This window comes from Macaca fascicularis, chromosome 1 (genome assembly GCF_037993035.2).
Source record: "Macaca fascicularis isolate 582-1 chromosome 1, T2T-MFA8v1.1".
In the NCBI taxonomy this organism is placed as follows: domain Eukaryota; kingdom Metazoa; phylum Chordata; class Mammalia; order Primates; family Cercopithecidae; genus Macaca; species Macaca fascicularis.
In genome coordinates, this window is record NC_088375.1 from 123019667 (window position 1) to 123091755 (window position 72089).

Consider the following 72089-nt stretch of genomic DNA (forward strand, 5'->3'; position numbering starts at 1 on the left):
TCTCAGACCTTTCTGTACATAGATGTTTATATCGTTCTCAAGTTTTGGAAAATTTTCTGTTATTATTTCTTTGAATGAGATTCTACCTCTTGCTCCTGCTCAACTCCCTCTTGAACACCAATAATTCTTAGATTGGGTCTTTTGAGGTAATTTTGTATATCTTATAGGAAATTTTCTGTGTTTTGTATTCTTTTTTCTTTTTCTTCTATGTTCCTCCTCCTCCTCCTCCTCCTCCTCCTCCTCCTCCTCCTCCTCCTCCTCCTCCTCCTCCTCCTCCTCCTCCTCCTCCTCCTCCTCCTCCTCCTTCTTCTTCTTCTTCTTCTTCTTCTTCTTCTTCTTCTTCTTCTTCTTCTTCTTCTTCTTCTTCTTCTTCTTCTTCTTCTTTTTTTAAACAGAGACTCACTCTGTCACCCAGGCTGGAGTGCAATGACCCAATTTCAGCTCACTGCAACCTCCTCCTCCCAGGTTCAAGTGATTCTCCTGCCTCAGCCTCCCAAGTATTTGGGATTACACGTGCGCACCACCATGCCCAGCTAATTTTTGTATTTTTAGTAGAGACAGGGTTTTGCCATGTTGGCTAGGCTGGTCTCAAACTCCTGAGCTCAAGTGATCTTCCAACCTCAGCTTTCCAAAGTGCTAGGATTACAGGCATGAGCCACCTTGCGTGGCGTCTGTTTGTTTTCAAATAGTCCATCTTTGAGCTCACTGAATCTTTCCTTTGATTGATCCATTCTGCTGTTGAGAACCTCTAATGAATCTTTCAGTTCAGAAAATGTTTTTCTCAGTTCCATTTTTAAAATTTTAAAAAAATTATTATTTAAATCTCTTTTTAAAATTTCTCTGATAAGTTTCTGAGTTGCTTTTCTGTGTTATCTTAGAGATCACTGAGTTCCCTTAAAATTGCTATTTTGAATTTCTGGTCAGAGAACTCACATATCCTGTCTCACTAGGGTCAGTTACTGTTTCCTTGCCTTGTCCATTTGGGGAGGTGATGGTTCCCTGTCTGCTTCTGTTTCTGGCGAATGTACATCCGTGTCTTGGCATTGAAGTATTATTTATTCCAGCCTTCTCTGGCTTGCTTGTTTTGGTTTTTATTGGAGATATTTACTTATTCTTTACTGGAGGTCACTGCCTCCTTTTGAGCTCTAGGTGGTGCCCTAAGCCCAGATTTGCCTCAGCTCTAGTAAATGATTGGAGTCCTGTGCTTCCTAAACTGTCGCCGCTTTGGGCTTCTCTTCTCTCTGAGATTTTGATTTTACATGTTCTTTCTTTCTTGGTATATCTTTGATATAGTCAAACATATATATTTTAGTTATTTAGTCCAGCCTTTTCTACCTGTTCTTAGTTGGAGAATTAGTCTGAAGCAAACCAGTTTACCGATGCAAGAATGGATTATCGTATTTTCAAGGCACTTTGTGAAATATGCTTTATGTCACTAATAATGTAAACATTGTTTTCAAAAACACTGTAATCACTTATAAATATTAATATTACCTAAACTATTAATGAAAGTAAAAGTCATGAAATCTATACCAATACGGTCATGCACCACATAAAGACATTTTGGTCAATGATGGACTGTATATACAATGAGAATGACAGACCAGGCCTTCCAGCTCAGAATTGCCTACTTCTGGTTGTGAGGTTCTGAACATCAGCAAGAGGGCTGATTGCAGATGCCTGACATTTATTTCTCACACTCCCCAAAAGAAGAAGGTACCGAGGCAATGAATAAACAGCTAAGATTTGACCAGAGTATCAGACAGAGAGTGCTATAGTACAGTGGGGGAGTAAACATGCATCTGTGGTCATCGGATGTCCAGGAGGGCACCATGGAGGCACCCTGCCTCTGCAACCTCTCCTTCCCCACCTGAATCAAATCTGCTGGGAGTCAGGAGGGACTTCCCATTGTGGGGAAAAGGTAAGTAGATTCCCACCAGTCACCACAAACATCTACAGTCCTTACAACAGGAGAATAATACCACAGTCCTCATGAGCCCTGAGCCCAGTTTGGAGATGTGCTGGGAAATCACACAGCTGATTTGCCCCAGATTAGGAGCACAAGGGTATACACCTCAACCTTCTATGGGCCAAGCTGCTGCAGCATGGAACCATCTTGAGACCAGAGTTACTTCTGGAGTGCTTCCTCCTCTGGGGGCCAATAGCCACTGCACCTCTTCAGCACTGCAGCTCCGTCTTTATTCCACAAGCCTCCACTGGTGGTTGAATGTTGCAAGCCCAGCAGTGTGGAGCCTGAGCTAGGATAGGCTGTGATGCTGGTCCTGCGCAGCAGGGAAACCAATTCCCACTGCTTTCACCTCCAGCCAGGGGAATAGCCTGAAAGTTCCATCTAGGGTGAATCTGCCTTCAGGCAAGCCAAACTGCTGGGCACCCGTCCCCAAACAGGAGAGACTCTCAAGCCTCTGAGTAGCTGACATGCTCCCAGGCCAGTGGAGTGGCTATGGGCCTGCATCCAGGGCCTGAAACATAGTCCTGAGATGGCCTACGCACTGCAGACAAGCCCTTGACTTGTTCAGTGCCCCTGTGCCCACAGTTAGAGCCTGAGAAACAGCTCCAAAGGTGACACCTGGTAGAAATGCCTCTGGGCTGGTGGAGCAAACATGTATCTATGTCCCAGGACTGAGAAACAAATTCACATGCTGCCCCTGGAGGGCAAGCCCCCAGGCCAGCTGAGCAGCTGTTTACTCATGTTCTGGGCCTCGAAACTGTCCTGTGGGTCACCTCCTGCAGAAACATCCCTAGATCAGCCGAGCAGCTGTGCACCATTGTTTCAAGCCTGAGAAGCAGTCCCACAGGCCACCCCTCCAGACCAGCTGAGCAGCCTTGTGTCTGTGTCTTAGAAAAGCCCTGTGCATACCTCCAGACCAGCCAAGCAAACCCTGAACCTATATGCCAGACCTGAGAAGCAACCCCACAGATCACCTCAAGCAAAGACACTCCTAGGCCAGTTGAGCAGTCCTGTGCCTGTGTCTCGGGCCTCTGAAATGTCCCTGTGATCTACTGTCTGCAGAAATGCCCCCAGTTCAGCCAAGCAGCTGTGGGTCTGTGTCCCGCGCCAGAGAAATAGCTTTATAGGTCACCCACTGTAGACTCATAACTAGGCCAGCCAAGAAGCCATATGACCACAATCCAGGCCTGAGAAACAGCCTGATGGGCTACCTATGACAAACATGACCTTTGGGCAACTAAGCAGTTATATAGCTGGTTCCCAGACCTGAGAAACTGCTGTAGGTTGTCCCCAGAAGACACATCCTCAGTCCAACCAAGCAGCCAAACAACTGCACAACAGCCCCACAGACTGCCGCGGCAGGCACACCTCCAAGTAACCACATGCCCATTCTACTAGTCAGAATAACAGCCATGTGGCTCCAATGCTGGTGAGCCAGATTCCAAGTTGGCCAACCCACCCTATGCACACACATGGCCATGACCTGAAAAACAGCTCAGTGAGCCCACTCTGACAAAACCAAATCATCATTGCCACCAATTCACTTTGCCTAAGCCACTGAGAAGCTCTCAAATGCCACCATTGTGGTTTATAGCTGGTCACTATGTGGAGAATATACTACTACTCCACCTAGAACAAGGCCAATGCACCCTCCCTGAATTGACATCCCAAGACCCGTTCATATAAATAAGTCTATCTCTGTGAAACCTACTGCATAACGTTTGAAGAGAAGACTTTCCTATCACATGTGTAGAAATCAATGTAGGGACACATCAACATGACAAAGCAAGGAAACTTGTCATCTCCAACACCAAAGAGAAATTCTCTAGTAACAGACCCCAATCACAAGGAAATATATGGAATGGCCTCCCAAAAAAAGAATTTAAAATAATAATATTAAGGAATCCTAGTGAGATACAAAGAATGCAGATGGACAATTCAATGAAATAAGGAAAACAGTTCATGATTTGAATAAGAAATTTAACAAAGAGATAGATATCATAAAAAAATACAAAACAAATCCTAGAGCTGAATAATTCAATGAATGAAATAAATATACAATTGAGAGATTCAACAACCGACTAGACTAAGCAGAAGAAACAATTTCTGAACTTTAAAGACATGTCCTTTGAAATAACACAGGCAGATTAAAAAAAGAAGAAAAAGAATTAGAAAAAATGAAGAAAGATTACAGGATTTATATACATCATTAAGTCCATACTATGGGCATTGCAGAAGAAGTGAGGAGAAAATATGAGGGAAACATATTTAAATGAAATAATATCAAAAAATTTCCCGAGTCTTGGGAGAAATACAGACATCCAGGTTCAGGAGGCTCAAAGAATGCTAAATTGATTCCACCCAAACAGGTCCTGAGGCACATTATATTCAAATTGTCAAAAGTAAAAGACAAAGAAAGAATTTTGAAAGCAGCAAGAGAAAAGTATCAAGTCACATACAAAGGAATGTCTATTCAACTATTAGATTAGTAGCAGATTTCTCAGCAGAAACCTTAAAGGGCAGAGAGAATGGGTTGATATTTTCAAAGTGCTTTGAGTTTTCAAACTGAATAGAAAAAACTGCCAGTCAAGAATATTATTCCCAGTAAAGATATTTTTCAGAAATGACGGAGAGGAGAACAGGCCAGTTCATCTCCCACGGGTCCCCACCACTGCTCATCACCAGGCAAGGAACCCCTGGCTTGGGCCCACAGCACAGACCCTCCATCCTGGGCTGATTGCACTGAGTGATTGCCGACCTACATCTCTTTGGGGTGGAGCCCCCAGGAGACAAGCAAGTAACCCTTGGCCACAACCACTACTAAGATCTCTTCCTCTGCTGCCTCCATGGTGAGGAAGAAACAAGCACTGAGATCACCCCAGAGCTGCAGTGGGCCACTCAGGCGTGCCAAGTCACAGTCTACAGCCAGCACTGAAGTGGGAGAGGAACTCTGCAATTTCAGAGCATTGAGAAAGAAAATGCTGTAACTGTGCGGAAACATAGGGAGCCGTACAACTGAGCAGAGTCTACCGACTGACCAAGAAGCCTAAGTGCCACCTGCTGGATCACACCCCAAAGCTTCAACACCAAAAATACCTCACTAACAAACCTCCCTCTGAAACCAGAAACAAGAAGTCAGCTTCAAATAAAGGCCCTGCACAAAGCCTCAACCTGGTGAAAACATCCAGGAAAGAAGTCTAGTGATTGTACTCAATCTACACTACAGTTATATGTACAGTTACATATATATATATATATATATATATATATATATATATATATGGGATTATGTAAAGAGGCCAAATTTATGAATCATTGGCATCCCAGAAAGGGAGGGGAAGAAAGTAAACAACTTGGAAAACATATTTCAAGATATCATCCATGAAAAGTTCCCCAACCTTGCTAGAGAGGCCAACAGTCAAATTCAGGAAATACAGAGAACTCCTGCAAGATTCTACAAAAGAAAATCATCCCCAAGACACGCAATCATCAGCTTTTCCAAGGTCCAAATGAAAGAAAGAATGTTGAAAGCAGCTAGAGAGAAAGGCATGGTCACCTACAAAGGGAACCCCGTGAGGTTAACAGAGGACCTCTCCACTGAAACCCTGCAAGCCAGAAGAGATTGGAGGCCCATATTCAACACTTTCAAAGAAAAATAATCTTTAACCCAGAATTTCATATCCAGCCAACCTAAGCTTCCTAAGTGAAGGAGAAATAAGATCCTTTTTAGATAAGTAAATGTTGAAGGAATTCATTACCAGGCCTGCCTTACAAGAGATCCTGAGAGGAGCACTAAATATAGAAAAGAAAGACCACTACTAGTTAACACAAAAACACACTTAAGCACACAGACCAGTGTAATTGTAAAGCAACTAAACAAACAAGCCAACCTAATAACCAGCTAACAGCACAATGATAGGATCAAATCCACACATATTAATACTGACCTTGAATGTAAATGGGCTTAATGCCCCACTTAAAAGGCACAGAGTGGCAAGCTGGATAAAAAAGCAAAGCCTAATGGTGTGCTTTCTTCAAGAGACCTATCTTATAAGTAATGACACTCATAGGCTGAAAATAAAGGGATGTAGGAAGATCCATCCAGCAAATGGAAAACAGAAAAAAGGAGGAGTTGCCTCCTAATTTCCAACAAAACAGATTTCAAACTAACAAAGATTAAAAAAAAGACAAAGAAGGGCATTACATAATGGTAAAGGGTTCAATTCAACAAGAAGGCCTAACTTTCCTAGATATATATGCACCCAACACAGAAGCACGTAGATTCACAAAGTAAATTCTTAGCGACCTGCAAAAAGACATAGACTCCCACACAATAATATTGACAGATTTCAACACTCCCCTGACAGTATTAGACAGATCACTGAGGCAGAAAATTAACAAAGATATTCAGGACCTAAACTCAACATTGGACCTAATGGATCCGATAGTCCTTTACAGAACTCTCTATCTAAAAACAACAGAATATACATGCTTTTCATTGCCACCTGGCACATACTCTAAAATCGACTACATAATGGACATAAAACAATCCTCAACAAATGTAAAAGAACCAAAATCATACCAAACACACTCTTAAACCACAGCACAATAAAAATAGAATTCAAGACAATGAATACTGCTAGCTACCATATGATCTAGCAGTATATCAGGGGGATACCTGCATTTGTGTGTTTATTGCAGCAGTATTCACAAAGATATTAAATAAACAGATGAATGGATAGCGAAAATGTAGTATATATACCCAATGAAATATTATTTGGTTATAAAAAATAGTGAAATCATGTCACTTGTAGCAACATGGATGGAACCCAAGGTCATTATGTAAAAATGAAATAACCCATAAGTGAAATAACCCAGACACAGAAAGACAATGTCACTTACATGTAGGAGCTAAAAAAGTTGATCTCATAAAGGTAGAGAATAGAGAATAGAATGATAGATGCTAGAGGCTGGAAAGGGTGAGTGGGTGGTGGGGGATGAAGAGAGATAAGTTAACAGGTACAAACATACACTTAGATAAAAGGTATAAGTTCTGTCATTCAACAGCAGAGTGACTATGCTTATTGATAGCAAATTGTGTATTTCAAAGTAACTGGAAGACAGGACTTGAATTGTTCCTAATACATAGAAGTGATAAATACTCAAAGTGTTGGGCACCTCAAATACCCTGACTTGGTCATTACACATTCTACGCATGTAACAATATCACATGTACCCCATAAATAGGTAAAATATAATGCATCAGTAAAAAAAATAGCATATTTATACTCTCTTCTTTTTTTCGTTTCAATGGCTTGTAATTTGTCTAGATATTATTCCTATTTCTACCAAAGCTATTTATCTTTGTCTGCTATGAGAAATTGGTAAATCTGGAGTGTTATTAATTCTCCTAATACTGGTTTTTGTTCTGGTGTCCACTTATAACTCTATTCTTTTATTTTCCTAAACTGCTTGTATGAAAGGACTTTTGATCTTCTCTTAATTCTAGACTAATTCATTATACAACCTATGGTGTAAGAATCTGACTACTTCATTGTCTCTAAAGTAGTTACACCTAAACATTTATATACTGAAATCCATATTATTTTGTTAGAAATTATTTTTTCTCCTTTACTTTATAGTTAGGGCATTATACCGAGTTGTTTGTGAAATTATATGTAGTAGGTTATGTTATCCATGAATTAATGCTAATTATAGGATAATAAATAGAGTGATATAAAATAATGTACCACTCAAAGCAGGATTGAGAATCCCTGTCCAAGAGAATAGAGATCTCTATTCTGGAGAAGAGAGAAAGAGAGGAGGAAAATATGCTTTCTATATACTATCTTCCAAACTTTCTTAAAACCTCCATCTACCATCTGGTGGTAGGAGGAATGAACAAAGGCTTTGAAATTTCTCAGCACTGGCTTTCAGTAAGTATTAGTCTGTCATTGACTCGCTATGTGACCTTGTGGAAGGTACTTAAACTTCCTAAGCCTTGGTTTATCTCTAAAATGGCATGAATCATTTCTGTCCTCCTAAGGATGCCATAAGAATTTCAGAGCTAACACAAGGACAAATCTTACATGGTGAGGGACTAACCTATATTTGGTATTTAGCAAATATTAAGGCATTTCCTCTTTACCACCTCCATACCGAGGGCTGCCCCTAGCTCCAAGGGTATCTTTGTGCAAATGAAAAAACCAGTGCAGGTTTATTAAGATGGAAGCTGGCCCTTGCTGAAGCACATGATTTGGTGAGTGGAACGCTCTTTCTGCCTCCATCCAGAATCAGAGACCTTGTGTAATCAGAGACCTTGTGAATATTCTATTTTTCTATTTCTTTCCAGTTAGGCTCCAATGCTGAAAAGATGAGTTTTCATACATCTACTAGAGTCCAAGAACATGATTACCCTTACCAAAGTTCCAGATGTATGGCTGTCTGATCCATGATATGGTTTTGGTTCTTCTCAAGTTCCCAGGTAGAGAAGATAGCATGGACCTTCCGGATTTCTCAGTAGTTCTGGGCAAGAACAGGTCCTCAGAGGAACTTCCAGTAATCCTGGCCCTCTCATGTATTATTTCCATGAGCTGCCACTCTCACGTGGGGACTTAAGCCAAGAAAAGGAAGAGTGTGACTAAGACTGGCTGCTAAGCGACAGCTCCACCCTGGAAGTCCCTCTTCAAGTCATTGTGACATTGATTTGTGCAAGGCAGCATTGTGGTTTAAAGAGAGCCAGAAAGACCTAATTTTTGAGAATGAGGTCCATTAATTACCAGCTCTGTGATCCTTGGCAAGTTGCTTATCCTCACAAGGTCTCGATTTCCTCACTCTGAAACCTGGGGACAATACTCACTAAATAGGACATAACCTATATAAAGTACATTGCCCGATGTTTGAAATATTCAGCTTGTTTTTTTTTTTTTTCTGTACAGCTAAATGTTTAATAAGTCAGTACTCAAGGCATCAGGAGACACCAAATATGGTCAGGACACCACACAGAAATGATTGGGATGCAAGTCATCTACAGGCTCACCACCATTGGTCCTTCCTGGTAGAGAATGGAGAAGAGACTTTTAAAAACGTATGTCCTGTTTTTTTAGCATATAGTGGGAAGGCAGAGAGTTTCTCTTGTATGTGACTCTTTTCGGTTGCCTTCAAATCAAAATAATACTTATTTTGAGGTGGCATATTCTGGTCTCTTACATTGTATTCAAACAGGTTGCTGCTACTTCTTTATTGTCATTAATCTTTTCATCATCTTTTTATTCCTCTTAGCACAGTCAGGGCATAAGATGTTATCTTCTATGCCTGGGGATGGGAAAATGCAGGCAGGTAACCAGAAGAGAGCATTCATCCTCCTGTAAGTGGTAGGCACCCAGGACTGACCTGCATGAAACTGCAGGCGTACCCAATCCTTTGTGTCTGCTGAGAGAAGTGTGCCATAGACCACACACCACCTGACATGAGGGGTCAGCTTGTTAATTCCTATCTCACTTCCTTTACCTAATTCATTTATTAATTCACCAAGTATTTATTCTCTTATAATATGCCAGGCCTTGTTCTAGGCAGTGAGAATGTTGCAGTGAACAGAAATACCTTTCCTCATGGGGGTTAATTCTAATGAGGGAGGTAGACAATAAAAAAGATAAATACACTAAATGAATGGTAGGTCAGGTAGTGATGAGTGTCAAGAAAGGGCAAGAGAAGCGCAGCAGGGAGAGGTGGAGAAAGAGGTTTCAAAATTAGGTTGAGTGACTAGGAAAGACCTCACTGAGAAGGTGACTTCCAGGAAAAGCCTGAAGAAAGTGAGGGAAAGAGTCAAATGGAAATCTATGGAAAGTGTGTTCTAGCTTGTATGAAGGCCCTGAGGCAAGACATGCCTGGAATACTTGAGAAACAGCAAGAAGATGACGTAGTTGGAATGGAGTGAGTGAGAGTTGTTGGAGGTGAGGTCAGAGTGGTCAGGGGAGCTAGCTCATGCTCACCCTCTTTTTGCACACAGTAGGTGCACAGTAAACATGCATTTGAATGATCAATGAATATGTAAAAATGGGAAGAAAAATAGAGGAGATGCTACCTTTTTTGGCTGCAGTAATTTCCATGTTCTAGAAATGGTGGCAGAATTAATCTTTGTGGGAAAATAGTGGCATTGAAAAAGGTGCTAGTTTTGAAAAACACTTTGATTTAGCCACTGGACACCATGTTGTTCAAAGACGCTCTTCCTCAAAGCCAACAGCTGATATCATGTCATTTTTTCATTAACTCCAGAGCCCCACATCCCCATGTCCCCCCTTGGTGCTATTTACCTTAGTAGTGACCTAAATAGGCAACTCCTTTCAAAAGCCATCCCCAAAATTTCTATGCTCTATTTTACTCCAGTTGTCATCATTCTTTGACTAGAAATATAATGACATTACTAGTGATACCCACTTTTACTGTCTCTTGCCTTCCTCTGCTCATTGAAGACACAAGTCCCCCACTTCTATGTCTTCAATCTTCAAGGCATGTCAAACAAGTGCTCGGTCAATCCATTGGCTACCATCACCAACAGTGCCATTTTCCGATATTCTTTAATCCTATTCCAACTTCATCTCATCAATGTTGAATTTAGATCCTGTCACCACCCCTCATCCCTGCTATCACTTTCCAATGGCTTTGCAGCCCACTTACAATAAAACACAAACTTCTAACCATGTTTCAAGCCCTTGCATGATCTGACCCTTGCCTATTTCTTCCCTGTACCCACCACCTCATGGCCATACTGGGCTTCTTGTATCTAACACTCCATGTTCATTTCTACCTCAAGGACTTTGTACTTAGTCCCTCTGCGCAAAACACACTTTTTCCAGATCCCAAAACAGACAACTCTTTTTGACTGTCAAGGCCATCTTGTATAGGACCTCCTCAGAGAAGCCTTCTGGGATTGCTCAAAATAAAGTAGTCTCCTCTTTTGGTCACTTTCTATCACTGTTTTACTTTTCTCATTTGTTCATTTGCTTATTTATCATCTAACACTTCCGCCAGCAAAATATAATCCCCATGAGAGCAGAGTACGTCTTCTTTACCACTATGTCTTCAGTACCTAGAATATCACTTGACACATAATAATCAATAAATGGTGTGAGTTTATGAATGAATGATGTTGCCCAGAGAGTGGTGTGTGCCTCATCACTGCCACCAGTGCTGTCATCTCCCATGAGAACAATGTGGTGTGTGTCAAGGGAGGCAGGTAAAACATAGTAGATAAGACTGTGAGCTCTGGGGCCAGCCCACCTGGCTATGTGTCTGGCTCTGCGAATAACTAGCTGTGTGATTTGGGGCAGGTTAAAGAATTCGTCTCTACTTCAGTTTCCTGGAGTTAACGTTATCCACCTCATAAAGTTGCTAGGAAAACTAAAGAAGAAAATACATGTAAAACACTTAGAACAGTTTGACACATAGTAAGAATGCCAGAAAAAAGAAATGAGCCTTTATATTCTCATTACATTATTGAGGTTTCTTTCATTTGCATGTAAAAGAAACAAACTTTAGTCAGTTTAAGCAACAAAGAGGAATTTATTATGTAGTTATAGGGATATTTCACAAAATCCATAGGCAAAAGTGCATCTGGGCCTCAGGAAGGAACCATAATCAAGAGCTAGAAAGCCATCTATCTGGCCAGGCAAGCTGTCTCACGCCTGTAATCCCAGCACTTTGGGAAGCCGAGGTGGGTGGATGACTTGAGGTCAGGAGTTTGAGACCAGCCTGACCAACACAGTGAGACCCCATCTCTACTAAAAATACAATTAGTATTTTTGTATACAGTTAGTATACAAAAATTAGCTGGGCATGGTGGCACGTGCCTGTAATCCCAGATACTTGGAAGGCTGAGGAAAGAGAATCACTTGAACCTGGGAGGCAGAGGTTGTAGTGAGCCGAGATCATGCCACAACACTGCAGCCTGCTGACAGAGTGAGACTTCATCTCAAGAAAAAGAAGAAGAAGGAGAAGGAGGAGAAGAAGAAGGAGAAGGAGAAGGAGAAGGAGAAGAAGAAGAAGAAGAAGACGGCCATCTATCGGTACATGTTCTCTCTCATGTCACATCCTGGCTTTTCTCTGTAGCTCAGCTCTACATCTAGGACGACTTTCCTTCCCTAGTCCCTTGCTACAGCTCCTGAGCTTACATATTACAGACCCACTCACGTGAGGGATGACAGGCAATTCCTTGTTCCCAGCTGCAAATGCTGAGGTGTGATGATCTTATTGGCCCTCTTGAGCCTGATGCCTATCCCAGTCAATCAGCCAAGCCATCGGAGTGGGTATGCATACAAGCACAGCAGCTGGGGGCCACCACTGCGATTCCAATGGTATATGTCGTCTCCTGAGAAAAGGAGCCTGGCTGGCCCATGGGCTAGGGAGACACCCTACATGGAGTGTACTGCACAAATCTTCCCAAACCTGTCAGTCCAGGAGGTGCTGGAACAGCTCTAGGTCTTCAGTAGAAGTGGAGAGAATGTCCCGGTCTTCCACTCCTTGAGCAAGCCAGGCAGCACTGCCTATGTCCCCCAGTCTCATGGAAGCACCTCAGCTCCTTCCTGAGGAAAACTGCCCGGTGACAGACCTATCCTTTTCATGTCATCTCACCCATGCACCAAACATTCAGACATTTCCTCCTTATGGTTTCCAACCTTCATGCAGATGAACATAGGCAGATAGAAGACTGTGGTGCTTTAGCTCCACCACTTCCTCCCACACTCTACTCCACCACTCCACCCCCATGCATAGCCCCTGCTTTCATATCTAGAAAAGGTTTCCACCTACATCACTTAACACCAAGGACACTCAGGTTTTGACTGCTGATTTTATTGCAGGACTTTAGGTAGGAGCAATGCGTCCTAAGCAAAAGGGACTGGAACTCTAGGGAATATAGACTAGGTCAGGTTTATGTCCAGTTGCAGCCATCACAGCTGGTGTCGATGACAAGTCCGGCCGGGCAGTTCTGCTGGTACGTGACTCCATTCACGCAGTGCCAGAAGGCGTTTCTGTTATTTGCCACTGGGTAGAGGCCATTGGCTTTGCCAGCACAGAATCCACTGCCTCCGGAGCTGCCTCCAGAGCCGCTGCTCCCACTCCTGTTCCCACTGGGAGCAGTAGTTGTTGGCTTGGTTGGCTGAGCTGGAGCCGTGCAGCCTGAAACACAGAGCAGTAAGAGCAGACTAGTGGGCTTGGGAGAGGCTCTAAGCTTCACCTAGAGGTGAAGAGAACTGTGGGAGTGGAAGTGTGGAGGTGGGATGCAGCTGGCTCTGGATCTCTGTAACTCAGAAGAGAAAGTAGCTCCATGTTCAGGAGTTAAGTAAAGCTATTGTGTCAAGCCAGCCTGCCTTCAATTGTAAAAAAAAAGGTTGCTCTTTCCTTATAACATCCAAATCACTCAAAAAATATTTACTAACCACCAAATGTATGCAAAACACTTTTTTAGAATCTGGGCATACATGGTGAACCAATAAATTCTAGGAAAAATCTGGAAAAAATTTAGAGAATTGATACGTCCCCTGAATCACAGACTGGAGATATGTGAGCATTGGTGGGGGTTTCTTAAATCTCCCCAGGTGGGCTGAGAAAGACTTTGAATAAGCGGTTCATAGAGAAGTAGATACTTATACTGATGTTAGTATAATTTCTTGAGGCTCTTCCACACCCTTAAGACTTAGCAGACTTAGAACACCCACCCAGTTAGGCCTGGCTTCCCATAAGTGCATAATGTTCCTGACATGGCAGTTCAAGGGTGGAACCTGTCTCTCACCTGGGCAGGAGCAGTGAGGTGAAGTGGAAAGAGGATCCCTGGGCAGAGGGTAGGTGGGAAGACATCAGGGTTGCTTTTTGAGTTGGAGAAGGGGCATTTATATACCTGGGCATTCCCGCCTAGTCCCTTACTTGCACTCTGCAGGCCGAGGACCCTCTTCAGGGTGGAGATTAGGGGAAACTTGCCCTGGTTGCAGAAAGTGCCAGTAAAGTCATCCAGATCAATGGCCCAGACCATGGCGCCTCCAAATTGGTTGCTCTTAAGCCATTGAGGCTGTTTAAAGAAAGAGGATAACAGGAATCACTTGCTTTTCTGGGACTCAGGGCTGGGACCTCAACATATTCAAGGGACTGATCTTACCTTAATATTGAAGCTGTTGACGTTGTCATAGCCAACCCACACATTGCCCTGATAGGCATAAGGCACTTTCTTAGGGTCATCCCATTCCTGAGTGGCTCCATTTTTCAGGATCTTTCAAAAGTCAAGAGATTCAAATCTTTTAAATGTTACTCCCATTAAAGAAAAACATGTTTCTAATTTTTCTTCTTTCATGTTTCCAGTTGGGGTTTTGCTCAATTTCTAATTACAGGTTTTTATATGTAGTAAAGAGGATCAAGTTGCTCGTGAAATGATTTTGGGAACCCACAGTAAGATGAGAGGTATATTTATTTTATTACCTGTGTGCTAATATAAATTACATGAAAAAGGTAGTCTGTCATGTGAAGGGATATTATGCATTATTAAATGCTCTTCATTTGGATTATGTAAATGAATGTTATTTAAGCACTTTAAGCAGCTGTGTTTAAAGTATTTAGGTCAGAGACAGAATGAACATTCAAGATTTCAGCAGATTCTAGCTACCCTAAGGCACAGTGTATGGAATTCACAGAGCACTTTTCAGTCCAATCTATGTACCTCATAGTAAGCCCATGTCCCAGACTCCCTGGTATAGGGCCCAGCAGGACCAGCACCAGAGGTGGGGGCACCAATTCCATCATTGGAGGGGTTGCTCAGGATGAGACGTGTCCATAGGTAGGGAATCCAACTAGGAGCTTCTCAGCTGGGGCTCCGTTGTCCTTCCAGTAGTTCATGACATAATCCTGCAATGGCAGTGGGTTAGTTACAGGGCGCAACCAGATGAGGACCCAGTGATTAGTTTTATTAGTCCCCTATTCCAACAGGTGAAACTGTATGCTGTTAATTGCAGATTGAGTAGTTTTTTTTTTTTTTCCCCAAAACATTTTGGTGAAGTTGTAATTAATGAAATATGATCAACGTGAGGATAGTTGTTTAAGTGAGACACTTGCAGAATTTGTGTTTACTATGCGTCAGAGTCTCTGTGTGATTAACATCATCATCTCTGGTCTGCACTTGCATCTGTACAGGGACTCACCACATTGAGGTAGGCGTTGCTGCCAGTGTCAGTCGGGTATTTGTACAGGGGGCTGTTCTCTCCAGTGTAGCCCTCCCAGGTGCTATGGAAGTCATAGGTCATGACATGGATGTAGTCCAGGTACCTGAGGTGGGGTAGAGGATTTAAAATCATTTCTGATGGTCATTTCCCACACCCACGCAGGCACAGGACACCACTTCTAAAGCCTCCTAAACAAGGTCCTTGAATAGCAAGCCAGACCAAGGACAAGCCTAGTGTGCCCGAGTGACACCTCCAGGAGTTTGAAGATAAGGCACATAACTCACTGTGACAGCTGGGGGATCTCATAGCCAGACTGGATGGTGGAGATACCAGCAGCTACTGCAGCAGTGACCAACAGCCTGGGCTTGTTGCTCTGCTTGGCCTCCTGCTCAAAAGCTTGATGCATTTCCTACAGAATAATAAGGCGTAATAGGACATCTATGATGCTGATTTTAGCTCCTTAAATAATAATAATAAACATATGTTTGTATAATGCTCCTCTTTCTTAAATTGCTTTCACATATTTTATTTTACTTTAGTCTTTCAACAACCTAATAAAGTAGATAGGATAGATACTATTATTGAATTTTATGGCTATCTAATATGCATAAGAGTTAGGAGACTTTCACCAAAGTCCCACAGTGAGTTAGTAGGTAGGTAATGACCAAAACCCAGGTCTCAGACCACCACCAGAGCTCCATTGTATCTCTATACTTTGAAGCTATAGTTGCAGTGATACCCTACATCCAGCAGTATAGAAATTTGTTTCATAAAGTAGATGAACTACTTTATAGGACTGACTTCCCAACAAATAAAATGGTGAATTGGCCAATGAGGAAGGTGGTAACAGCTAGATGATAGGTTCCCATTCAATGCTAGAGATTAATCCACCTGTATCTGTGTGACTATAACCTCATTTGGAGTACTGGGTTTAGTTCTTATAATTGCACTATTAGGGCATGCCAGAGTATGTTCCAGTGAAGGCTGGGCCTGAAAATTGTCTTGTTGTTATTGGTAGAAGGAACTAAGATATTTAACTGGAATAAGAGAAATTATAGGCAAGGCGTTACAGCTGTCTTAAGACATTAAGCCCATATATTGCAAAAGGTGTAGCCTTATTTTCTGTTGCTTCTGCAGGCAGAACTAGAAACAATGACCAGAAGTTATAAGTTATGACTGGAGGCATGTTCCAGCCAAGAAAAGAGATATTCCTTTCTGATCATTAGAGCAATTCAACAAGTAAGGAAATTGACTTTTCACCTATTACTTAACACTGAAACTATTCAGAGGCTGGGTGATGATCTGTTACATAGCATGGTATAGCAAACAATCTGTCTTGGGAGACAGTAAGTCTAAAAACCAAGTATATCAAGTCAAGCTTTTTTGTCCTAGACTCCAGATTGATATTTATCTGATGTCTACTGGGCATTCCATTAGGATGCCCTACAGATACCTCACACTCATCAAGTTCAAGGTCAGTTCTTCTTCTTTCAAATCTACACTTCTTCCTGTATTTACCGTCTTACTTAATAGCATTAAAATCAAACCCATCGTCAATGTCAGAAAACTGGGGGTCCTCTCCGTTTCCCATTTCCGGTTGATCTCCAAATCCTATTGATTCTATCCTCTTGATATCTCGTATATACATCCTCTTCTTCCCTCAGTGTTAGAGCCTTTGTTGGGGCCCTGATCATTTCTTCCTTGATTTACTGCAAAAACCTCCTAATTCTATCCATGCCTTCTCATCTCCTTCTAATTTGTCCTCTATGGTTAAAGCCAGCTCTCTACTATTTAAAATTCTTCAAAACAGTCCCATTGTGTCAAAGGTAAAGTGCAAATTGCTGAACATAATATGAAAGTTCTCACATTGTCTGGTTCTTCATGCAACTTCACAGCCATTACTCACCCACTTGCTCACACTTATCTGTATATCATTTGTGCCATTCCCATCCTCACTTAATTGGTTAACACCAGTTTCTTTCAAGACTGAGCCAGGCATCACTTTCTCTAGGAAACACTTTCTGATGCTGCCCCAGAGCAGATTTAGGTACTCTCTTTCCTTGTTTACTTTTGTACTCTGCAGACCTCTAGCATGGCATTTATCACATTGCACTGTCATTGTTCATTTTTTTCAGTCTTCCATTTCAGAAGAAGTTCTTCAAAGCCAAGGATAGTATCTTATTCTTATCTTTAGCCTGACAATGTCTGCCACAGAATATATGCTCAGTAATAATGGGCAGCCTACTGTAATACTTAGAAACAATGGACTCTGTAGCCAAACTGCAGAGGCAGTTACGATGCCTACTAGTTGTATGATCTTGGGCAAGTTACTTAAACCCTCTCTGTACTTCAGTTTCCTCATCTGTAAAATAAAGATTATAATACTTATAGTATGTGTGCCGTAGAGTAAATATGAAGATGATGTGAGTTATGGTTCTTAAAGCAACATGTCAAGCAGCACCTGGCACACAGCTCACATATTGTTTTGTTGTTGCTATTAAATGTTTGTTTAATAAATGCATGATACATAAGAATCTCTGCAATGCTAATATCCTATCAGTTTAAATTCAAGTTTAGTTTTCCCCTAGAGCCACCCAATTCTCCTTGGAAAGAAAGACTTTGAATCTTTTTGGGTTAAAGGCTGTGACTTCTAACCCAAAATGTCCACCAAAAATTAAATGTATGAAATAAAATGTGTTCCACTTAATATTGTGGTTCTGGTGTAGCGACTTATTTAATTCATATATTTGTTTATGTACATCCTCAATACCCTGTCTTAGACTGTGAAGTCTAAAGGGACAGTGATCACATGGGGCTAACTTATTCTCAATAGCAAACAAACAACATGCTCTCCAAGAAGACTTACGGGGCAGTCCCGAAGTTCCAGCCTCCAATGGCCAGGAGAGTTTTCAGCTGCCTGTTCCTGTAGAGCAAGGATAGAAACAGATAAATTTCAAAATTTATGACTCCCTCCATTTAAAATGCATTGCCTTAGTATTGGATCTGGTCAGATATTTTTGTTTTGCCTTTTGTAGAACAATTTTCCTCCGCTACTGAAAACTTCCTTTATAAAAATTCTTTGTGTTGTTCTTGTCATGAATGCACTCAGGGTTCCCTAGGGAAATCTAAATTTTGAAACTGGGCTTTAAAAAATATTGTGTATTGGCAGTAACTTTGATACGCGTAACTTTAAAAAGCATCAATAGCTAATATAATATTCTATTCCATCAGATAAAATAGTAAATGTTGCTTGAGCTTAATTACATTCGTAGCCTCTGTAACATTAACATAAATTAATTGGCTTGAAATTATACACATTCTCTGGAATAGACATTCCCAAACATAAAAGTATGTAATAATTAAGTGCAAGGGTTGTGGGAGGACAAGATTAAAAATCTGGGTTTATCACCTCTTCCCCTGAGATTCCAATTAGGTTGGATTGCAGTAGGGACTAACACTTTAATCAAGTACCGCACATGATTTTGAGGCAAGGAGTCAATGGACCACACTTTCAGAAACACTGCTGTAAAGGAGTTTATTTTCTCTGAGTCATTGTGACTTAAATTCTAGTGGCTGCATTCACGATAATACCATTACTGATAGTGGCAATCACCTGTACTTTCCTTCCGTTAAATATGACTAAACTGAACAAAATCAACTCAGAATGAATGAAAGACCTCAATTTATGACCTCAAATTGTAAAACTACTGGAGGTTTTACAAATTGTAAAACTCCAAGAGCTACAACAAGAAGTTTTTTGATACGACCTCGAAAGTGCAGCAACAAAAGCACAAATAGACAAATGGGATTACATCAAGCTAAAAAGCTTTTGCATGACAAAGGAAACAGAGTGAAGGGACTACCTATGGAATGGGAGGAAATAGTTGGGAACAATATGTCAAGTAAGGGGTTAGTATCAAAAATATATAGGAAATGTTTATAACTCAGTAGTGAGAAAGCAAATAACCTGATTAAAAAATGGGCCAAGGACTTGAATAGACATTTCTCAAAAGAAGACATACCAATGGTCAACTAGTGTATGAAAAATGCTCAACATCACTAATCAACAGAGAAATATATATCAAAATCAAATGAGACACCACTCAATCCAGTTAGAATGGCTGTTATCAAAAAGATGAAAGACAAGTGTTGGAGAGGATGTGGACAAAAAGGAACTCTTGCACGCTGTTGGTGGGAATGAACATTAGTGTACCCATTATGGAAACAGTATGGATGTTCCTCAAAAAATTGAAAGAATAACTACCATATGATCCAGCAGTTACACTACTGGGTTTATATCCAAAGGAAATGAAATCAGCGTGTTGAAGACATATCTGAATTTCCATGTTCATTGCAGCACTGTTTACAATAGCTAAGATGTGGAGTCAACCTAAGTGCCCATCGATGAATGAATGGATAAAGAAAATGTGGTATTTATAGACAATGAATACTGTTAAGTCTTTAAAAAGAGGCGGAAATCCTGCCATTTGCAGCAATGTGGATAAACCTGGAGGAACGTATGTTAAGTGACATAAACCAGGCACAGAAAGAAAAATACCACATGATCTCACTTAAAAGTGGAATCTAAAAGAAGTTGAACTCATAGAAGTATATAGTAGAATGGTGGTTAGCAGAGGCTGGGGTGCTGTGGGGGTTGGGGGGGATGTTGGTGAAAGGATACAAAATCTCAGTTACAAATGGGGAATAAGTTGCAGAGGTATATTGTACAGCATGGTAACTATTGTTAATAGCAATATATTGTATTTTGAAAATTGCTAAGAGTACATTTTAAGTGTTCTCACCACAAAAATATCAAGTATTTGTGGAAATGCATATGTTGATAGTTTGATTGAGCCATTCCACACCATATTCATATTTCAAAACATTACATTGTCCATGATAAACACATACAATTTTTGTCAATTATAAAATAAAAATGAAATGCAGAGTCTTGGTCCCCATCTCAGATCCATGGATCTGGACTACATTTTAAGAAGCATTAATGTTTGGGAAGTGCTGAAAAAGGGGATATCAAATTAAATATCTCCCTCCTCTTACTTATTTTTCAGGCCATTGAAAGCTTGGTAGAGAGTCACATCATTCCATTCGATGGTGGTGATCTTGTTGTTCTGCATCCCAGCAAAGGCGTAGATCAGGTGGGTACAGAGGCAGGGGCTGATGTCGTCAGGCGTGAAGCGCCCCAGACCTGACCGGTACTGGGCCCAGTTGGAGAAGTAGCATGTCAGCTGGTAGGCAGAGCCTGTGTGTAGTCAGCAGGAGGGACAATGGCCTGGTTTAGGAGCCACTGAATTGTGCTGTGAGTTTTGGCCCTGCCTCTGTTTCCCTCCCTGTGCCTCAGATGCCTGATCTCTGTGTGGAGGGAGGTAGTATGAACACTCTTGCAGATGCATCCTACGATTCTAACTCAGAACTAGTCAGTAACTTGGGAGTTGTTGATTTTTAACTTTGACAGACTCATTTTGGGATTTTGGATAAGCCTAGGTGGCAGCCTTCTAAGAAAAGATGCCCATAGTCCTATGAAGCCCAGTGAGTACCAGTTTATAATTCAGATGGTCATGCTGAAGAGGACAGCAGTGACAGCCAATCCAAAACACTAGATTACACCCAAATCAAACCCATCTGTCTGTGAAGCAAACAGCAGCTCTCTTTCCCTCATATGGTTTATCTCATATATATATGTATATATTCAATGATAAAACATGGAGTTCATGACTTACCCAGCTGCACATTCAGTACAAGAACAAGACCTAGATAGAAAGAAAAAGCATGTACTTTGAACCAGTTGTCTGTACCCCATAGAATCTAATTCTGAAGGATTGATTGCCTTCCAATTTGCCGTAAATTGTTACAGCCTCAGTGAAATTTAGTGGTGATTCCAAAGGCTTTTCAGTGAACACAACAGTAGATCTACCTTTCCCTACCTTTATCAAAAATGACCATGGTGCCTTCTTCTTACTCCTTCCATGTCACAAATAAATGTTACTGAATGCTGAGTCCGAAGTCTACTATCTATGGAAGACGTACTTCCTGAAATCACCAACTGGTCACTGTACTCAGTGATGACACATCCATTCTTTCTTCCCCTACCTGAGTGATGGAACACAGCCTTCCAACAGACAAGGCACCTGCTAAAGCAGAGAATTCAGTATCTTCTGGGCATTAGGAGTTTTTTGGAATGACTTTCAGGAGCTCTTATATGAGGAGAGAAGAACTAGGAACTATGGGGTTGAGACTCCAGATGACTTTCCCTGACATCTACAAAGCAATTCTTCTACTCTGATTGTTTTATAAATTGAGCTTGAGGTTTCATTCGGAAAAGGTTCTGAAGCTTAAACAGTTTGAAAATCCCAGCTCTAGAGCAACCAATAAATTCTTGGTATGACTTGGCTCTAAACAACTTACTGAATCAATTTCTTTGAATAATTTAATTTCTAACATGTTTATGGTACGTCATCAACTCAGTAGGATAATAGAGGAATAAATGGAGAAATAATTCAGAAACAGCAGAACAAAGACAACTTGCATAACTCTGTCTCAGTTCCTACTGATTTTCTTCCCCGAAAAAGCTAGTCCAAGGACACAAGCACATCAATAAGCATTATTCCAATTAAAGTGAGACGGTGTAGGAAGAAGAGTAAAGAAAAAGGAATGGCCGAACAAAAGACGAAAAAGTAAGACTAACAGTGGGAGAAAGTAAGCCTTTCCTTTAGGACTAGGTCTGTGGGATTAACAAAAGCAGAAATGTTACCAGAGTCAGTTGAGGTTAAGAGAACGAGAGGCAGACTGATTTGTATATAACAAGATTCACTTGAAATTTGAAATGATGAAAGAAGAATGGAAAAGTATAGAGATGTAATATGAAGACCACTTCATGATTGTCAGAGCCTGTGAGAGAAAAAGAAACCAGATAAGACGAAGGGTCAATCTTTGATTACAAACCCACCTGTGAGGAGAATAAGCTTTGCCATGGTTGCAGTCAGTACCACTCCTGCTAGGTTGGATTTTTATACGTTCTGATTCCATGGTTATCACAAAGGCTTCCAAATGGAGAAACAATTTGACCCAGATGTGTAAGTAGCTGATCAGTAAATCAACAGACCTTCTCTTCTACAAACACCCTCCCAAGACCTTCAACCTACACCCTCCCACCACCAGCATCACCACCTTCTCTGCCCAAAAAGGACAGAACAATGTCATGGTTCCTAACAGGGTGGTGGAGACCATCACCATGGAAACCACCAGTTTAATAGCTTTTTGGCAGTTCCAAGGGCTGATAAGCATCTGTTTAGATACTGTGATTAAATTTTCTGTTGTGGACATTTTGTGTCTGGCATCAAAGCAAGTCTTTATGGAAAAATAAATAAAAAAAACCTTTGGAAGTTATTAGCTGTTCTTAAACCTTTTTTCCTCGTGGAATTATTCATATGTAATTTGTACAATCAGTGCCTAAGAAATCTTCCCTCTTTAGGTGCTATTTTCTGAATATTCTATTCACACTTGTTTTTTGGAATGGCTTCAAGTCATTACTATGTGATAATTTTATTTAAGAATGTTTGGATCTCAAAATGTCCCCGCTGAAAGTCATCAATAAGTCTCTGGTGTTCCATAGTTTCAAATTACATCCCCTAAAAACTATTTTATGTTGCTAATGGATAGAAATAATGTTGATGATATTGAAATGAGTCACTTCATAGAATTTCAGCTTGACCATTTCTAGAATTTTCTATTTAAATTAACTCCAATCTAGCCCTCCAAACATAATTCACTACTATTATTCTATAATACATTTCTGCTTTGGCCAAAGGTCTATTCTTTGTCCTCAAACATGCCTTGCATGTCTTTGCTCAAGTTGTTTCTCCACTCCTTGACTGTAGTGTCTTGCCTGCAGTGTCTCCTTATCCTCACCGTCCATCCCAATCTTAGCAGTTCTTCAAAGTCCAACTCAGATCTTTTCTTTGTATCTTAATGATCTCTCCTTCTGATGTACTTTATGTGCTCTAGCACATATTTTCTGTATTGCTTATATGATACTGTCTTGTGACAATACCAGGAATGCAGTTGGCGGCAATATGAGTGCTCATTATGGGATTTCAGCACTTTAGCAGAGTTCTTGTGAGTCCAGACAGGTTTCTCCATTTACCACATTTGGAAACTAAATTGTATCCATTTTTCCTATGATCGGTAGGTTAAGTGTTTGGTTCTACTCTCAGAACCAGAAAAAGTCTAATAGAAGTGCTGCCAGGAAAATATTTTATTTTATTTTATCTTAGTTCCAGGGTACATGTGCAGGGTGTGCAGTTTCATTACATAGGTAAACATGTGCCATGGTGGTTTGCTGGCACTATTAACCCATCACTTAAGTATTAAGCCCAGCACGCATTAGCTATTTTTCCTGATGCTCTCCCTCCTGCCACCCCCACCAACAGGCCCTAGTGTGTGTTGTTCAGGGAAAGTTTCAATTGTGAAAATAATCATATCAACAAACACTACAAGTACCTACAATGTGCCCGAGACTGTATTTGGTGCTTATATCACTTAAGCTTTAATTTTGTAAGCAATCGAAACCAACGCTAATAAGTACAAATCAATATATTTGAAAGATATGTAGAAACTCACGGAATCAAAAAGAATACAGAACCTGCCTCTAATATAATAGAAACCAAGTCTTCCTATGGGGAGGGGTGTGGGAGGAAGGCTTAGGATAAATAAACTCCAATTTTATTTTCCATTCATGAATGACAACAGTTAAATCCTGGGGGAAAACATATTGTTGTATTACACCAGACCCTCGATTAGGGAAAGGGCAGGGCACTTGGATTTACATTTTCTGGAGGACTGGTCACAAAATGAAATTCTAAAAGAATAAAATGTTAAAACAGAGTGAATTTAAAAAAAAGACTATCATCAGAGGGCTTGATTTTATTATTTCTTTTACCCTATAAAGAGGATTATTACTATTGCACCAATTTTGCAGATGAGAAAATCAATCAGCTATTAAACACCAGATCCAGGATTCAGCGACAAGACCATCTGTCTCCAACATGGGGATTTCCTAATTTATACTGCATTGCTTCCCTGTGTTAAGTAAGCAAGCTTTGATCCAAGTTAAACTGAGTGAGGCATTTTCCCAAGGTAGTCAAGAGAATACAGTTGAGCCAAAGAGTCAGAATGTCAAATCAAAGTCAAGGATTTGCAAAAGCAAACAGCAAGGCCAGTAGCTCCAGGTTTACCATATTCAGGACTATCAGGTGGAGCTACCATTTATATCTAGTGAGGTATTTTCTATTGAATTTGGCATCCCCGATTCTAAATAAATGATATGACCTGCAGATTAAACATTTATTTTCAATAGCTCCTTAAGAGCTCCAGGTGAGTCCGCATCAAACTTGCATCCCATCTGAGCACTTGGGTATTGGAAAGAATCACTGCCATTATGAGTCATAGAATGAATAGTTTTAAATTGTGACCATGTGTATCCTTTTACGTTGTTAATTTTTTTCAACAATTTTGTATTATTTTTAGTCTCTTTAATTGTAAATTCTACTCTGCACATGAGTTTAGGTATACATTTTAAGAAAAATGTGGATAGGTGTGGTGGCTCAACACCTGTAATCCCAGCACTTTGGGAGGCCAAGGTGGGTGGATCACCGGAGATCAGGAGTTCGAGACCAGCCTAGTCAACATGGTGAAACCCCATCTCTACTAAAAATACAAAAATTAGCTGGATGTGGTGGCGGGTGCCTGTAATCTCAGCTAAATGGGAGGCTGAAGCAGGAGAACTGCTGGAACCCAGGAAGCAGAGGTTGCAGCGAGCTAAGATAGTGCCATCGTGCTCCAGCTCGGGTGACAACAGTGAGATTCCATCTCAAAAAAAAAAAAAAAGTCAAAATGAAAACCCTTTCTCCATCACGTAACTTAAAATATAACATTATCTTTGACTGTTATCCTATATACTTCTCCCCAGTTAAAAGCTCATCATTCCCCTGGAGAAACCACTATTCTGAGTTTGGAACTATTTTCTTACTTCATTTATAGTATTATCACATATGTCTGTTTCCCTAAATAATACATTCTTTAGTTTTATATTCACTTATTATAATCACTTTATTATATTAGTTTCAACATATTCATTAGTCTTGACTTTATAGAAATGAAATAATACCATATGCATTCTTCTATTTCTTGCATTTTTAGCTCAGCATTGTTTTTGAGATTTATCCAATTGGTACAAGTAGCAGCTGTTCACTTATTTTCATAGCTCTATGGTATTCCATTAGACAAATACGCTTTGATTTACTGATCCTTTCTCTGTATAACAACATAAGGTTTATTTTCAGTATTTTCTTCTACATGCTGCTGTCAGCGTTCCTGCACACATGTCTCTTGGTGCTCTTCTGCAAGAATTTTTCCAGTGTTTACACCTAGGAATGGAATTGCCCAGTGAGATAGCACATGCATATTAAAATTTACTATTTACCTAGAAAGTTTCTTCCAACGTAGTTATATCAATTTACACTACCAACAGCAATGATTGAGAATTCCTACTCCACCTCTTTGCCAAAACTTAATCATCAGACTAAATTTGTGTCATTAAGGTGAGTAGTTTCAGTTTATATCTATCACATTACTAATGTGGTTGAGCATTTCTTGACATTTATTGGCTGCTTTCGTTTCCTTTTCTGTGAAATGCCTGCTTGTATCTTTTGCCCATTTTTCTATTGTGCTGCCCACACGTTTATTAATTTTTATCACCATGCTTTATATATTCTTGATTGTAATTATTTTTCAGTTATGCGCATTGAACATATCTTTTCCAACTTTATGGGTTATTTTTTCACTCTCTTTATGGTGCCTTATAATGAAAATACATTCTTAATTTTAATATAGCCAAATGCATACCACTTGTATTTTATAGTTTGATTTTTTGGAATCTGATTTGAAAAATTTCTCCCTACTCTGAGGATGTAAATATACTTTATATTTTCTTCTAAAATTTTAAATATTGTCTTTAAATTTGAGCTATTAATTTATTAAATTTATCTTTTGTGTGTAGTGCACAGACTTGATCCAATTTCATTTTTTCCATGTGGGTAACTGCTTGCCCCAACATAACTTTAATAACCCATCTTTTCCACACTAATTTGAAATGCCATTTCTGCCACTCCTCAGACCTGTCATAGGTAATGGTATCCCATCCTCCGACAGACACACACAGTTTTTCATCCTCAGGAATGCCTTAGTTTTCTTGGCCTTTTATGCTTTCATTTTAGTTTTATCATAAAAGTCCCATAAGAAACCCCACTGGAATTTTGATTGGATGTACCTGGAATAACATTGGAAAAAATGAAAATCTTTATGATTTTAAGTTTTTTCATGAAAATGGGTTGCCTCTCAAGTTATTTACATCTTTGAAAGTGTCTGTTAATAAAGTTATTATAACTTTCTCCATAGTAGTCTTTCACATCTTAAGAAATTACAGATCTCCATATGACCCAGCCATCCCATTACTGGGGATATACCCAAAGGATTATAAATCATGCTGCTATAAAGACACATGCACACGTATGTTCATTGCGGCACTATTCACAATAGCAAAGACTTGGAATCAACCCAAATGTCCATCAGTGACAGACTGGATTAAGAAAATGTGGCACATATACACCATGGAATACTATGCAGCCATAAAAAAGGATGAGTTTGTGTCCTTTGTAGGGACATGGATGCAGCTGGAAACCATCATTCTTAGCAAACTATCACAAGAACAGAAAACCAAACACCACATATTCTCACTCATAGGTGGGAACTGAACAATGAGATCACATGGACTCGGGAAGCGGGACATCACACACCAGGGCCTATCATGGGGAGGGGGGAGGGGGGAAGGATTGCATTGGGAGTTATACCTGATGTAAATGACGAGTTGTTGGGTGCTGACGAGTTGATGGGTGCAGCACAGCAACATGGCACAAGTATACATATGTAACAAACCTGCACGTTATGCACATGTACCCTAGAACTTAAAGTATAATAATAATAATAAAAAATAAAATAAAATAAAAAGAAATTACAGATCTCTTATATATATTGTCTTTACTGTAGATGGTAGCATTTTAAAGTGCATTTTCTATTTATCACTTGTTTCTATAAGTGCAATTAATCTTTATATAAAAACTTTAATTCCAGCAATACCACTAAATATGATTATTAGCTTGGATAATTTTCTATGCATTTTTTGGTTTCTATGTCATCTGAGAATAATGGCAGTTTTCTTTCTTCTTTTGCAATATGCTTAGCTTAAAGGAGCATCATATAAAAGGAGAATGAGGAACGATTTCTGAGAAGATGGCAGAGTAGAAAGCACCAGGAATCTGTCTCCCTTCCTAGACAAAAAGTTTACTGGCAGAATTTGTCTGATGCAACTACTTTGGATCTCTAGAGTCTATTGAAGCCTTGCAACTTCAGAAGAAAGCTTGGTAGGTAAATTGAAGTAATTTTAGTCGATTTCAGTTCTTAGCACAGTAGCAGCTATTCTTCCCCCACCACTAAGCCCCGAGGCAGGCAGCTGTGCATATGCTCCAGGAGCAGCTTATACAGAGCTTGTGGGAACCAGGGTGGGCAAAAAAGGACTATGTCCTTCAAATATCAGAGATCTGTGCTCTTGTCACTATTGCTGCTTCTGATTACAAAGATGCAGACAAAGAGGTAGGCAGTCATTGTTGTTGCACTTCCCCCCATTGTTGCAAGCTACTCCCCATCTGGCTCAAGTAAAGGGTTGGCACCATTCTTATCTTCCCTTTATTTTTCTCTTTCCAACATTTGGAAGCCAAACATCAAACACTAGAACATTAAAAAATAATTGTATATATTGGGAGAATTAGAAAGTGACTGCATATGCCCAAGGAAAGGCTCAGAAAAGACCTGTGAAGATCTGAATTTTATACTTCAGGCTTATTCTCAGCACAGAGACAGCTTACAACAACAACAACAAAACAAAACCCCAAATCAAAGCCAAGTGCAGTGACCTGTAATCCCAGCTACTCTGGAGGCTGAGCTGGGAGGAGCATTTGAGCCCAGTAGTTTGAGACCAGCCTGAGCAGCACAGCAAGATCACATCTCTAAGAAATAAAGAAAAAAAAAAAAGACAAAAAACCAAAGCAATAACAAAAACCCCCAGCAAATCCTGGGGAATGGGGAGAATCTGCTTTTCAGAGATACAATATTATTAGATTCAAATGTCCAGTTTTTAACCAAAAATCATAAGGCGTACAAAGGAAGAAGAAAGTATAGCTCATTCAAACAAACAAACAAAAAAATCAATATAAATGTCTCCAAAAAAGACCTGATGGCAAATATACTAGGCAAAGGCTTTAGAACAACTGTCTTGAATATGTTCAAAGAACTAAAAAAAAGACGTAGAGAATGAAGGAAATGATATACGAACAAAATGTAAATATCAATAATAAGATTTTTAAAAATTTGGATAAGAAAGGAAAATAAATTGTAGAGCTAAAAATTAATATAACTGAAATGGAAAACTTAGTAGAAAGGTTCAAGGGCAGATTTGCACTGACAGGAGAAAGAATTGGGAAACATAAAGATAGGAGAGTGAAAATTATTAAGTTGGAGGAACAGGAAGAAAACAAATTGAAGAATACTGAAGAGAGCCTAAAGGACATGTGAAAAGCCATCAAGTGGACCAACATACACATTGTGGGAATTCAAGAAAAATAAAAGAGAAAGGAAGGAGCAGAGACATTATTTTGAAAGATAATGGCCTAACACTTCCCAAATTTGATGAAAGACATGTATATACACATCCAAAAACTCAGCAAACTCCAAGTAAGATGAACTTAAAGAAATTCACACAAGACACATTATAATCAAATTTTAAAAGACAAAGACAAAGAGAGTCTTGAAAGCATCAAAAGAGGAGCAACGGGCCACATACAAGGGATCCTCAATAAAATTATCAGCAAATCTCTCATTAGAAACTTTAGAGGCCAGAAGGCAGTTGGCAGATATATTCAAAGTTCTAAAAGAAAAAAAGTGTCAACCAAAAATCTTTTATCTGGCAAAACTATCCTTCAAAAGCCAGGGATAACATGAGATATTTCTAGATAAGCAAAAGCTGATGTAGTTTGTTACCAATAGACCTGTCCTGGGAGAAATACTCAAGGGAGTCCTATAGGATGAAATAAACAGACACTAGACAGAAACTTGCTGCCATATGAATAAATAAAGTTCTCAGTAAAAGTTAACACACAGACAATCATAAAAGCTAGTATTATTGTAATAATGACTTGTAACTCCACTTTTTGTTCTCCATGTAATTTAAGAGACAAATGCATTTCAAAGAATCATTAGTTTACATTTTTGAACACATAATATATGAAGATGGTATTTTATCACATCAACAACTGAAAGGGGTAGGGAATGGGGCTGTAAAAGAGCAGAGTTTTGTAAGTTATTGCAGTTAAACCTGTGTAAATTCAAATTAGAAGGTTATAACCTTAGGATATTACATGTAATCCCCATTGTAACTAATGGGGAAGAAAATAGCTATGTATGTGTGTGTATTCATATGTGTGTGTATATATATGTGTGCATGTATATATGTGTATGTGTGTGTATATGTGTATAGATGTATGTGTGTGTGTATAAAGAAATGTAAACATTTCACTACAAACAATCAACTAACCACAAAGAAAGACAGTAATGCCAGAAATGCGGGACAAAAAAGCTAAAAGGCATATAGGAAAGAAATAACTAAAATGACTGAAATAATTCCCTCTTTATCAGTAATTTCTCTAAATGTAAATATATTAATGCTTCAATCAAAATACTGAGATTGGCAGAATCAATTAAAACACATAATCCAAACATATGCTGTCTACAAGAGACTCATTTTAGATTTAAAGACATAAATAATTTAAAAGAGAAAGGATGGAGAGAAGTATTCCATGCAAATAGTAACCAAAAGAGGGCAGGAATGGCTATATTAATAACAGACAAAATAGATTATAAATTTAAAAATGTACAAGAGACAAAGCAGGACATTACATATTAATACAAGGTTTAATAGAGCAAGAATCTAACAATTTCAAACATTTCTGTACCTAATGACACACTATAAAAATATATGAAGCAAAAACCGACAGAATTAAAGGAAGAAATAGACAGTTCTACAATAAATGCTACTTGGAGACTTCAATACCCCATTCTCAGTAATGAATACAACAATCACATGGAAGATAATTGAGGAAATAGAGGACCTAAACAATATAATAAACCAACTAGATGTAAGAGTTATACACAGAATACTCTACCTAACAAAAACAGCATTTACATTCTTCCCAAGCGCACATGGGACATTTTTCAGTATAGACTATATATTAGGTTACAAATTAAGTCTCAACAGATTTAAAAATATAGAGATCATACAAAGTATCTTCTCCAACCACAAAGGGGGTGAAGTTAGAAATCGATAATAGAAGTGAAACTGTAGAAGCCACCAGTCTGTGGAAGCTAAACAACACACTGTTAAACAATAATAGATTAAAGAAGCAGTCACAAGGGAAATTTAAAAATACTTAGAAATGAATGAAAATAAAACATAACATAGCAAAACTTATGGGAAACTGTGAAGGCACTACTAAGTGAGAACTTTATAACTCTAAATATTTACATTGAAAAAACAAGAACAATCTCAAACTGACAATCTAATTATGCTTAAGGAACTACAAAAAGAAACACAAATTAAACCCAAAGGTAGCAGAAAGAAGGAAATAATAAAGACTGGCGCTCCAATAAATGAAAGAGAGAATAGTAAAACAATAGAGAAAATCAATAAAATAAAAAGTTAGTTCTTTGAGAAGATAAAACATTTCAACAAACTTTTAGCTAGACAAACTAAGAAAAAAGAGAGAAGACTCAAATTACTAAAATCAGAAATAAAAATGGGGACATTACTACTGACTATAAAAAATAAAAAGGATTATGAGGTTTTTTAAAAAAATTTAAGTTCTAGGGTACATGTGCACAATGTGCAGGTTTGTTACATAGGTATACATATGCCATATTGGTTTACTGCACCCAATAACTCGTCATTTACATTAGGTACTTCCCCTAATGCTATCCCTCCCCTAGCCCTCCACCCCGGGACAGGTCCGGTGTGTGATGTTCCCCACCCTGTATCTCATTGTTCAATTCCCATCTATGAGTGAGAACATGTGGTATTTGGTTTTCTGTCCTTGTGAGAGTTTGCTGAGAATGATGGTTTCCAGCTGTATCCATGTCCCTGCAAAGGATATGAACTCGCCCTTTTTTATGGCTGCATAGTATTCCATGGTATATATGTGCCACATGTTCTTTTTTTTTTTTTGAGATGGAGTCTTGCTCTGTCACCCAATCTAGAGTGCAGTGGCACAATCTTGGCTCACTGCTAGCTCCACCTCCTGGGTTCATGCCATTCTCCTGCCTCAGCCTCCCAAGTAGCTGGGACTATAGGCGCCTGCCACCACACCCAGCTAATTTTTTTTTTTTCGTATTTTTAGTAGAGATGGGGTTTCACCGTGTTAACCAGGATGGTCTCGATCTCCTGACCTCGTGATCCGCCCGCCTCGGCTTCCCAAAATCCTGGGATTACAGGTGTGAGCCACCGCACCGAGCGGCCACATTTTCTTTGTTCAGTCTATCATTGCTGGACATTTGGGTTGGTTCCAAGTCTTTGCTATTGTGAATAGTGCCGCAATAAACATACGTGTGCATGTATCTTTATAGTAGCATGATTTATAATCCTTTGGGTGTATACCCAGTAATGCGATCGCTGGGTCAAATGGTATTTCTAGTTCTAGATCCTTGAGGAATCGCCACACTGTCTTCCACAGCGGTTGAACTAATTTACACTTCCACCAGCGGTGTAAAAGTGTTCCTATTTCTCCACGTCCTCTCCAGCCTCTCGGACTGCCGTGCTAGTAGTGAGCAAAGCTCCGTGGGCATGGGACCCATGGAGCCAGGAGCGGAATATGATCTGCTGGTCTGCCTTTTGCTAATACCGTTGACAAAGCTCAGTATTAGGGCAGAAGTGTCCTGTTTTTCCAGGTACAATCTGTCACGGCTTCCCTTGGCTAGGAAAGGGAAATCCCCCAACCCCTTGTGCTTCCTGGGTGAGGTGATGCCCCACCCTGCTTTGGCTCGCCCTCCATGGGCTGCACTCACTGTCCAACCAGTCCCAAGAGATGAACCAGGTACCTCAGTTGGAAATGCAGAAATCACCTGTCTTCTGTGTCCATCACGCTGGGAGCTGCAGACTGGAGCTGTTCCTCTTCTGCTATCTTGCCTAATTCTCAGTGGTTGGATTATGAGGCTTTTAAGAGCAATCGTATGCCAATAAATTTGATAATTCAAATGAAATGAGCAAATTTCTAGAAACACGAAACCTACCAAAGCTAAATCATGAAAAGATAGAAAATTGGAATAGACCTATAACTACTAAGGAGATTTAATTAGTAACCAAAAATCTTACATTGGGCATGATGGCTCATGCGTGTAATCCCAACACTTTGGGAGGCTCAGGTAGGAGAATCACTTGAGCCTGGGAAGTTGAGGCTGCAGTGAGCTGTGATTGTATCACTGCATTTCAGCCTGGGTGACAGAGTGAGATCCTGTCTCAGAAAAATAATAAAATGCAATAAACTTCCAACAAAGAAAAGCTGTAGACCTGATACTTGAGAGGTGAATCTACCAAACATTAGCAACAAGCTAACACCAATTCTTTTCAAACTTTTCCTGAAAAATGAAGAGGAGAAAACACTTTCTAACTCATCGTATCTGTCCAGAATTACTGTAATATCAAAGCCAGATAAATATACAGGAAAACTACAGACCAAAATCTCTTATAAACATTGATGAAAAAATCCTCAACAAAATACTATTAAACTGAATTTAACAGGATGTTAAGGGATTATATACCGTGTTCAAGAGGGATTTATTCATAGAATGCAAGAATGGTTCAACATATGAAAATCAATGAATGTAATATACACATTAAAAGAATGAAGAAAAAAATGGCGTAATCGTCTCAACTGATGCAGAAAAAGTATTTGCCAAAAGTTAACACCCTCTCATAATAAAAACAAACTAGGAATAGAAACTACTTCAACATAATAAAAGCTATGTTTGGAAAACACATAGCAAATATCACACTCAATGGTGAAAGATTGAAAGCTTTTCTAAGATCAGCAACAAGATAACAATGCTGCTTTTGCCACTGCTATTCAACATAGTCTTAACCAGAACATTTGGGCAAAAATAAGACATAAAAGGCATCCAATTTGGGAAGGAAGTAGCAAAATTGTCCCTGCAGATGTGATAATATATATGAAAAACCCTAAATTTTTCACATAAAAAATTTTGTCAGAGCTAATGAATGAATTCAGTAAAATAACAGGTTACAAAGTCAACACAAAAATCAATTGCATTTTTATAAACTCACAATGAAAATCGAAAAAGAAAAATTATAAAAATAATTTCATTTACAATAGCATCAAAGAGAATAAAATACTTAGAAATTAACTTGATAAAGTGAAAGACTGGCACTATGAAAACTATAGAACATTGTGCAAACTAATTAAAGAAGATATGAATAAATGGAAACATGCCCCATGTTCATGAATTGGAAGACTCAATGTTGTTAAAATGTCTATACTACCCAAAGTGATGTACAGATTCAATGCAATCCCTATCGAAATCCTAATGTTGTTTTCTTTGTTGTCATTGTTGTTTTTTGAGACAGGGTCTCACTGTGTCACCCAGGATAGAGTGCAGTGGCGTGATCATAGCTCACTGCAGCCCTGACTTCCTGGGCTCAAGCAATCCTCCCACCTCAGCCTCCTGATTAGCTGGGACCACAGTCATGTGCCACCATGCCTGGCTAATTTTTTTGTATTTTTTATAGGGACAGCCATGTTGCTGAAGCTGGTCTTGAACTCCTGAGCTCAAGCAATCTGCCCAACTTGGCCTCCCAAAGTACTGGAATTACAAGCATGAGCCACCACATCTGGCCCCATTGATGTTTTTTGGGCCATTATCTAACATCACAGGCAAAATTAACTCAAAATAGATCAAAGGCCTAAATGTAAGATGTAAAAGTATAAAACTCTTAGAAGAAAACATAGGGCAAAAATTTCATGATATTGGACTTTGCAATGATTTGTTGGATATGACACCTAAATCTCAGACAACAAAAGAATAAAATGCACAAATTGGACTTCATGAGTATTTTAAAAGTTTGTATATCAAAAGACAATACAAACAGAGTAAAACTGCAGCTCACAGAATGCTAGAGAATATTTGCAAAGAGTATATTTGATAAGAGATATTCAGAATATAGAGAGGACTTCTAAAACTCAATGACACACACACACACAACCAAACAACTTGATTCAAAAATGGACAAAGAACTTGAATATATATTTCCTCAAAGAAGATATTGAAATGGCCAATAAACGCATACAAAGATGCTTAATGTCATTAATCATTAAGGAAATGCCTATCAAATCTACAATGAGACATCTCCTCATATCCACTAGGATGGCTACTAGAAAATAATAAGTTTTAACAAGGATGTGGAAAAATTGGAGCAGTTGTGCCCTGTTGGTGGGAATGTAAAATGGTACATCTGCTATGGAAAACAGTATGGAACTTCCTAAAAAATCATACTTGGAATTACCACATGATTCAGCAATTCCACTTCTACATATACCCAAAAGAATTGAAAGCTTGGTGTCAAAGAAATATTTGTACACCCATGTTCACAATAACATTACTCACCATAGCTAAAGCATGCAAACAACTCAAGTGTCCATCAATGAATGAGTGGATAACAAAACTGTTATTTATACATACAATAAAGTATTATTTGGCCTTTAAAAGGAAATTCTGACTTGCTACAGCGTGGATGAACCCTGAGACATTTTGCCAAATGAAAAAAGCCATTCTGAAAAGACAGATACTATATGATTTTTCTGTTTATGTGAGATACTTAGAATAGTCAAAATCATGGAGACAGAAAGTAGAATAGTGGTTTCCTGGAGCTGGGGGGGGAGGGGAAATGGGGACTTACTGGTTAATAAGTATAGAGTTGGAGTTTTACATGATGGAAAGAATTATGGAGATGGAAAGGGGTGATGGCGGAAGAACATTATGAATGTATTTAGTACCAACGAACTGTACACTTAAAATATTTAAGTTGGTAACTAGTTTTGGCCGATTTTACCACAGGAAAAACATTTTTAAAACATTGAAAAAAAGACAATGGAGACTGACCCATGCAGTCAATATAAGTGAGAATGCAGGTTTGTTCACATACGAAGAGGGCAAGACTGTTAGAATAACCAATGCCGGTCAATTGCAGAGAGCATTCTCCCACACCTGTCCAGCACAAAGGTTGCCATAGGACAGAACAGAGTATCAGCATGGTCTCTAGAATAACTGACTTATATTTTAATCATGGTTCTCCTCCTTTCTAGATATATGACATTGGACAAGTTATTTCACCTGTGAACCTCAATTACCTCATTTATTACATGTAGATAATAATAGCTATTGTCTTATAGGGTTGTTGTGAGAATTACATGAGATAACCTATGTAAAACACCTAGCACTGGGCCTAGCACATATTAGTTATTTAATAAATTTTTCCCAATCTGAGGATCTCAAGTCCTTGGACAGCTGAGGAGTAATTGTAGGGGAAAGGGGAGTTCGCACACAAAACATTGTGTGTGAATTAAATACCTTACATGTTTCAAATATAAATTTATTACAATTATTGTTATTTTTAAGATTTAATTTAATTCTATTTTATTTTAAGTTCCATGATACATGTGCAGGACGTGCAAGTTTGTTACATAGGTAAACGTGTGCCATGGTGGCTTGCCACACCTATCAACCCCTCACCTAGGTATGAAGCCCCAAATGCTTTAGCTGTTTATCCTGATGCTTTCCCTTCCCCCACCCCCCTGACAGGCCCCAGTGTATGTTGCTCCCATCCCTGTGTCTATGTATTCTCTTTATTACAATAATTTTTAAAATATAGATGTTTAAATAAAATACCAATTCATTTGGAAATTCCAGTTGCATTTTGCTATATATTTTCTTTTTTTTACTTACTTTTTTTTTTTTAATTACTTTAAGTTCCAGGATACAAGTAAAGAATGTGTAGGTTCGTTACATAGGTATACGTGTGCCATCATGGCTTGCTGCACCTATCAACCCATCGTCTAAGTTTTAAGCCCCACATGCATTAGGCATTTGTCCTAATGCTCTCCCTCCCCTTGCCCCCAACTCCCCAGCTGGCCCCAGTGTTTCTTGTTCCCCTCCTTGTGTACATGTGTTCTCATTGTTCCAACTCCTGCTTATGAGTGTGTCCAACTAAACACATGCGGTGTTTAATTTTCTGTTTCTGTGTTAGTTTGCTGAGGGTGATAGCTTCCAGCTTCATCCATGTCCCTGCAAAGGACATGATCTCATTCCTTCTTATGGCTGCATAGTATTCCGTGATGTATATGTACCACATTTTCTTTATCCAGTCTATCATTGATGGGCATTTGGGCTGGTTCCACATCTTTGCTATTGTAAATAGTGCTGCAATAACCATATGTGTGCATGTGTCTTTATAGTAGAATGATTTATATTCCTTTGGGTATAAAATGTTCTGTGTGAGAGACATGTGAAGGGAGAAGAAAACACACACACACAATACCTTTAAGGGTAAACAACCTTTATCCCACATGAATGGCAATGCAGATATAATAAGAAAATGATACAAAAAGCAACTTGATATAATAAGCAAATTGACATAACAAGCAAATCGCAATGGGAAGGGGAGAAGGGAAAAGATATATATATATGTGTATCTTTTTTTAATATATATATATCTTTTTTTAATATATGTATATCTATATCTTTTTTTCTTCATGGAAAGCAACAGCCTGGACTCCAGAGTCAGCCACCTATTCGTGCATAGACGAGGAGAGGTTTCATGAAACTTTGGCACAGTCTGGGCCTCTAGCTGTTTTTGTAAAGAGTTGTTTGGCATGAGGCCCAGTTACAAGGGCCATTCACGACTGGACTCAAGGAACACAAAAAGACCAACTTGTTTTTTGCGATTGTCTATTGTTTTTCAATAACTAACATATAGGAAGAGATTGAAATAGAGATTTTTCCAAGACAGTGCTGGATGAACGCCTCAAGGGGCTCATACAACCTGTTCTGGGACTTGGCGACCACTGTTTGTGTCCATGTTCGGTTGAGTTCAAATTTAATATTTAACTTTTCCTCCACATTCGGCCTCAGTTTAATACTCAATTGTACGAAAATACCCTTACAGATACATGGGGAAGGGAATATTTGATATAGTTTACAGATACAGGGTAAGTACAGGAGAATTAAAAGCACAATTAATAAAAATTACATTCAACATGGCTTTGTGAGTAATACTGTGAGAATTGTCAGGGCTATACACACAACATTCAGTATGCAGTAAGATGCAAACTCCTCTTTGGACTGCGGTAAGCATGTCTAATGCCATTTGATTTTGCAACACAACAGTACGCAACTGAGCAAATTCATCTGATCACAACATTTAAGTCCAGTGTCCGACTCTGGAGCCCAGGCTGTTGCTTCCCAGTCTGGTGGGGAATCCTCCTTTCAAAGAGCAAAAGTTAGTTACTTATTGGGCTTTGCTGGAAACACAGCACATCTACTTCAACCATGATGTCTTTATGAGGCCTGAAATTCCTATTATGACTTGGGTCATGAGTTCCCCCAAAACTCACTGGATATTTTTTTCCATAGACAAAGATAGGGATCATCATCAATTTTATCATGTTTAATCCTCTATATAGAAGCCATAATCACATAGACTTTCTAAGGTGGAGCTATAGTGGGAATCTACCCAGAAGTTCTGTTGGTTCAATCAACCTATTTCAGATTATGGTGTTCACTTGTTATGAGGGAACTAACCTCATAAGTCACATACTTTGTCTTTCCTCCCCTTTGCACCCATTTAACTGGAGCTCATAACACCCTAACAACATGACAACCTGTGCCATCTTGAACTGATCCTACCAGTTATAGGAAGAGAGTCAGAGGACAGAATTTGTTTGCTTCTGCTTGGATAAGACAATATACAAATCATTTCACATTCACCAAAGTTTTCAAATTGTAATTTCATTCGAGATGCTGAGTCAAGCTCCCCTCAGTCTGCCTCCTTAGAGCTAATTCTTCCAAGGCCAATAATAACAATCATGGAATGCTAGCCTCGATGATCTTAACTACCCAGTGTACTTTTATCACTCTGTATCTTCAGGAATTTAGTGGACTAGTCCCCATGACTACCATACCAATCTTTGAAAGCGATGGGATCATCTGAGAAACACTTTTTAAATCCCAAGTCCCTTGGTTCACTTCTAGAAGGCCATGGTGCGTGCCCCTAGTCTGACATCCAGCTCTCTACATCAGTTGTCAAGTGATTCAGGGTGAGTAGCCAAGCAGCATGCACACTGAGCTTCCTGGAATAGTACTTTCTGGGTAAAAAATCAGAGACAGAAGCAATGGCAGAGTGATCCTCTGGTGTTTATTTTATTCTCAGGCAGCACACAACAATCTAACATAGCACATATCTAGCTCTGAGAAAGAGGCTCTGGGCCTTGGATGTTGGGACTTTTAAGCTTCTTAACAAAACTCTTTAGTGAGATTGGGATATGGGGTCTAATAGCAGTATGATATAGCAGAATCTTGGCTTTCAGTCTTATCTACTACCTTAGCATTCATCTATTGGAAGAACACTTGGCTTTCTTCTGGTGTAATCCATCCCCATGATTATACACAACTGCTTGGTGTAAACTTGGCTGAAGTTCTCATTCACCATGGTCAGCTCTCTGTCAGGATGGATTGCATTAGGACCTAGGCTATAGATTATAGCTTGTTTCCAGAGGCAACAGGCCAACTTTCTTTTCCAGGAGGCCGCTTGCAGGTCTGTTAACTCAGGCAAGTTAATTCTTACCTCTCAACTGTCTTATAGGAGAAATTGACAAAAACCATCATAAACAAGGCATAACCTGGTTAAGTTATTGAACTTCAAGAATAAATCATGAATTCTTCAGGCACTCACAGGAAAAAAGTCAAATAACTTTATAAGCGTGGATTAAAGAAAGGGTAGTGATCATCCACTGGCTTCAAACATCCCCACAACAACATTCAGTGCCAGGACACAATGGAGCAATGCCTACTATCTAAAGCTAAGTTCACCTGGAAGTAGCTCATGCGAGAATAATTTGGGAGTGGAATGCGAAGAATAAGAGTAAGAGACAGGGAAGTGAAACAGGGAAGAAGGGAGGGCCAATAAAAACATGCTTTTATCAAATTAGCCACTGGTAGAAACAACTAAGTGCTCCATCCCTTTGGAATGGTGTTAGAAGTCTTACAAAATGTGCTTCTAGAACATCAGGGGAGGAAGGGTGGAAACGTTATGTTCCCCTGATCTTCGTAAGTGACAGTAACCCTTCTAATGTCTAGATTGTACTTGTTTGAGTGGAAATCTGTGTCTCAGAAGCCCTAGGAAGGGTAGCAAGAAGTGCACAACACAGATCTGAGGTAAGATTCCACAATGCCACGAAGACCATGAAGGCTTATGCAGAATTGGTGGCTGTAGCTTCAACTGGAATTAAAAGGTAAGGCAGACACCATTTGAAATAATGTTAAGAAGTTTTGTCTATACCTGAAGAGTTCTGAGGAAAAGAAAGTACAAGCCCAACGTATTATACTCTACCAAGTATAATATCCTTGAAGAATACTTTTCAAGAACAGAGGAGACCGGAAGACATTCTCACATATAAAAGAACTTAAGGCCTGTGGCAGTCACAGAACTACTTGGAAAACTATTCAACTACAAAACAGCCAACCCTGAAAAAGTAAATGAAAGAGCCATAGGAAAAGAACTAGCTCAATATTCAATGTCAGAATAAAAAAGTAGTAGTATTTACAAAATTTTGAGTAAAAGAGTGAGCCAATAACTTTGTGTCCAAAAGTTACCAATGAAATATAAAGGCAACAGTCAGGCATTTTCATACATGCAAGAAAATGGAAGATACTGCAAGTCCTTCTTGGTAAACAAAAGCAAAACAAATAAGATAAAGAAATGAATATTGGAGAAGCTGTAGTGTAAGTATAGGGGGTGAATATTGCATTGATTTAAATATAGGACTTTAGTTCTGTTATAAAACAAAGTGATATTAAAAATTTGGGGCTGGATGTGATGGCTCACGCCTGTAATCCCAGCACTTTAGGAGGCTGAGACTGGAGTCCAGGAGGTCAAGGGTGCAGTGAGCCATGTTCATGGCTTTTGTACTCCAGCATGGGGAACAGAATGAGACCTTGTCTCAAAAAACAATTTTTCTTAAGTTAAAAAACTTTTTTGACTCTGTGAAAATAATAATAAAAATAAGAAAATGAGAGGTATGGAAAGAATGTTAGATTTTTATCTCCCATACCTCTGAATAAGTATATGTGGGTTTGAAAACATAAATTCAGCTTCTGTTTTCCATAATCTTTTATTCTTAATCCATTTTTTTGCTTCCCTCTAACACATATAAGACAGGTTTTTGTATTCTTACTGTCTTCAATTCTTACCTTTCCATTCTGTCTTAAACTTACTTCACTCAGGCTTTTGCCACTAAATTGTTTACCAACCCCACTTCTGTCAAGTTTATCAATGATCTACAGATTGTTAAGCATAATGGTCAATTCTCAGACTTCATCTGACCTGACCTAAGTAGTATATGACAAACTTGATCACTTTCTCCTCCTAGATATGTTTTTTCCCTTGGTTTTCCTTCTACCTCATTTAGCCCTCCTTTTTTGGTCTTCATTACTTGTTCCTACTCTTGTCTCCAGCCTCCCTCTGAATGCTGAAATGCTCAGGGCTTAGTCCTTGAATGCTTTCCTTTCTCTGTCTCCCTTAATGATCTCATCTAATCTATTTACTTTAAATACAAACTACCTCTAAAAATGTTATGTCCAACTATCTACTCCACATCTCCACTTAGAAACCCAATAACAATCTTAAATTCAACATGTCCAAAGTTGAACTCCTGCTCTTCTTTTATAATCTAGTTTACTTTTAGCTTTCTCCATTTCAGTTGATGGTAATTTCATATTTGTAATTTCTTAATCCAAAATGTTGAAATTATCCTTGGCTCCTCTTTTTGTCTCCCACTCTCTACATACAACCCATAAAGAAAACTGCTGGCTTAACAAATCTTAAGAATACAGCTGAAATGCAATCACCTCTGACCACTTCTACTGCTGCTACTTTGTTCTAAATCTGCACCTCTCCCGTGAATCACTGCAATAGCCTCGTAATTGTGCATTCTCAGCAAAAAGGGCAAATCAATCATTTTAAAATGACATTTGTTTACGGGTCATTGTTATCTGAGTCTTACATTCTTGGGCTCCCCACTTTCATCTGAGTACATTTTGAGAATGAAGGGATGATGTATTTTCCTTTAATCCGCTTGCTTCTGCTACCCAACACCCAGGAAGAGCAGTGCATGCTGCAGGCTTGGGGGCTGGTGGAGCAACTGTGTATCATTGGGAAATAGGGATTAATTACATCTAAGATCCTACAGTAAAGAAGCAGAAGCCATTGTACAGTAATGCTCAACCTTTTATTGCACAACAACTTCTGCGGCTGGGTGAGGTGGTATCTGACACATGCTATCACCAGCTGCAGCAGGAGCAGGAGGCTTCGAAGACAAGGCCAGCCTGGCAGTGCTGAATGAAAGTCTTTCCATTTGCACAATTGTAGAAGGCATTCTTGTCAGTGGGGTCAGGGTACAGGCCATTGGCCTTGTTGGCACAGAATTCACTATCACTGGGGCTGCCCCCAGAGCTACCACTGTGGCTGACGCTGCCTGTGACGGGTGCCTCAGTAATGGGAGTAATGGGTTGGGCTGGAGCTTTGCAACCTGAGAAGGAAAAAAAAAACAAAAACAAATCCTGAACCTCCTTGCTTTTAGCCAGTGATACCTGATGTGTGAGAGCAAATACCCTGGATTTTGTTCTTGGCTCCTCCTTCTATGTCTCTGCATATTTCAGTCTTCTGATGTGATATGTCCTTCCTACTCCACTCACCCCTTTGCTTACCAACTCCTTCCTCATCCTTCAAGGCACAGTGCATTTTTTCCTCCTTACAGCTTACTGAATGAAATTTTTCATTATCATGAACTCACGAGAAGGTTACTTATTCTTTTGAGGGGCACATTATCACATAATATCTTCTGTATTGTTGTCTAGCTTTGCAATTTTTGTAAATCCAATTTCTCTCACTAGATTGTAAATTCCATAGAGTAGATATGGATATTTATGCATTTGGATTGCCTGTGGTACCTACAGAGCACTGTATATGTAATAGATGTTCAACAAATTGCTTGTAAAATGAATGAAGGAAGGAAGAAATGGTGAAGAGCCCTGTTTGTTCTTCACACCATTAATCAGTTGTTACCAGATAGGAATGGAGCAATAGTCAATTACTTGCGCAATGGCTCCCTGACTTGCAAGGAACCTTTGGAATTTCTCTCAAGTCTGAGGCTTAGTGTCCCTTCTCACTCCCTAACTCACTTGTACTCTGCAGGCCCAGAGCATCCTTTAGGGTGGTGATCAGAGGGAATTTTCCTTCATTGCAGAAAGTGCCTGTGAAATCATCCAAGTCAATGGCCCAGACCATGGCGCCTCCGAAGTTGTTCTTCTTTAGCCAGTCAGCCTGTGGTAATTAGAAAGGAAGTCAGTTATGTACAGACACCAAGGCTGAGCTGTGGCTCCAGGGCTATAATGGGAACATGCTCACAGGCAACAACAGTCCATAAAACACAGTCTACCTTGATTTGGAAACTCTTGGTGTTATCATATCCAAGCCACTCATTTCCTTTGTAGGCATAGGGAACATCCTCATTAGCCTCCCATACTTCAGTAGCTCCATTCTTCAGGAAGGTACAGATCTAACAGAATATAAGGAACAGGTCAAGAGATAGGCAGTGTCCTTGTGGTGGCAGAGGTAAAAGGACATGGGGAAGGGGAAGTAGAGGAGGGTTGCATAAAAACTACTTGAAAACAAAGGTCTATGACTCTATCAGCAAATTTCTTAGTTCATTTGGGATTCTGTTTCTTTACCCCTTTTGAGTAATTTATTTTCAATGTGGGGAGAAACTCTTAAATCAAGGAATGCCCTGGCAGTCAGAAGTGTCTACAGATTGATATACCCTCACCAATGAGAGCCTGCTTTCCTACACTCTCTGTGTTTGGAATGTAGCCTGAAAGGACCCTAGTGAAGGGCCAATTAAAGTGGTGCAACAGGGGGGCTTATCTTGCCTCCCTTCTAGAGAGTCACAAACATCCACTTTCAGCTCCAATCCAAGAATGATTCAAATACTGTTGAATATTGCTCATATTATTAGCTACATGTACCAAGAGGAAGCCACCTTTCCTCTAAAATTTCTGAGTGTATACCTCATAGTAGGCCCAGAACCCAGACTCCCTGGTATAGGGCCCAGCAGGGCCAGGACCAGTGGTAGGGGCGCCAATTCCATGATTGGAGGGATTGCTCAGAAGGAAGGTATGTCCATAGGCTGGGAATCCAACGATGAGCTTCTCAGCTGGGGCCCCGTTGTTCTTCCAGTAGTTGATGGCATAATCCTGCAATGGTAGTGGGTTAGCTCGAGTTCTCACCCACAGCTGATGGCCTAGTGATTAATTATTAGCTAAACTTTTTTTCGGTTTGGTTGTGCCCACTCTACAAAGTACTTGCAACATATTTTAGAGCATCACTGACATATATCTATTAAAGTGGTAGGTCTCATTCTCAACTAAATTCTTTTAATAACGTGCACTTTACATATACCCTTCATATAAAAATATATATGATGGAAGAGTAGAGCTTTTAAAATGATATTCCTGGTATGATTCATTAGTTAATGGCTGAAATTCTATATGATATACATGGGCAAGGGATTAGAACAGTAGAAAATGGGTAAGGCAAAAGGGAAACAGCAAAAGGGGAAAGGTGGAAAAAGCCTTTTATAATTTATTGAAATAGGAGCAGTGGCATATCATGTTCTTTTATTAAAAAGCAGTGCACTTGTTATTAATCTTCTTTCATATTAGGTAGAATTATCAGCATGGTGTTAGTAAATAGGGAAGTTTTTTAGTAAATGAGAACAGTTGATTAATTATGGCAGCCTAATTCCCCATTTGAGAAAACCACTAAACTTATGATGCCTTTTGTGCCTGAATCTCTGTGTGATTTTCATCACCATCTCTGGTCTGTACTTGCATCTGTACAGGAACTCACCACATTGAGGTAGGCGTTACTGCCAGTGTCAGTCGGGTATTTGTACAGGGGGCTGTTCTCTCCTGTGTAGCCCTCCCAGGGGCCATGGAGGTCGTAGGTCATGACATGGATGTAGTCCAGGTACCTGAGGTGGGGTAGAGGATTTAAAATCATTTCTGATGGTCATTTCCCATACCTGTGCAGTCACAAGGCACCACTTCCAAAACCTCCTAAACAAGGTCCCTGAATAGCAAGACAGACAAAAGACAAGTCTAGTCTGCCCGAGTGATACCTCCAGGGGTTTGAAGATAAGGCACATCACTCACTGCGACAGTTGGGGGATCTCGTAGCCAGATTGGATGGTGGAGATGCCAGCAGCTACTGCAGCAGTGACCAGCAGCCTGGGCTTGTTGCTCTGCTTGGCCTCCTGCTCAAAAGCTTCACGCGTTTCCTGTACAGGAGCAGGAGAAAGTCTGTGAATAGTAACTTTAAGTTGACTTTCATGAGGTTCATGACTCTGAATTAAATTAACCTCTTCCATCCTTCCATTCATTCCTCAACATCCTTACTGGAATAGGATTTTCAGGTCCTTCACCCCAACTAAAATTGTAGGAAACTAAGTTTAAGGTCCCAGTGATCTTTCATGTGAGATGGGTGTATGCTTTCCAGTCAAAATGATCGGGAACTCAGTTCACCTGCACCAGGACAGTGAAGAGATGCTTGTCCTGAGAAGGGCTCCCACGAGAGCCGGGGTACTCCCAGTCGAAGTCCAGCCCATCAAACTCATACTGGCGCAGGAATTCGATGACTGAGTTGATGAAAGTCTGGCGGTTCGCAGGAGTGGAAACCATGGCAGTGAAACTGAGGGAGACCCAAAGAAGGCAGGGTGAGACCTTGGTTGTCCCAACACTTTGGAGTAAAATCAACCTAGGAAGTCATCTCCAAAAAGAACTTACGGAGCAGTGCCAAAGTTCCAGCCACCAATAGCCAAGAGAGTTTTCAGTTGACTATTTCTGAGGGAAAAGAAACAAAGTGTTTTATCAGAACAAATGAAAAGAAAGGGAAGGCATTTCAACATTTAGCTGCAATAGTGAGGAGGAAGCCAGGAAAGTGTCATGCAGCCTCTCATCCTGGTTTATCTTTGTTCTCATCCCTATTTCCTACTTTTTGAATGTTGGAATAGGTGACTATGATTGGTAAGTTTCAATGTCTCCACAGTTCTTTCTTTTCTTTCTTTCTTTCTTTTTTTTTTTTTTTTAATATACTTTAAGTTCTAGGGTACATGTGCACAACGTGCCGGTTTGTTACGTAGGTATACATGTGCCATGTTGGTTTGCTGCACCCCAATGTCTGCACAGTTCTAATTATTTCCCTAGGAGTGAATCTCCTGACCAAGGAGACTGAATGCTTTATCAGTGACAGCTTTGGATTGATTCTAAGTAGAAGATTGTTCTCATCTGAGTCCACCAGTAGTTGGACTTGTAAGCTTCCCTTGGCAGCTGAGGTGGGATTTAGTTGGCAACTAGCTTCTGTGAGCCAGCCATTCCCCTTAATATTAGAGTCATTCTTGCACTTGAAGTAATAAGAAAGCTGAATTTACCTGCTTGTTGGCCTGTTTGGAATTTCAGCCTGAAGTCAGCTGTGGAAGATCTTGTTTAAACTGTCCTTGAAGGTTAAAAGACTTGAAACTCAGGTTTTTCGTCACTTACTTGTTTTTCAGGCCATTGAAAGCTTGGTAGAGAGTCACGTCATTCCATTCGATGGTGGTGATCTTGTTGTTCTGCATCCCAGCAAAGGCGTAGATCAGGTGGGTACAGAGGCAGGGGTCGATGTCGTCAGGCATGAAGCGCCCCAGGCCTGGCCGGTACTGGGCCCAGTTGGAGAAGTAGCATGTCAGCTGGTAAGCAGAGCCTGTTACCCAGAGGAAGAAGGTGAGAGACAAGCTCCCTAGTGGTCACAGATTTCTTTGCAAACCACAGATTTCCAAATGATTTCCCTATCTGAAGTCTCAAAGGAAAGGGGAAAAGTCGATGTAAGAACTTCATGTTGCAGCAAACCTATAATTATATAATTTGCAGGCAATAAGGAGCAGGCAATTCAGGGCTGAAGATAGCTCTGTTCCTCCAAGAGAGAATTGAATAACCTTAGAAACCAGTGCCTTTAGCTGAAATAGACCTTTAAAGCTAGCAAACTATGATTTAGATGTATTCGGGCTCCCTTATGTGGGAATTAGCACTTACGTACCAAACATTACTCTGAGAAATTTACTTATATTTACTCATGAATCCTCATCAAAACCCTGTGAAAGAGGTACTATTATTTTTCCCATTTTACCCATTTGGAAACTGAGACACAGAAAGGGTGATAGTATAAGTCTCTTTAGCCCTTTTAGATGTCTCCCTGAGTAATTCCACCCGGGGGGTAGTGAGTCATCCACCAGGAGCCAAGGGCCCTGGCTACTAGTTCAGATTCTGCCGTGAACTCTCTATATTACCTGGGTCAGGTCATATGTCTTATCTCTGTCCCGGTTAACTAGTCTGTGAGATGGGGCGGTAATGCCTTTCCTGTACACCTCTCAAAGAAGAGTTGTTTTAAAACTCAGTGAGATGACAGATCTTAAAATGTTTTAAGAGCAGAAGACACCATGTAGCTGCCTCACCATATTAGTTTTTATTGTTAACACGTGTTCTTTCAGACGGCCATCTAGTTGGTTTCTGCTTTGGGATTTTTTTGGCCAATGGTATTAATCCTTTAAACTTGGTTAGGGAATCTCGAATTCTCTAGAGAGTAGTTAATATTCTCTGTCTGATGGGGAAGGACACAGGGCCATACTGAGTTTCCAAATTATGAAGAAGAAAAAGAGGAACAATATAGTGGTTCATCCCAAAAAATATACATACCTATCTCAGCTGTCAGCACAAGGAGCAGACCTTAAAGCAACAGAGAGAAGAATGAACTGGAGGAATGTGAGTAGAGCAGCCTTTATACATTAGTAACCTCACTTTAGCAGTAGGAAACTTTTTCTATTTTTCATTCTTTTAAGATCCTCTGTAGAAGTCCAACCTACTGAGGCTGGCAAAGCCTTGGATTTGCCCTGGAAATCCACTCCCCTCTATTTCCATTCAAAAGACCATTAAAGGGTTAAAGTGCCATGAGCCTTTGGGGCTTGGTGAAGGGAGGAGGATGGCAGGGCAATGAGAAACCTACCACCAGGCAATTTGGGACTTTCCCCCTTTCAGTACATCCCCATACTTTTGCCAAAAGCAAAAATCTCAGATCATCTGGTTTAAATTTGAAGGTAAAAGGGTTTTAAAGGGGCAGAAAAACAAGAGGGAGAGAGTCATTCAGAGGTACAGAGATGAGACGATCTCTTACCAGTGAGGAGGGTAAGCTTGGCCATGTTGCCTCAGTGGTAGTATTTCCCTCATCCAACCTGCCATTTATACCCTCTTTGCCCTCTCTTGTGCCTTATCAGATTCTCCTTTATGGAGATTGCCTCTAAAGTAAGTGTTGATATTGGCAGTGCTCACAAAGCTCAAACCCATTTAAGAACCCATTATTGACAGAGAAACAATACTATCTTGATTTCGTTTAACAAGAAGAAAAGATTGGGCTCAAGCCCAGGAGCCACACTAATAAGCTCCATTATGGAGTAGCTTATGTAAATCAAATGGCTTATGTACAGTGGACTATATTCTCCATTTGAATAGTGAAGCAACTAATTGGCTATTTCACGCACTCTTTGTCAGGCAGAAGCATTGAGTGACTTTACATTCATTTATTCTTTACAGTCATTCTTTCACTCATTTTAAGAACAAAGTTTCCTCCTTAAGCAAAGGCTATGGAGGGTCATTACCTACTGTCTTTTTGACCCCAAATCATTACCTCTTCTCCTTCTGTGGATTTTTCTACTTCTATTTCTCCTACCCTTTCCCAGCCCTCTACCCCTGAAGTGGCCTTCACTTGGTTCTTCTCTTCTCAGGAGGCTCCTTTCCTTTGTGATACTTCCTTGGATTCAGCCTGCCTCAGCCTGAGGCAGGGTAACATACCTGACCACCAGACCCTGAGCCTGATGGCTGACACTTTCCTGGTGGTTCTTTCCCCTAAGCCAGCACCTCTTCCTGTTGCCCACATTTCTGTGTGTGGTTCCAAATTTCTGTTGATCACCGAGGCTCTCACCACTCTAGTTTTTGTGATTCATACACTTCTACTCTCCAAAGTCCATTGGTCACTGAAATCTATAGTCCTCTTCTATTTGGTCTTAGACTTCCCCTTGTCCTTGGAATCTTCTATTGCTTTCCCCACCACTACTTCTCTCAGAGCTTAGCACTGTGACAGTGCACTGTAGCTCCATTCTTTTTCTTCTAGATCTTTTCTGTACATGGCTCCAAGTCCCTGGAGTTGGGGGCAGAGTTTAACAGCTCCTTATTGCCTCATAGAGTTCTTTCTCCTTCGCCTGTCGTCAAGACTCCACAGTCTTGCCTCAATTTAACTTTCCGCCTTGCCGTCTGCTGGTCTCCCTATTTAAATCTTGCATATTAAATTATACTATTCTCCATACTCAAAAATGGTCTCATCTTCACCCTCCTGCTGAGGCCATTCCCTCTGTCTAGAATACAGAATATTGTCCTCCTGTACCCACCTCCCACTCCATTAAAGGCCCACTTCAACTGCTTTCTCCCATGACACCTTCCCCAATCATCACACCTGGAAGTGACCACCTTCCTCACCTCTACTTCTCTGGTATTTTGTTTGTACCATTCGGAAAACTCACTGCTTCTTTTTAGGAACCATCGGTAGGGAAGAAATGTGAAACCAGTGGAAAAAGCCACACATATTGGAGTTCAAATCCTTTCTACCATTGAGGTTCAAACTCTTTCCATTGTCCATTTGGTTTGAGAAATTGGAACAGTTCCTTAATCTCAGTTTCCTAATTTGTAAAATTGGGACACAAATGCCTACTTTGTAGGGCAGTTGTAAGCATTAAATGAAATATTTGTAAAGAATCAGGTGCATATTAAACAATCCACAAATAATAATCATTATAGACTATCTGCACATGTACTTTGTCTTCTGTTTAGAAACTCCTTAAGAATACCAGTCCTCCAAAAACACCCAATAATAGTCAAACCCATGTTAATTCCCATGTTGTACCTAAAGTCTGTTTCCTATGCAAGATAGGACTTCTAAATAAACATTCATTGAGCACCAAATAAATTAATTTTAGTAGGAGTAACTGTTGAATTTTACACATGAAAAAGCAGGCTGGCACAAGGGCATCTTTTGGGTAAAAAATCTTCTGATATCTTTAAAGTCACACCCTATAGAAGGATGTGTAGATATGCTGCCTACCTTAACACAAGTGCTAGGAATTGCAAGATGGGTTTTAATTAGGCCTTTTTGCAGTTTGAGAAAGATTGCTGTAAAGCTCATAGCCGTAAGACAGAGGCACTGAGGCACTGTGTACGTTAGGAGCAGCTGCAGGAAGGTGAGTAGTTTCACTCATCTTGTATTCCAGCTTTCCCAGATCACCACTGTTTTCTCCTGTGCCTCCCTAGTTGTGTTTTAGAATGCTTAAAGCCTTCCTTGTTCTTCAAAGTAAAATAGGCTGGGCGCAGTGGCTCATGCCTATAATCCCAGCACTTTGGGAGGCCGAGGCGGGTGGATCACCTGAGGTCGGGAGTTCAAGACCAGCCTGGCCAACATGGTGAAATCCCGTCTCTACTGAAAATACAAAAATTAGCCGAGTGTGATGGTTCATGCCTGTAGTCCCAGCTACTCGGATGGCTGAGGCATGAGAATCACTTGAACTCTGGAGGCAGAGGTTGCAGCGAGCTGAGATAACACCACTGCACTGCAGCCTGGGTGACAGAGTGAGACTGGGTCTCGAAAAAAGAAAGTGAAATAGGTGAGCTAGGGAGTGCTAGCAATATAGCATATGTGGTTCTTTGCTGGTGGTTGTAGGTCCTAGATTCAGTCCTACCTTGGATATGTTTTGGGTTCTCAACCTGTAGTATGGCATTGAGGTCCTGGCCCTAAATTTACTCCCGGATCTTAAGGCTTTCAGGTGAGTTCAAGGAAATTCACAATTGTTTGTGCTAGTTCAGGAATGGATCTGATTTCCTTGAAAGCCTACCAATCCTATTGTGTGGGCTCATGGAAAGCTCACAGAGGGCTATTAATATTCCTTTGTTCTGGCCTCTCTTTTAATGTTAAGAGCAGAACTCCAGGCTAAGATTCCAGAGCAGTGCTGCCCGTATCTCTCAAGGAACTTGAAGGAATAAATATTACAGCAGTGGCAGGAGTAGATGTGAGGGTGGGAAATACAGCCTTTACCCCAAGTTTGGGGTAATGAATGAGAAAGCATCCCAGACTTGAAAGTCAGGAAATGCCTAGTGTGCACTCTCCCACTAACACGCTGTGGCTTTGGGAAAGTTAATTAAATATACCAGAAATATACCAGTAGTTACATTAAATATAAATGGGATAAATACTCCATTTATTAGCCAAAGATTACCAATGTGTTTTCTTTTTTAAAAATGTTCAAGCAAATGCTGCTTTTAAGAAAAATACCACAGTGACACAGCAAGGTTAAAATAAAAGGATGGAAAAAGTATGCTATGCAAACACTAACCAAAAGAAAGTAGGTATAGCTATATTGATATCAGACAAAGTAAACTTTAAAACAAGAAGCATTCCTAGAGATAAAGACATTTTATAATAGTAAGTGTCAATCTAATAGGGAGATATAAAAACTCTTAATCTCTATGTACTCATGAACATAGCTACCAAATATGGAAAGCAAAAATTGCCAGAGCTAAAAGGAGAAAAGACAAGTCTACAATCATAGTAGGAGATTTCTAATACCTCTCATAGTAACAGAACAAAGAAAAAAGTCAGTAAGTGTCTGGACCTGAGCATGTTATTAATATTTGGCCTAATTGACATACACAAAGATTACATAAAAATTTACACAATATGCATTTTTACGCAATCATATTCTTTTCAAGTGCATATGAAGGAGTGATGGGGAAAGGGGCTCTTGTTTCTAGAGCACTCTCATCAGTTAAAGCACATATAGAGGAGAAATACTCTAATAAAGATAAAGGGTCTAGCAGATGGTACTTACGGCGTGAACACATGAAAGCTGAGAGTGTCGATTTGCATATGGGAAATCAGGTAGGAGATATTAAAAGAAGGTATCCTTCCAGTAAAAGATGAGTCACAAGTTAGAAGGAAGAAGGAGAAGAGGTGCAGATCTTATAGTTAGATGGTGCAGTTTGCAGTAAACACCTCGGGAATGCACCTACATCAACCTATTCATTGATTAACGTTTATTCATTTATTTAATAATTACCTACTGAATGCCTACATTGTGTCAGGTACCTTGTGAGTACTTGGCTATACTAGTAAACAAGACACAGGGCTTACCATCACTGGTGCAGATAGATAAGTAAGTAAAAACTTATGACCTAGTGAGTCAAACACTGCAGGGCAAGTTAGCCCGGAATAACTATTACAGCAAGTGAAAAGGAACCAGCCTAAGGAGTGGACAGTCAGGCATCTGGATTTTAGGATTTCCAAGGAAATTGTTAGAGGCAGAGGGAGAGAGTCAAGGAAACACTTTTAGAGAAGATTGTTTTTATAATATTTAGCATTTAGCATTGAGGTACAGTAAAGATAATGGAGAGACAGGGGAGGGAGGCAAGCCCAGCAAAATGATAATGCAAAAATTCACCACTAAAAAGAATAAAATACTTCTGACATGCTGATGAGATGAAAGAGTGTCTGAGAAAGTAAAAGAAAGTGATGCACAAAAGAGTAGTATGTTTCTGAATATATAAAATATAAGAAACAGGTAATAATGGATTATTCTAGAAAATGGGATGCAGAACAAGTGTGGACAATTGTAAAAACAGTCACAGTGTTTTTTAGCACCTGGTATCAGGAGTTGCTTCGCTCGCCCCTTGAATCTGGGCTAGCCTTGTTATTTGCTTTGACTAATAGGACACAGCTAGAGTAACATTGTGTAAGTTCTAGACCTAAATCTGAAGAGGCCATGAGGCTTTTGCTCATGCTCTTGGAAAGCTTATACTGTCATGTGACCAGAGTTAGCCTGAGGGACAATGAGAAACATGTGGCCAGTCACTCCCAATGGCCTCAGTTGACAGCCACGCAACCCCCAGAAGCAGAACCCACTATTGACTGCCAGCCAACCACAAACGCATGAGTAAGCCCAGCCGAGACCAGAAGCGCCTGGCTCATCCCAGCCCAAACTGCCAGCCCACAGAACTGTGAGCTAAACAAATTGTTGCTGTTTTGATTTTACCTTAACTTTTAATTTTCTGAAATTACGGTTAAAAAACACAATAAAAATGTTCACTCTTAACCATATTTAAGTGTACAGTAGTGTTAGCTATAATCATATTGTTGTGTGACAGATCTCAAGGACTTTTTCTAACAACTAAATTTTGAGTTTTCATTTTGCAAAGTGGAAACTGCATACCCATCGAACGACTCCCAATTTTCCTCCACTCCCCAACTCCTGGCAACCACAATTTTACTTTCTGTTTCCGTGATATTGACTAGTCCAGACCGCTCATAAAAGTGGAATCATACACTGTTGTCTTTTTGTGTCTGGCTTATTTCATTCAGGATGATGTCCTCAAGGTTTATCCATATAGTAGCATGTTACATTGTTGCCGCTTTAAACCATTATATTTTGGGGTAGTTTGTTACACAACAAGGCTTAACTAACACAAAAAGGGTGATCTCCAAGGGTCTGATTGATTATGTCTGGGGTGAGGACTTCACCAGTATCTGGTGAAAATACTAGTCTAACTATTAGTTGAGTGAAAAGCTAGAGAAGACTTACAATCCAAGCCTCGAGCCACATGACAGATATGTGAAGCAAAGTAAGGCCTATGAGCTTTATCTTCTACTCCAGTTTCCTAAACTGTTCTTCAGAATTTTATTAATGGGTGTTGTGTCTATGATGAAAAGTGTTCTCTGAGTGTGTTGGAGAAACGCTGCATATAAGATGCCTCTCTTAGAAAATCATAATTCACATTATATTGAGAGTTCAAAGTCCTCCATGCTTAACTGACATATCCCAAATATGTTTAATCCATAAATTTTTCCCCTAAATCTCAGGTTACCCTGCAGAACACAAGAAGAGGGGATATAGTAGGCAGTGCTTTCCAAATTATTAACCTATGAAACCCTTTTGTCATATATAGTATATATATAGATATCTTAGAGTATATAGTTCAAGAAACATTGCAGCTCTGTCCAGTAGAAAAATAATGGGTGCCACGTATGGAACTCTAAATTTTTTAAATAGCCACATCTAGAAAAGCAAAAAGAAACAAATGAAATTAATGTAATAATATATTTTATTTAATCTAGTATATCTAACATATATCATTTCAACATGTGATCAATATAAAAATTACTGAGATAGTTTACTTTTTTTCTCTCTAGTAAATATTCAAAATCCGGTGTGCATTTCGCACTTATAATACATTTTAGTTTGGACTATTCACATTTCAAGTGCTTAGTAGCCACCTGCGACTGGTGACTACAATATTGGACAACATAGTTCTAGACAGATCAGTAGAAAGCTGAAACTTGCCTTTTATATAAGTGTCCTGTAGGTTTGCTTTGATTGATCGCATTTTTATTAATTTGTAAGTTCAGGGGTACGTGTGCAAGATGTGCGGGTTTGTTACATAGACAAACATGTGTCATAGGGGTTTGTTATACAGATTATTTCATCACTCAGCTATTAAACCTAGTATCCATTAATTATTTTTCCGATACTCTCCCTCCTCCCACTCTCCAGGTTCTGATAGGTCCCAGTGTGTGTCGTTTCCCTCTATGTGTCCATGTGTTCTCATCATTTAGCTCCTATTTGTAAGTGAGAACATATAATAGGTATTTGGTTTTCTGTTCCTGTGTTAGTTTGCTAAGGATAATGGCCTCCAGCTCCATCCATGTCCCTACAAAGGACGTGATCTCATTTTTTTTTTTTTTTTTGAGATGGAATCTCGCTCTGTTGCCCAGGCTGGAGTGCAGTAGTACGATCTTGGCTCACTGAAAGCTCTGCCTCCTGGGTTCATGCCATTCTCCTGCCTCAGCCTCTCGAGTAGCTGGGACTACAGGCGCCCGCCACCATGCCTGGCTAATTTTTTGTATTTTTAGTAGAGACAGATTTCACCGCGTTAGCCAGTATGGTCTCGATCTCCTGACCTCGTGATCCACCCACCTCCCAAAGTGCTGGGATTACAGGCGTGAGACACCACACCTGGCCAAGCTCATTCTTTTTTATGGCTGCATAGTACTCCATGGTGTATATGTACCACATTTTCTTTATCCAGCCTACCATTGGTGGGCATTTAGGCTGATTCCATGTCTTTGCTAGTGTGAATAGTGCTGCAATGAACATAGGCATGCATGTGTCTTTATAAGAGAATGATTTATGTTCCTTTGGGTAAAATACCCAGTAATGGGATTGCTGGGTCAAATGGTGTTTCTGTCTTTAGGTCTTAGGAATCACCATGCTGTCTTCCACAATAATTAAACTAATTTACACTCCCACCAACAGTGTATAAGTGTTCGTTTTTCTCCACAACTTCACTAGCATCTGTTATTTTTTGACTAATAATAGACATTCTGACATTTGACTAATAATAGACACTCATTGTGATTTTGATTCGCATTTCTAATGATCAGTGATGCTAAACTTTTGTCATGATTGTTGGCTGCATGTTATGTCTTCTTTTGGGAAGTTTCTATTCATGTCAATTACCCACTTTTTAATGGGTTTTTAATAGGGTTGTGTGTTTCTTTCTTGTAAATTAGTTTAAGTTCCTTATAGATGCTGGACATTAGACCTTTGTCAGATGTATAGTTTACAAAACTTTTCTCCCATTCTGTAGGTTGTCTGTTTACTCTGTTGACAGTTTATTTTGCTGTGCAGAAGTTCTTTAGTTTACTTAGATTCCATTTGTCAATTTTTGCTTTTGCTGCAATTGCTTTGGCATCTTCATTGTGAAAGATTGATGGTGTTTTGGACTTACACCCTCCCTTTCTTTTAAGGGATGCTATAGGGAGCATTCATATGTAAAAATAGACCTTTGTGTTTACTGTGAGGATGTTGATCCTTGGATTATGCAGTGTTTTGGCAATAAGAATCCTGGAGGGAAGTATATTTCTGGTCTTTCAATCTAAAATAGTTGCCTTGTTTGTTTGCTCTGATTTTCTGCACATTATAAATTGTGTAATTAATTTTATTTCTAATTTTTCATGGACTACCAGAAATATAAAACCAAATTTGTGGCCCACACATAGCATGAGTATAGGAGAGCATTTCCCAAAAAACAGGTTGAGTTTGTTACTAGCTTGCAAAAAACTAGTGTTACTTGAAACATTTTGTGAAAGGCTGCTGCAGCTGATGGAACTTGTCACACCCAAAGGATTACTCTGATAGCGATCAAAAAAACAAAACAAAACAAAACAAAAAACAACAACAAAAAACAAAAACGGAGTGATGGAGTGAGGAACTAAAGATAGAACAAGAGTGAAGCAAGCGTCATCGGGGTGGGGGTGGGGGACAGTGGGCAAGTCTGGGCACCTGGTCCCACAGACTTGCCCACCTCTGATCTGGACAAATAGGGCTTCTCAGTCAGGAGATTTAAAGATTCCAGGTGTCGCTCATCTGCCCCTTTTTGCTGGAGACGGTGGTGACCGCCCCGCTTCTGCCGCTGACCAGGCAGTGGAGGGAAGGGAACCCTAGCGGCCAGTGCCAAGTGGTCTTAGGACTCAGAGCCACGCGGTTGCCAGCGCCACCGAAGGTCTGCACTTCCCTGGTGAGTTTCCCAGGGCAGGTGGAGCGCTCCCTCCAGCTCTCTCCAGCCAGCTTCGTGCCTTGGGGGATCCTGTGTAGTATTTCACTTGAATTCTGGCCAGCCTTTGTGTTCCTCGGTAGTTCGGGCCACCTAAAAAGTGTTGAATGCCCCTCCAGAGATTTTGAAAAACGTCGGCAACCTTTAGCTTTGAGTCACCCGGCCAGTGGGTAAATGAAAGGTGCAGATAGCCATACGAATTGTGAATTGCAGGAGGACTTGATTTTAGACACTTCAGACTCGCTGCTACTTCCAGACTGTGCCTTACTCCTAGGGACATGGATGAGGGCCCGCCCCACCTTGTCGCACCCTGCCGGTTCCTTCAGTGCCAGCAAGAGGGAGGCCGACTTCCCTTTATCGCCCTAAGTGGAGATTTTGGCGCCCCCGCGCGGTCACCTCAGCTCAGCGCTACTCCAACCGGACATCCCCTGGCGAGGGGTCGGAGCGGCTAAGCACAGGCGCTCGCTGGGCACTCAGGTTGGGTTCTTTCTGGCTGGGGTCCAGTCATACACGGGAGGAAGGGAGCCACGGTGGCTGTTGCGGCCCCGCGCGGGGCGACCCTCACCTTGTCGAATCCTTCAGGCAGGCTGTGTGGGTGTGAGGTGGCTCCCGGTCCGCCTTGCCCTGGGCCACCCGGCACTCACCGCTGGGTCACCACTTGGCGGCGATGCTCCATCCATCAGTAGAGAGGGCCGGGGGCGCAGCGAGGGCGGCCAGGCAGCTAGGGGCGGCGTCACGGATGGGGTGCTTTGAAGAGAGGGAATCCTGAAACTTGAGGTGGTGCCATCTGACCTGCTCCACCCAGCTTTCCCTCGGTCCTAAGGTCCACAAACGCTGGAGCCTGGGCAGGAATGAGAGGTGGCCTCCAGTTGCAGTAGGGCCAAAGAACAGCAGAATGTGCGCTAAGGTCCTGGACACCGAAGCCAGCCAGCCAGCTTCGAAATGCATTTTCGAGCTGTTTGACCTTGGTCAAATCTCTTAGTGTCTCTGTCAGTTTCCTTACCTGTAAAGTGGTCGTGTAAGAACCATGACTACCGCATAGGGTCATTATGAAGATTCCCATGTTCACAGACTGCTCTGGACAGGGCTTGCTCAGAGTACTGTTGTTAAATAAGTAAAGCGGCAGGAAGGAGGTTGGAGAGAGGACTGGGGGAATACCCAGGGTGACTCCAGCTGATCTTCGTCCCCGGACTAGCCAGGGCAATAAGATAAAGAGCCATCAGGGTGTGGGGATTCTCAAGATGAAGATAATCCAGACACACAAAGAGCTGAAGTGCAACCCTCAAGGATCACAGGGGAATCAAGAAACCCTTGTCCAGGTCCACTCGAATGGCCATGAAATATATGCAAAGTATGTCAGATTTGCAATAAATTAAATTCCCATTCTCTTTTTGTCATTAGTCACCTTGATCTTAGACTTTCCAGCCTCCAGAAATGTGAGAAATAAATATTTGTTTTCTATAAATTACCCAATTTGTAATATTCTGCTATAGCAGCATAAAAGTACTAAGACATTTAGAAGGAATATTGTTTTCACATAATGTTATGTTCCATCAATATTTGAATTCATATCACCACAAAATAATTAATTTTGGTGTTGAGCTATTTAACTGAATTAAAAATAGCTTTTATGATAATATCAGATGTCTCTCCTTTAATGAAATGAACCACCAAAAAAGCTTTACTTTTATTTCATAAGCTATGTGAAGAAAATGCAACCATCCCATCATTATTTGAAAAGCTATCTTATCTGATTTTCTATTTGGAATAACTGATGACATTGATATTAACTTGGTATTATTTAAAACCTTGGAAAGTTGTTCTGCAAATAGAACTTCACTTTTATATATGTGCACACACACATACAAAACTTGGAATAGAAAAAGAGAAAGGTTAATTTGAAGCATCAGTCATTTGATCTACCTAAATGAAAATTTTTGTTTCACTTAGTGTCTTAGTCCACACAGGCTGCTGTAACAACATGCAATAAACTGGGTAGCTTAGAAATAACAGATGTTTATTTTCCCCAGTTCTGGAGATTAGGAATCCAAGATGAAGGAGTGAGCAGATTTGGTGTCTGGTGAGGGCCCACTTTCTGGTTTATAGATGAAAACTTCTAGCTGTGTCCTTCCATGGTGGAAGAGGTTTGCTAGCTCCCTGGGTTCTCTTTATAAGGCCCCCAATTCTAAGCACCTCCCATAGGCCTCATTTCCCAATCCTATCACCCGGGGGTTAGGATTTCAACGAATTTGGGTGAGGACACAAACATTCAGACCATGGCACCTAGTGATATAAATAATACCTTTGGCAACTACTTTTGTGAAATCATCATCTTTAGGCAAAATTCTCTTAAAATAATGATTTCTTTAGGCCGGGCGCGGTGGCTCAAGCCTGTAATCCCAGCACTTTGGGAGGCCGAGACGGGCGGATCACGAGGTCAGGAGATCGAGACCATCCTGGCTAACACGGTGAAACCCCGTCTCTACTAAAAAATACAAAAAACTAGCCGGGCGAGGTGGCGGGCGCCTGTAGTCCCAGCTACTCGGGAGGCTGAGGCAGGAGAATGGCGTAAACCCGGGAGGCGGAGCTTGCAGTGAGCCGAGATCGCGCCACTGCACTCCAGCCTGGGTCACAGAGCCAGACTCCGTCTCAAAAAAAAAAAAATAAATAAATAAATAAATAAAAATAATAATGATTTCTTTTGAAGTAGATGCTGATGCTTGTTCAGCAGATTTATGTGTTTTGGTTTTCATGCTACATCAAACAACCCCATGGTGGTTGGTAAATGTCAACCAACATCTTGCGAAGTTATACATAAGTTATACAATCACCATCAACTTTCTTGGAAAATGGAAATTCATTACTTAATTTTTTATTATGTAGACATTTGAACTTTAAAACTCATTGCTGACAAAAGCATTTATTTGCAAAATAAAAAGTGTTACCAAACAACAAAATAAATAAGTGATTGTAGATTTATACTACACAATAGATGATAAAGCCTTTGTAAGAAGAGCATTCAGACTACTCTCTACAAACTCAGTGGAATGTCTTCTTGGTTTCTATTAATATTTCCCTGTTTATATTCTGCATACCCTTAACCTATGATTACCCACTGATCCTACCGACAGGTGGCCTGATGGCTTTATGCATCTCACAGGCCATGGCACAACTGGCTGGTCCACTAAGGGGCTAGCAGGAGCAGCAGTCCTTCACCAGTCCTGGAGACCAGAGGCGATAGCTATCTCTGGCTACTTCCGTCCTAGCACACATCAGTTGATTAGCAAGCACCCAGCAAGTAGTCATTGAAAAGGGGCTGTGTTTGTTTGTCAGAAAAGGGCCAGGAAAGGAGAGCGGTTATCTCTGGTAAGTGTTCAGATTTAACCACATATTAAAGAATTTTGTTTATGAAATACAGCAAAAAGTAGTATAAAGTGGAGGGGTATAAATTCATGTCCTATAACATCAATACAATAGTAATAAAAATACTTTATAATAAAAGTTTTAAACCCACACAATTGCTAAATGAATTGGACACTGGAACTATAGTTAACCGTGACTTTCCTGAGAAAACGGAGTTGTATAGACATCCTGCTCAGGAGGCACAAAATAAACTTCTGGGGATTCTGCTTACTGATTATGATAGTTTTGTCAAAATGGTATAATCCACAGACTCCCTTCCTATTCACCAGTAAACCAGTTAAGGTGGCTGGACAAAGAGGTGTCTCCCTTGCTTGGTGAGCTGCATTCTTCCTGCCTTCTGCAGCATGGCAACTGGGGCAAAAGCCAAGGCCAGGCTCTGGAGGTGGTAGGAGAAAGAGGACCTCTGACTCCTGCTGTAGTGTGGTTTTCCTTCTAGCTGTCTTGTTGCCTTCCCTAAGGGTATCGAAGGGTACGCTTGAGCATAGTGTGGCAATAAAATGATAATAAATGAATTTGTTTTGAAAATGAGTTAATCTTGAAATCGTCAGCAATGGTCTTTTTTCCTAACCTCGAAGGTGTGGAAGTGGTGTGTGTAAACTAGCCTGTGGTTGGCCCATCATGCTGTGTCCTTAAAACACAGGCTTTCTTAGGGTTGTTTGCCATGGAGGTGGGAAATGAGTAAACTTTGTGAAGGTAGAGCTCCTGAAGAGGGTGGATCCCGTAAATTAAATGTTCCAAGTCCAGCCACTCTTCTGGGTCCTTCTGCAAGACCCTTTGGAGGCGAATTTGTGAGAAAGAATGAGGCTTTATTTTCTCTTGTTCCTTAGAGCCTATTTCCTCTCTCATCCTCCTTCAGGAGGGGCCCAGAGTACCAGAACTTCCCATAGAGATGCTCAGAGAGGTCCCAGGTACCTGTTCCTCCTTCTCTCTCATCCTCAATGTTTGGGCATCTCCTGGGAGCTGGTGGACAATGGGGATTAGGGGGTGGCAGTAGGCTATCTTTTACTTGCAGGATAGTATCACACAGATTTACAAATCAAAACAGACAACTTGACATTCACATGCAAAACTTCCCTTTAATCATCCTTTTGTCTTACAATCTCCAAGGGACGCAACAGGTGAATAGCTTATGCCCAGTTACAGCAAGAGCAGCTGGTATCAAAGACCAGGGCTTCCTGACAAGCTTCCTCATAGGTGTGCTCATCCACACGTTGTAGAAGGCACGCTTGCTGGTGGGGCTAGGATACAGATCATTGGACTTCCCAGTACAGAATCCACTGCCACCTCCAGGTGCTACAGTGACGATGGGAGTCAAGCTGGTTCCCAGGGTAGAGGTGGGTACTCTGCAACCTGAAGAGAGAAGGAAAATGGACCCCATAAACTCAGGAGAGGACTCCTTTCCCAGGATGAGTGTCATGTCTGTAAGGTCACTGTGGGTTTCTCTCAGTGCACATCCTACCTAAACCAGTGGTTTAATGCTCTGAGCCTCAATCGAGGATACCCAAGTTCATAGCCCAGCTCTGCCATGAGCTATGTGACCATGAGAAATTCATTAACACTTCTCTGAGCCTCAATTTTCTCTCTGAAATGATGGCATAATTGTATTATCTCTTAGAATTATTAGATAAAGCATTTTCCAATGTGCATGCCATATAACATAGTGAGTCATATAGCATGCACATTGCTTTTATTTGTAATTATTAGCTTTTATTATTATATATAATATATTATGTTATTATATATAAGGCATACATATAGTATATAAATATATATTATTATTATATTATATAATTATTAGCTTTTATTTGTGAGTAAACTAATACACCTGGCACCAAGAGTGCCTATGAGAATTACACGAAATCTAAAGAACCAGCAGGCTTGACACGGAGTAAAGATCCAATGATCAGCAGTAGCTTTCTCCGCAGCTTCCCAGCCCCTCTTGCTTCCTGGACTTGCCCTGTTCTCGGGGCTGGGATAGAATCGTGTTGAGACCATCTGTAGCTCTGCTTCCCACTTCAGGAAAGATGCTAGCTGAGCCACTTTAGAGTTCTCCTTCTTTCATTTCTTTTCTCATCTTGTAAGTTTTTAATCCCTTGCTTTTTTTTTTTTTTATTTTAACTCTGACCCACAAAGTTCATAAAAGCTGGAGCTGAGCAGCAGTGACAGGGAATACAGTGTTTGTGTTCCCTTCCCTACCCAGGCACCAGCGTGTTCAGTTCACTTTATAGAAGCTTGCCTGAGTAGCCCTACAGAGGAGAATCCTCCAGAATATTGATAGGTCCCCTTTTACTTGCCAGGCTTGTCACTCATGGCCTGCGTGCTAGTAAGTCTGCTGGGTCTTGCTTTCTGGGTTCTAAATGCCAGTTCCAACAGGACACACTAGGACAGCTGGAAGATCTGGAGGAGGCCTTGTTTGAGGTGAGGCTGGGAGGAGCTCTCGTCTTCTCTTCTTCTTAACCATGTCTAGTTTGTTATCTCCTGGCTGGTAGGTCATCACTGCTTACGGGGTGCGGAGACACCAAGCGCGGATTCGAGTGCCTTCATGAGAGGGTATTTCCCCGGTCCACAGAAAGTGCCCGTGAAATCATCCAGGTCAATGGCCCAGACCATGGCCCCTCCAAATCTGTTCTTTAGCAGCCACTAAGCCAGTGGGAGAGAACCAGGGGGACTCTGGGGTGTCTTTGCACAAATGCAGGGAGCAACTCTAGCAGGATGGCAGGAGGACCATGATCTAGTCATGGAGAGGAGAGACTGGGGGTGGGTTTTGAGGAGGCAACTTTGAGGAATTCATTAACATATTTGTATGTACAGAAGGACTGTAGGACTAAGTCATGGAGGATAAGTCTTGGCCCCAAGCAGCTCTTTCCCCCTTTGTTATCACCAACCACCTTCTGAGAAGGCATCTCACAGCTGGAGTTTGGGTGGGTTGAGTGCTATAGAGATATAGGCCCTTCACACAGCGAAGTGCCTGGGCAAAGCGAGAGGGCTCTAGATGGAAGGTGTAGGGTGAAGGGCCCTGGGATTGATAAACAGCAGTCATGTCCTCCCTAGACCTGAGCATAACCTCACAGACCAGAGCCTCTATCACCTCCTGATTTGGGCTCAGCCTGTGCGAATTTGCCATGAGCAGGAGAGAGGCAAAGGAGAGGAAAAAACTCTGTGGTCTACACTTTATCTTTGGAGTGGGGAAGAACACCTGTGTCAGGAAGCACAAATCAAAGAGCTGCATGAGGACCAGAGAAGAGCAGGGGAGGGGCCAAAGGAGAGTTTCCAGGGGTGGGGGGAAGGAGAAACTGCAGGAGCCAAGGAAAGGAAGGAAAAGGAGCTGAAGGGGTTGCTCCAACTGCCAGGCTCTGTGGCTGGGTCACTGGCTCCCCCTGAAACTTCACAGCCTCCCTGTGTCTCTCCTCACCTCCCTCAGGTCTCCTGGGATTGCAATTCAAGGGCAGCTGGAGGGCAGGTCCCCCACCTCTCCCCAACCATGCATTAGGAAGAGTGTGGAGGGTCCTACCTTGAGGGTGAAGCTCTTGGAGTTGTCATACCCCATCCACTGATTCCCCTTGTAGGTATAAGGTACCTCCTGGGGGTCATTCCACACGTCAGTGGCTCCTTTCAGGAAGCAGCAGAACTGGGGCAGGTACAGAAGGAGCAGTCATAACTCAGATGGGCCCTGCTATTCTCAGGCCACTTCTATGTCCTCCCTCCATTTCTTTTCTAAGATCCACATCCCAATCCATTCCCCTTTGCTGGAAATAACAGAACCTGGTTCCAGTGTCACCCAGGTCCCCGCCCTGCTTTTGTCTCGTGGGACAGTGGACTGCACTAGCTAGAGAGATGACACATGAATTCAGTTATTTGTCTGCCAATAACCTCACGTGTAACAATGGACAAGCAGCTTCTTTGTGCCTCGTGTCCTGGTTTCCTTTCGAAATGAATTTGACTGGTCCTTTTGTTTGAAAGAGTAGTGTCTCAAAAGAGCTAATAAGAGGACAGTGTAGCATAATGGGTAAGGTCTGAGATTCTGGAGCTGCACAACTTAAGTTTGAATCCCAGCTCTGCCACTTACTGATTCTGTGACCTTGAGCAAATTGCTTAACCTCTCTGTGCCTCGGTGACCTCTTGAATAAGATGGGGAGAAGGCAGTACCTTATTGTTTGTTAAATGAGATTATATATAAAAATCACTTGGAGCACAACCTGGCTCTCTATTTGCACTCAGTAAGCATTAGCTAGTTCTAGTGTTAAAGATGCATATTTACTTTAAAAGGTTAACATTTAAGATGTTTTATCATCTTTTCACTCTTCCCTTCTCTCATTGCCACATATATTCAGAGCAGTCAGCAACAGAGTACCCTCTACTGGAAATCAGAGTATAGACTCTCTCTCCATTGACATATCTTCAACCTTGAGAACAGAGAGAGTGGGTCCTCTAGGCCCTCTGAGGACATTACCTCCAAGTAGGCAAGGGTCCCAGCCTCCTGTGTATGGGGCCCAGCAGTCCCAGGGCCAGAAGTGGGAGCATCCAGGCCATGATTTGCAGGATTAGTGAGAGTGAAGGTGTGAGCATAAGCCCCAAAGACCACTATCAGCTTCTCAGCAGGGGCACCTGGGCTCTTCCAGGAGTTCACTGCATAATCCTGGAGGCAAGATGAGGCAGGTATCATTAGAAAGCAGCTGAGCATGTACCCAGAGGCCTTAGAATAGTCTAGGTTTTCTGCCTAATTCCCTAGTGTCTCCGGGTACAGCATCCAGCCAAACCCCTTCCAAAGTTCAACCTTGTAGAAAGGAAAGGAATGCTGCCCCTTCAAGAATGGATTGACCAAAGGGTCAAGAGGTCCATTGCTTTAGTAGCAGGGCCCAGTGTTAGCCAGAGATCCTCTTTTTCTTTATACTGGAGTTCATTTGGGGCATGACAAGTGTTCAGCTGTGCATCCACTTGTCTTCCCAACGGGCTTACTACAATGCTGAGAGTTATTTGTGCATGGAGCATCAACTGGGAGATTTTCCCATGTCAATTTTTAAATCCTTGGTTGAAATCTCCACTGAAATGACATCTAGCCCATTTAGTCACCTACTTATCATTAAGCAGACTAATTATTACAGCTGCCTAAACCACACAAATTAGGAAGAAAGAGGCTGGAAGGGAGTCAAGGAAGAGTGGGAAGAAGATGGATCATGAAATGTGCTCCTAGCATAAATGGAAAATATATTTTTTTAAATTCCCCAATGTTTGGGATTATCCCAAGCCACTATTCTGCTTCCTTTTTTTGTGAAAGATGAATGGATACAATCAGTCATAGGGACAGGGAGGTAGAGAACATGAGCTGTCCATCAAGTTTCTTGGCCTCCTTTGCAGTCTGGGGCCGGGGATCCAGTGACAGGCTTTGAAGATGTCCGTTAGGGCTGGCTTCCTCACTCACCATATTAAAGTATTTGTAGTCTCCCTAGTCATTAGATCCTGCAAACGGGAGTGTCCTCTCCTATGAAGCCCTCCCAGGAGCCCCTTAGGTCACAGGTCATCATACTGATGAGGTCCACGTACCTTAGGTAGTAGGGAGAGGGAACAGGAGGAAATAAATGACCCAAGGGAAATCACTCTTTCTAACCCACTAACCCTAATGCTCCTAGTCCCAAATCGGCTGATTGCAGATTTGCCAAACAGCCAAATCTGCTGTTTGCTACTATGCAATAAGGATTCCCTTATGCATTATTATTCTTTATTCCATTCTCCCTTACCTTCATCTCAAGAGCACCTGGAATATAATAGGCACCCACACCATGATCACTATCTGGCTACACTCAGACCTTCAGGACTTGTAAAAGCTTGAGACTCAATTAACCTTCTCCAAATGGCCATTTACCCTCGAGAACCTTGGAGATAGACTTAGAAACAAGGCCAGCATTCATACTGGCTCCCTCTGCCTCTTCCTCAGGAATTGGGGTCATTTCATTCCTCTGAGATAGAGTCCTCTCTATCCTGGGTACCTGAGCATTGGTCACTGGTATCTGGGCATTTGGCAATGCCTGGGGAAGGTCTAAGGGTCACTTAGCTCTGAGTATGGGCTCCTGGGTTTGCTTACCTTGACATCTTGGGGATCTGATAGGCAGTCCCAATGGTACCTTTGCCAGCTGACACAGCAGCAGAAATCAGCAGTCTGGGCTTTTTGCTGCGGGTGGACTCTTGCTCAAAAGCCTCATGCATTTCCTGTGAAACAGAAGACACCGAACACAGGCTAGAGGGACCAGTGGGCATGTGACAAGGTCACAGCTCTTATGAAGAAAGCTACAAAGTGCTTGATTTAGAGTCCTTTGATCCAAAAGCTGTCGTTGGTCTCTGGGGACAACAGTAAGCTGTCTTCCGAAAACTTGGAAATGAGGGAAATTCGGTCATCCTCTGACAATTAAATTTTAAAATAAACAAATAATGTCCAGAGTACAATTTAAAAAAAAAAAAAGGAGGGAGATTGTATTAAAGAGACAAAAATGGCCTCCAGCCCTGCAAGCTGTATGTGATTGCATCTAATTATCAGAAAAACGGAGGAAGGGGAAATAAGAGCATTAAAGCCAACACTGGTGCTCAAAGATATACTTCTCACTGCCAGTGGCAGTTTTCCCCAAAAGAGAGATCTGCTCTTACACTAAAGAGATGAGGCTGTGAGCCAGAAAGGGTGAGATCTACACCCCTGGCCAGGATATATTCAGCCTCTCTCAGAACCCCTCTTCAGAGAGAGGCCTTGTCACAGCCTGCTGTGGGCCAGATTGTGTGTTCTTTGGACACAGTGAGGGTGAGACACCTTCAACAGGATGGTGAAGAGCTGCTGGGTGTCAGCTGGGCTGCCACGATTGCCTGGATATTCCCATGAATGTCCAGCCCATTGAAGTTGTACTTCCTCAGAAACTGAATGGCTGACTGGATGAAGGTCTGGCAGTTCTCAGCAGTGGCCACCACGTCAGAGAATCTGGAGTCAGTAAGTCATTGCAGCATAAATCACAGTAGCCTAAGCCCCTGGATATTCCGTCTTGCCACCTATCCTCCTTACTATCTGCCTGGACATACATTCAGTTATTCTGTCATCTATTGTCATTTACTGTCATTCAGTTATTCTGTCATTTATTGTCATTTACTATCATTCAGTTATTCTGTCATTTATTAACATTGCTGGGATAGAGTAGTGAATAAAATAGTTTCTGCCCTGGAGGAGCTCATATAGAGGAAGGTATAGATAAGTAAATGGAACTTAAAATACAGTGTAGTATAGGATGACTATAGTTAACAATAATGTATAGTTTCAAATGGCTAAAAAGAGGATATTAAATGTTGTCAACACAAAAAATGGCAGATGTTTGAGATGATAGATATGCTAATTACCCTTATCTGATCACTCTACATTATATGTGTTGAAATATCACTATGTGTCCCATAAATAGGTACAGTTATTATATGTCAATTAAAAAACAAAGTTAAAAATAATATAACAAAAATTCATGAAATGTCCAATTAAAAAAATAGTATGGTAAGAGCTATGATGAAGGAAGAGCAGACTTCAGGGAGACCTGGTCAGAGAGGAGTTCTGAGAGGTCTACACTGGGGTCTGAGGCCCAGAGTACACTCATGTTACAGAAACTTACAGTCCTTGGAGTTTGGAAGAGACTGATTAATCTGGAAATGATTCAGTCCTGAATATAAGGTCTTACCCCTGGGATCCAAAGTTCTAGCCACCAACAGAGAGCAAGGTGTTCAGTTCTGTGTTGCTGGAGATAAAAAGATACTAGTGTAAAGAAATTGCACTTGCAAGGAGCTGTCGTTTGCCAGTCGGTCCCTCTACCCTCACATCCCACACAAGGCCTTGTGTTGGGAGCAGAGCTCTCTGTAGGATCAAGGGGCCCTTGTGCCATGAGTCCTCCAGGGTATGCTATAAATAACTCGTTGAGTAGGTTCTTGCTCCCATCTCTGCCAATGGGCTGATGGACCCTGGTGCAGAAGGGAGCTTCCGGGAAGAAAAGACAGGGCATCCTGGGCAGGATGAGGGAGCCAGAAATCAACCCCTTAGCACAGAAAGTAGACTGGCTGGAGCTTCTGGGATACACAAGGCCAGAAAGCTGGAAGTCTGATTCTAGGAGAGAGCGAGGAACACAGGCAGTGGAAGTGTCTACCAGTTACTGAGTGCCTGCTAAATGCCAGGCACTTTACATGCATTGCTTTTTTAACCCTTATAATCCCACAAAGCAGAAACTGTTAATATCATTTGACCTTTAAGTGGCATTCAGAGAGATTAAGCAACTTGACCAAGATCATCCAATGCATAAGGTGGCAGAGCCAGGATTCACACCTAAGTCCTTTGTACCATGGTCCTGTGAGCTTGACCATAAAACCTACCCATTGGATTCCTGATGAGACAAAAGCATCAACCTAGCTGATAAGGCGATCTGGCCTTCCTGGGTTCTGTGGGCTAGGGAAAGCTTTTAATCTCCCTATGACTCAGTTTCCTCAACCTTAACATGGTTTTAATATGCCCACTTCATCATGTTTATTGTGTAGGCATATAAAATAATAAATGAAAAGCACCTCGCACACAGTAGTTACCCAATAAATACACTAAGCATTTAGCTGGTGCAATTTTAGGTTAAATTTTGGGTTAAATTGGTAGCTAGTTGATAGGTTGTTGTGGGGCTGTACAGCAACATGGCAAACTTTAGGGGACACTATTCACAAAGAATCCTTTGTGAATGGCACCTCCTGTGACACACAGAATAGAATGCTGGGTATCTTAATTTCCTGGAGAAAATAATCCAGAAAAATGACAGCAACCTGCCTCTCCTGGGGAGAAGGATGCTGAAAGCTCTACTAATGAGGCATGGCATGAGAGTGACTGCGGACAGCACTCAAAGGCTAAACATTCTGGTGTCGGTATCTCTTGGGGAACTCGTGAAAGCCTCATGTAGAAGCCTTCAACCCAGCACAAAGCCCAAGTTCAGAGCTCACTAGTTCTTAAGGCCATTGATGCTGGCATAGAGGGCCTCATCATCCCACTCGATGGTTTTGATCTGGTTGTTGGCCATGCCAGCGAAAGCATAGAAGATGTGTTTGCACAGGCAAGGGTCCACATTCTGGGGCATGTAGCGGACAATCCTAGGGCAGTACTGGCTCCAGCTGGTGAAGTAACAGATGATTTTGGTTTCTGTGCCCAGAATGGGAGGGAAGTAAGATATGTGTCCTGCCCTAATGTCCTCCTCATACGCAGGCACTCCCTACCCTCTCATGGAATACTTACCCAGCTGCAGCAAGAGGACCAGACCTAAAGACAAAGGACCTTGGTCAGAGGGTGCCAGGGTCACCTTTTCTCTGGCTGGGAAGGGGCAAGGCGATGGCAGCCCTGGCCAGTAAATGGGGAAAGGGAGATGGGGTTGGTGCCCCCTCTGCTCTATAAACCCTTTCCCAACATAGGCTACTGTATGACGTGTTTGGAGCAGGAGGCTAATGTAGGCATTCACTTGGCTACTCGGAAGCTCAGATGATGGTGTGTGACTCAGGAGCCAGGAGGACGTGTTGTTATTCTTTCAATAAATCTATATTAATTACTGAGTGCCAGAGATCAAAAGACTACATAGGCAGGGTCCCTGCCTTTAAGGAGCTCACAGTCTGGCGGAAAGTCACACCTGTAAGCACACAGGTGCAATGCCATATGACAAGTGATAAAATTGAGATACAGAGGTCAGGGAAGACTTCCCAAGAGAGTTGACCTTGGGACTGGAACTCCCTGCTCTCCCTCTAGGCCCCTTTGACATTTGTGCTTATCCCCATCACAGCCCTTACCACACTGAAAGATGATTGTTTATTGGCCTGCCCATCAGACTGCGAGCTCTGTGAGGGCAAGGGCTGTGCTGACACTGCTGAGTCCCCACTACCCAGCACACAGTCAGCCCTCTATCAATAAGTGTTGAATGAATAGACCCTAAAAATAAACCAAATTTGTGGGGAGGGGCACAGGAGGCATTGAAGGTGAAGAAGGGGAGATTTCAGGCAGAGGGCCCCTTCCCATAGCAGTCTCTTCACCCTAAAGCTGCAACTCACCTTTTCCAGGAACAACTACACTCTACTTTTCAACTCAGATGAAGCTTTTAAACTGTATCCTTTTCCAAGCCACCTAACCACACCCTGGATGTGCTGTTGCGCCAGCCCAGTGATCGTCCTTATTGGGCTCCTTTCTACAGTTTGGTCACTCTCTCTGGGAAGCAAGTTAGCCCTGGGGGAGCTGCATTAACTCTTTAAGGCCTTGTCTTCCTCTCTCCCAAACCCCCTCCTACACACCTGCTCCCAGAGTTCTACATTCAGAGAAACATCTGCCTCATTCATTTTTCTACTAATTGCTCCTGGTAGTTGGTTAATCTTTGATTAAGTGAGTGTCTTGAGCTCCTGCTCTGTGGCTGGCACTGAGCAGGAGTCACGGAACACTGGAAAGGCATTGGGGTGGGGGCTGGCCTAAGTCTTCTATTATTTCACGTGGGGGAAATGGCCTTGTCCTGGTCTGCCAGAGTTATCCACTTTCCCTCCCATATGAAGCCCTAAGGTGCTCAGTGAGCCCTTCCTTACTTCCCCACCATGTTATGAACTCAAGAAGTCTGCAAGAGAGGGAGGAAGGAGACAGTGCAGGCCTTTGGAGCATAGGATAGGGGAGGAGAGAGCAAGTGAACCGAGGAGAAAAGGCAGCTGCTCTGAAAGCTAAACTCAGCTTGCCTGGGAAAGACTCAACAGCAAGAATCAGCAGCTTGCCCATTTTGCTGGGAAGTCCTAAATGCAAGTTCCAGTTCTGAGTAGGGTACTCAACAGCTTTTTATAGGGAGCACGCATGCCCTCTCATCCTGCACCTGGCCCCCTGCAGCAGACATGATGTGAGATCAGTAATAAAGGAGTACAGGTTGCATATGGCTCCCCTTACCTCTCTGAATCTTATCTGTGTCTTCCATCTTGGGTAATCAACTCAGGGACACATGAAAGGGCAGCTTTAAAAGGCTGTTGACTGAAAGTTCTTTGAGGAAAATTGCATACTTGACATACGTATGAGGCTGACCTAGAGTCTAAAGTCATTTGGGGTCAGAGTAGGCCCCATGTGTCCAAAGAGACCAGCTGGATGCTAGCAGAGGGATATGGACAAAGGACATCAAGCAGCCATTTGACCATATTCTTGAACCATCCTGGGCAGGTGGACCCTGCCCAGGCCCTAACACCTTGATTCTATTATAGCAATAGATTTGGGTAGTGGCTACAAGAAGTTTGTGAGTTCTATCAAGTTTGGCATGAGAAAGCATCATTTTCCAAGGTTGTTTCTGTTTATTCGAAGGTTGTCTGGTTTACAGAGGTTAGAGAAAATTCACCTGGGCAGACATTTCTAATTATGCTTTCACTCAAAAAGGAGAGGCAGCAAGACCTGGGACAGGTCCCGGGCTTTGAAAATCACAATATTTTACTACCCACCTCCTTCCACTCCATCCCCAGTCTTACTACCCATACATAAAGGGATGCCACCTACAGGAAGCCCACCATGATGCCACATCATAGGTTTCTAGACCATTTCTGAGGGTACCTCCACCCCAGAAGACAACGAAAGTACCAAATATGGTGGTCTGCTCTCCTCCAAGGCAGGCCTTTTTTTAAAAACCTTTGGTATTGACATTAGCCCTGAGGCGTCTACATAACCTAACTGAAATCCCATCTAGGAGAGAGTCTTGTTGCTGGCTCCACTCCCAGTATATGCCAAGATACCTCCTTTTTAAGAGATCTGCCAGGTACATTTTCAAGATTTTTCTGGGAGATGCTACTCAGACCTTTGGGAGCTTTGAGTTTGGATACATTTAAAGGCAATTTAGATTCACAAAGAAAATAGAAATGGGTCCTAGAAACTTCAGTACATGTGTGTGGTTGTGTGAAGCTGATGACATTTCCAAAGCTATTTATTACCTACAATCTGTCCCCATCCTTCCCAGGCTTTTGACTGTTTGGCCTCTGTGTGAACCCTAGAAGAATGTCAAAAACTGGATGCACTGACTGACTAGAACTGGACCAGTATTGAACACAACAACAGCTAACATTCATTCAGCACTTACAATGTGCTAAATGCTTCACATGTATGAATTCGTTTATTCAAAACTATCCCTTCAGGAAGATGCTATTACTATCATATATTTATG

General features: G+C 41.1%; 3 protein-coding genes across 3 annotated transcripts; all 3 read right to left on the reverse strand.

The window, feature by feature from the left end:
- Positions 1-12842: 12842 nt before the first annotated feature.
- On the reverse strand, positions 12843-22160 carry LOC102117287 (chitinase acidic). The gene is given in 12 exon segments (XM_065547066.1): positions 12843-13144; positions 13889-14030; positions 14118-14228; positions 14673-14779; positions 14782-14857; positions 15151-15274; positions 15456-15630; positions 16882-16970; positions 18038-18094; positions 20230-20431; positions 20910-20939; positions 22136-22160. Coding segments are annotated over 12 exon segments (1386 nt in total). The 3' UTR covers positions 12843-12896.
- A 19741-nt stretch (positions 22161-41901) lies between these two features.
- Positions 41902-47989, reverse strand: LOC102117900 (acidic mammalian chitinase). The gene is made up of 11 exons (XM_045365445.3): positions 47951-47989; positions 47476-47505; positions 46285-46486; positions 45532-45588; positions 45271-45436; positions 44902-45026; positions 44597-44720; positions 43756-43941; positions 43128-43247; positions 42871-43012; positions 41902-42218 (listed from the first exon to the last, which is right to left on the reverse strand). Exons 1-11 carry the CDS (start codon positions 47973-47975, stop codon positions 41971-41973), a joined length of 1425 nt encoding a protein of 474 aa, XP_045221380.2. The 5' UTR covers positions 47976-47989; the 3' UTR covers positions 41902-41970.
- A 12974-nt stretch (positions 47990-60963) lies between these two features.
- On the reverse strand, positions 60964-64674 carry LOC141407425 (acidic mammalian chitinase-like). Its single transcript, XM_073999039.1, has 3 exons — positions 64355-64674; positions 63416-63532; positions 60964-61254 (listed from the first exon to the last, which is right to left on the reverse strand). The coding sequence occupies exons 1-3, from the start codon at positions 64583-64585 to the stop codon at positions 61216-61218; spliced, it is 387 nt and encodes a 128-aa protein (XP_073855140.1). The 5' UTR covers positions 64586-64674; the 3' UTR covers positions 60964-61215.
- Between the last annotated feature and the right edge of the window lie 7415 nt (positions 64675-72089).

Bases quoted from the DNA above. Each gene is read 5' to 3' on its own strand.
- LOC102117900 (XM_045365445.3), bottom strand. From the start codon at position 47,975: ATGGCCAAGCTTACCCTCCTCACTG. The intron at 45,589-46,284 runs GTAAGTGACGAA...CTTTTCCCTCAG, and splicing joins TTCAATGGCCTGAAAAACAA to AAATAGTCAACTGAAAACTC. The intron at 43,942-44,596 runs GTGAGTTCCTGT...CTACCATTGCAG, and splicing joins GTAACGCCTACCTCAATGTG to GATTATGCCATCAACTACTG.
- LOC141407425 (XM_073999039.1), bottom strand. From the start codon at position 64,585: ATGCTCAGCTGCTTTCTAATGATACCTGCCTCATCTTGCCTCCAGGAT. The intron at 63,533-64,354 runs GTAATGTCCTCA...TACCTGCCCCAG, and splicing joins GGACCCTTGCCTACTTGGAG to TTCTGCTGCTTCCTGAAAGG. The intron at 61,255-63,415 runs GTAGGACCCTCC...TTCTCTCTTCAG, and splicing joins CCAAGAGCTTCACCCTCAAG to GTTGCAGAGTACCCACCTCT.